The sequence below is a fragment of the Physella acuta genome, unplaced genomic scaffold, assembly GCF_028476545.2.
Source record: "Physella acuta isolate Inbredline_101_S28 unplaced genomic scaffold, ASM2847654v3 ptg001236l, whole genome shotgun sequence".
In the NCBI taxonomy this organism is placed as follows: domain Eukaryota; kingdom Metazoa; phylum Mollusca; class Gastropoda; family Physidae; genus Physella; species Physella acuta.
The window spans coordinates 147,501-201,587 of NW_026732752.1; the positions used below are offsets into that span (position 1 = coordinate 147,501).

At 34.2% G+C, this 54,087-nt stretch overlaps 1 protein-coding gene across 5 annotated transcripts; it reads right to left on the bottom strand.

Moving 5' to 3' along the window:
- Window positions 1-6,049: 6,049 nt before the first annotated feature.
- Window positions 6,050-52,821, bottom strand: LOC131957369 (extended synaptotagmin-2; the record flags this gene model as incomplete). 5 transcript variants are annotated; one of them, XM_059322121.1, is given in 9 exon segments in its annotated part: window positions 6,050-8,802; window positions 22,441-22,596; window positions 25,829-25,969; window positions 26,150-26,242; window positions 33,993-34,105; window positions 40,247-40,396; window positions 44,162-44,311; window positions 45,388-45,549; window positions 52,729-52,821. In XM_059322121.1, coding segments are annotated over 9 exon segments (1,116 nt in total), but the record flags the coding sequence as incomplete, so codon positions are not given.
- Between the last annotated feature and the right edge of the window lie 1,266 nt (window positions 52,822-54,087).

Here is a 54,087-nt window from a genome sequence, read left to right on the forward strand (position 1 = left end):
TAGCATTATAAAACCGGACAAATGTGGGCCTTTTTATTTGGAATCAACAATCACTGTGGAAAAAAAAATTCACCAAAATAAAACTATTCTAGCCATAGTTATAAAAATGGTGTTAAAATGTACAGCAAACAATGCTTTAATACAGTAACAAAGAATGGTCTTCAAAAACTCATTTGGTTTATTACAAAGTGAAGTTTACTTAGTTATGTCTACTTGGAAAAAAAGTTCGCAAAATGGTTTTATGGAGATGAGAAATTTTAGAGAAAAAATCAGTGAGATTAATTCCTGTTTCATCTTCTCCCTGCAGGGCCAAGTGGGTCATAAATTACATATAATAAATCCTCTTCTTCTCTGTTATCAAAGAACACCAGTGGCTGTTACCTCAGAAGTAGATTAGTAGTTTGATTGGGGTTTTCGTGAGGGTGGGATGCTTATCAGGTGTGTGCGCATTTTAAAAATACATATACACACACACACACACACATATATATATATATATATATATATATATATATATATATATATATATATATATATATATTTATATATATATATATATATATATATATATATATATATATATATATATATATATATATATACATAGGCCTATACGTTTGTGTGTGTTAAATGAAAAACAATATAAGTAAACAAATGTTAGTGAACATGTGGAAGTATTCCAAGAAATTTGACATTTAATTTTTGCTTTATAGCTACACTGTTAATCTAATTTTAGAATATAAAGAATTTATTTAGAGCTACGGATAAACTTTAAACTAGCCAGCCGTAGATTCTGATTTAGATCTAGATTTTAGCTCTATCTAGATCTAGACCAATTATGAGTTTCTATACTAAACTATTTCAGGCCTTAATTATTTTATATAATTTTTGTTCAGCAGTTGAGTTTGGTAATTTAGGATATAATTTAATTTATAATTATATTCCCGTAACTTAACTTACTTACGCTGGCTAAGTTAAGTAACCCACTAAATTTGCACCATATCGCATGTGCCCAGCTGGCCTAGATGATAAGGTAAAAGTTGCCGTGCGCTTGGTATGAGTTCGAGACATATCATGGTAATGTTAATTTTAATATAAATGCAGTGGGAAATCACAACACACACGATAAGTTCTAATTCATTATAGTAGCCCATCGTATTCATAAAGCATTGCACTTTTTAAAATAAACAAATATATTATAGTGTTCTCGGGTTAGCCAGGGTAGCTAAGTCAGATCCTGCCGGGGCGCCACAAATTCGAAAATTAATTATTGTTTTTGCAGAAACCTCGACATAGATATTCTCAATAACTTCTCAAAGTTGAATGACAATTGGATAAAAAGCATAGTAATGCTAAAAAAAAAAAAAAAAACCCACATCTTAGTTGTTGGTGTGCGGCAGTGGCGTAGCGAGGTCGGGTGTCACCCGGTGCGGCACTTAATGGTGTCACCCCCCCAAAGGCATAGAGACCCTTCCCAGGGACAAACTTTCAAATTTTCGATTTGCACCCCCCCTCAAACTTTCGATTTGCACCCCCCCTCGAGTTTTCGATTTGCACCCCCCCTCGAGTTTTTCTCTATATATTTTGCTATTTTTTGCCTTGGTGTCACCCCCCTAAATGGTGTCACCCGGTGCGGTCCGCACCCCCCCGCCCCTCGCTACGCCCCTGGTGTGCGGGTTTCTTCACATTACCGCCCAGACACCCAATCATAATTATTGACGACCGCCCGGTGTTAGAGACTCGTCCTTTGCGCTCCAGGGAGCCACCGGTTACACCTCTGATTAGATTTAATGATCGAATGTCACGTGCCAGCTTGTCCCTATTGTAGGGTGCTATTTAAAATGAACGTAGACGCCATAGTATAGCGCTCAAGGTAGAGCCCAGGGCGACTGCTGTCGCCAACTCCCAGGGTGCCAGCGAGCACTTATGATTCTATTTAGTGAACGATTATAGTAGCCCACCGAAACCGTATTGTATCCCACTCTTTAAAACAAAGGTAGAAGCCATAATTCTCACGGGGAAGCAAAGGGCCGCTCCGGTCACTTAATCGCCATGGAGCTGGCGGATGGACCTGGTGCAGTTTTACCACTGAATCAAGTAGTGCCCCTGACTCGCAATGTAAGATTCCAGGTGCTAGGATAGCCGCTGGCGCGAAACAGTAAAATCAGAAAATTAGCACCCTCCCGCCCCGAAAATATTGTTGTTCTTATTTTCTCAAAAATCTTCTCATCAGCTCCCCAAAATTTGATGGTACTATTATGAACAGTGTCAAATCGCATCCGACTTTTATTTTAATACAGAGAAATCCATTGCTTCCTGCTAGGGCGCCGCCCATACGAAATTAAAAACATTTCCGCAGGAACTTCCACAGGGGTATACTTAACAACTTCCTAAAGTTTTATGGTGATCGGATGAAAGGTGTAGTAATTCATCTCTAATACAAGGCTGGAGGTCAGTCAGTCATCACTATAGATTTTGGAACCATAAAATTGAACTTTTTTTTTCTAGCTCATTGTTTACTCAATTTTCATTACATAGGCCCACATCTTGAAAATTAGTTTTTAGTGTAAGCTATTCTGTGGTTGAACACACTTTACAAATTTTCACCCACAAGTTGGACACCAGAAGGAAAAAACATGGTTTCTTTTTTTTCCTGAGTTTATGTGACAACTGAAATCTCAGTCTCCATGCCCAGAAGGTATTTGAAAAAGTGCAGCATCATAAGTGAATTCTAGTTTGTTTCAGCATGCTAGCTTCCTGAAAACTTTCATTAGAACATCCCAAGCTCTCAATATTTTAATGTTTGTCTTTAGACAACATTTAGCAATTAGTTAATCAACATTATATTCAAAACAGATTTTACAGACTAACAAAGAAACAAAAACAAAATAGTGTATCAGAATTTTTTTAATAAGCAATAGTAAAATTCTACCTCCAATAGTGCCTATAGTTTATAGAATAAATTAAAAATACATATTTTTTCAAAAAAGAATTCAGTATAGCATAATAAATTATAATAATTCAATAACAGAAGAAATAATCTCAAAAAAATATATCAAGTTTAGAGTAAAAAGCTCATAAACTTATTAAAACTGTTGAGGTTAGTTACCATAATAATATTGTTCAGTAGACATGGCCATAAACATTTTAATGGGATTATTATTAATATTAGTACCAAAAGTATCTTATATCATGAATCAGAGCTTTTAAAACTGCGATTTTGACATGTTTCCTACTATAAATAAATTTGTTCAAGTTGATTAAATATTCTTTTAATTTAACTAACATGTTTGTAAAGCCTGTTGCTATGAAGAGTGGTTGGAAGCAAGAATTGCTAATGAAATAGCAATGCAGACATCAAGTATCATTTCATTGTCAAAGATGGACACAAAGAGGTAATATAATCCTAGAAAAGACAGTAGTTGAAACGGGATCAGAGCCCACCAGAGCATTAGGTCAGAAGTGTACTATAATCGATCATTTAACTATACAAAAATAGAGCATTTTTGATCATCCACTTTCATAGCCTAAGTTTAAGCACGGTGGGTTCAGATCCCATCTGGCTGAAATGACCCTGTCTTTTATAGGACTATATTACATACTGGAGAGGAATTTTCATTTCCAAGCTCTCAATATGAAGAAAATAATGTGTAAGAAGATAATGTAAAAAAATTCATGTAGGCCTATTTTTTTCTGATAAGCAAAAAAAAAATGTGCCTACTGATTTTTTTAAATAATCGAAGGCATATTTTTCTATACAAAATTTTATACAAGGATATTATATAACATGTGCATGATAACTACGTTGTTGAAATATATTTATACACAACATAAATGTATTTTCTCATTTAAAAATATGTATAAATGTGTATTAAAATGAGTTTTTGTGGAGATAATTATATGAAACTTCACTAAATTTTACAAGCAATTAAGGATAAAATAAAATTTTCCTTTTTTATCAAACAGTGTTTGTCTTGGAAGTTGAGGAAGGTGGTTTGTTAAAAAAAATTGTTTTATTGAAATATTACTTTTAAATATGTTAATTGCTTTAAACACAGCAAGAATAAAACTTTTTTTGGATTTGAAAAAATAGATACAAATTTAGTTGGTATAGAAAAAGTATCAGTGTGCAAACATAAGTAAAATTGCAGGAAAAGAATACTACTTAAAAAAAAATTGCTTAAATGTTTTACTCATTTATAAGTATCTAGCATGCTCATCCCTGCGTGTTGCCGCGGGGTTAGAAGAAAATCTTATGAAATATTTAAAGAGTATTTTATCAATCCTATATTCTTAGACACCATGATCTTTTTTCTAAAACTGAGTTATGTAAACAATTCCTGCACTATATTTCATGGATCACATTTGTTATTGCACATATTATTATTTACTTACACTACCGCCCAGTACGCCCCAGGGTGTGGTGTGTGAAAGCCGTGAATGTACGTTAATCACTCTCCGTAATAGGTAGAACACATTTCAGCGTCCTTCCAGGTGTTAGGGGTGCAGAGGGGTGGCCTCGGGAACACTGGTTACACCCACGCAAGGGCGCCGCATATGGCATGTGGCTCGGTTTAATCATCAAATGTCGTGTGCTACCATGTCAATATTGTAGGGTGCTCCTTAAAACTTAGGTAGGCACAATAGTGCTCACTAGATAGCCCAGGGCACCAAATCGAATCATACCAGGGCGCCGGCGGACGCGCCTGATTCAATTTAGTGAACGACTATACTACTACATCTTATTCACATTCTATCGGCAAAGCCTGGAAGGCCAAATCACCCATGCAGGACACATCTGATTTTATATAGTCAACAATTATTGCTGCCCATCGTGTCTTTAGTGCATACCTTTATTAAAACGAACGTATGCGCCATAGTGCTCACAGGGGAGCCTGGGGCGCTTCGGGTAACGCAATCACTGGAGGCTATTCCTGTTACAGATTTACCACTGAATATAGTAGTACTCCTTACCCGTTATGAAGGACGCCCAATGAATGGATACCAAATGCTAAGATAGCCGCTCTGCAACTCTAGATGCCAAACTGTGTTTATAAAAAAATCACACCCTTTCAGGCACCACCCTTAAGATTTTTTTTTATGCAGAAACCTTCTCACAAGTATTCTCATCAACTCCCCAAAGTATCATGGCACTAGGATGAATGGTGTCAAACCGCTTCAGACTTCATTTTTTTATATACCATATATAGAGAAAAATCACACCCCCTGCTGGTGCGCAGCCCTTGTGAAATTAACATTTTTATTTTCGCAGAAACCTCCCCTGGAATATTTTCATCAATTCCCCAAAGTTTCATGGCGATTGGATGAGCGGTGTCAAATTGCAATCGACTATATACCGTATATAGAGAAAAATCAAATCGCGCTGTCGGGGCGCCACCCATGCGAATTTGAAATTTTTTTTTTTTTGCAGAAACCTCCCTAGGAGTATTCTTAACTACTTCCCAAAGTTTCATGGCAAGCAGATGAAAGGTGTAGTAATGCATAAACGACAAACATACATTGCTTTATATATGTGCAACCATCTGTTTCTGTTTACTAACAGATAAAATATCAAGCTGAGTAGGAGCAAAGATTATAAACTATAAAGCTTTCATGAGATACAACTGACAAAGGATGTTATGGTCAATGCACATTATTCAGTTCAAAAGTTTTGTTTGAGGGCTGTGGCAAACCTTGTTACTCAATTTTAACCCACTTTCAATGAAGCAATATATACAAACACATCACATACATTAGTTTTTGTCACAAAATGCCTCTTTGTTGTAATATCCCTTTCTTTAACTTTGTTACACTTGCTGTTTACATATTTACAATCCCAGCCACAGACCTCTGTCTGGAGTTACTATTTAAATTTGTTTTACATCACCTTGAATACTAATTTTTTAAATCATGAATTTAGACTGAGTATTTTAGACTTATAACACTATGGCGATTATAATTGAATAAATTCATTATATTTCCTTTGCAATCCTCAGTCTGCTATTACAAACAAACATACAGAATTGAACTTTATATATTAGATTATATATATATATATATATATATATATATATATATATATATATATATATATAAAACTCCTTAATCTCCAAAAACTGGCTACTGCCATTCTGTTCAAACTACATAGGAATATTTAAAAAAAAAAAAAAAAAAAAATGTATTCACTCCTAAGAATTCATTTGCAAAAAAGACCCCATTACTTTTTCCATGACAAACACAGAGATAGTAAAGAATAAACGAAAAAGAAATTTCAAATTCAATCAAAATAACATCTCTGCTACAGGTCTATTGTAAAATTATGTCACATTTCAAATTACAATTTAAAAAAATATATCAATATTTTTTTGTACTACAGTGACAAGATGTCCTCTAAACTCTCTCTCTTTATATATATATATATATATATATATATATATATATATATATATATATATATATATATATACATATATATATATTTATATACATAATATATAGAGATACATACATGCATATATATATACATACATATATATATACATATATAGTAAATCCACTAATATATGTGTTTTAAGCTTTGTAGAAATTAATGATTTGGATAACATTCATTCTCTAAATTTTAATCAATAAAATAAATTTATCATTTTCTTTATTAATTGATAAAAATGTTATAAATACAAATGATCATTTGAGTACAAAAATAGTATTTAGCCTAAATAAAAAAAAGTTAAAGGTAACTAACAATAATTTGTATCACAAATATAGATACAGCAGCAGCAATATTAAAAGGCAGCATATGATTTTATACTATGAAACACCCTTGGCTAACAGTTACCAAAATTGTAAAAACATAATTTTAACAAGAAAAATAAACATAACAACCACACAGAATATATTACTTTAGATATATAGCCCCTGAAAAGCAAAGGGGCTGCAAGTGCATTTCTACAATGGTACAATTTTTGGTGGCTCTCTTCAACATACATAGCCCATATAATTTTCTAGGTCTAATATGGAAGGTAGGTTTATGTTTTTTGGAGGTGGATAAAAAAAATCAATACAGAACTTCAAATTTAGTATTTATAAAATCATGTCTCTTATTAAAATAAAAATTATTAACATACATATATATATATATATTACATTGGTACCTCAAAGATTTTAGCAATTGAGAGAGCGATTATTTGCTTTGAGTTACTGGCAAATTTTGAGGTACAAGTAACCGGATCTGCTCATGGCAAATAAAATTTTAAAAAGTTGCAACTGATCGTGCAAGGCAGCTATTTAATGACTTTTGTCTAACTTATTTCCCCAAAATTCTTTAATGGGAGGAAGAAACAAACCACTATCAACAGATTTTTAACATCTTTTAGATGAAAATGAGTATCGCAGTGACAAAAATTTAGTAAAACTTAATATATATATATATATAAATGTACATATAATTAATAATATATATATATCTATATCTATATATATATATAAAGTAGCATTTAAGTTCAACTAAGTTTATGGATAAAGTTTAGTGTTAAATGTATAATGAGAAAGTTAAGTGACTGGAAAAGTTTAGCATTAGCAGTGTAGAGAGTAAGTGAACTAAGTAAAAGCTCCTCCCTACAACCTCAGCCAACATCTCTAATTAGCTAAGGTTAGCAGATTTCTTAACAATATACACATTATAAAACCAGGTAAGTTCTTCACATTCTTCTTTTTATGTTTAATATACACATTTTTAAAATTTATAAATGCTTTTTACTTTCTCGTATATATGTGCAAAAAAAAAAGAAATAGAGATTTTTTACAAATCTCGACGTTTTACACCTCACTGATACGGAACAACATAATTTTGCAATTGTGTCCGTATGTCTTTCTGTGTGTGTGTGTCTGTCTGTGTGTAAACACGATAACTTGAGTACCGTTACAGTTAAGTTGATGAAATTTCATATAAAAGTATTTTATCAAAATTGTAGATCCTGAAACTTTTGAGCGATTGCCAATAACCGGAAGTAGTACTTGTTCTACTTGGAATTTTTCAAAAGCCTATAACTAGAGTACTATTTCAGATAGATAAATGAAATTTCACATGTAAGTAAAAGATCTAATTCTCTACCTTCTATCATATTTTGAGTAATTTCCGTTGACCGGAAGTACTAATTTGCGCTATTTCCGATTTCTCAAAAAACGCATGTAAATTTATAAAGTACTAATAATATTGCGCACTATTATGCACATTTTGTTTTGGTGTTCGCTTGGTGCGCAATTCTTTTTTCTATGAGATTCTATTATATTTTTAAAAGTTTAAGTAATTAAAAATCATGTCTACATTCCAAGTTATATAAGAATATTTGAGAAAGTTTAGGGGAGATCACTCCTGGTTTATTACTTATTAAAATAAAAAAATAAAAACAGGTGGGGTGGCAATCTGGGGATGGGCTGGAACAGAATATATTATGGCATTTAATAAAATTTTAATGGAAAATACTGCTTTGAGATAAGAACAATTTGACTTATAAGCATTGTTACGGTAGGAATTAAACAAGTATATCGAGTTACCTCTGTACTACTTTTAATCATTTAATAATAAAATTTAATATCAATTTAGTTCCCACAATGGGTAATTGTGGCTTTGCAAAAATTATTTTATGTTTGTACTTTTAGGGTGTGTAATGCTATTTTGTTACTGCATGATACTGAATTTTGAATAAAAACACTGAAATATATAGTATGTAATAATAATGATGTACTCATACATCTGATTCAAAAGAAATTGGCTTGGCAGTATTCTCTGGAGCAAGGTCAATCCTGTGGAAACAAAAATTAAAACAATAAGCAAACAAGTTACAGGGGTAATATCTTTTAATGTGTGAAGGACTTGGCTAAATTGTTAAGGGATCATCCTATAACATGCACCTGGAAAGGAGGGTGGGACATTAGTTATTACTGTATTAACTACATGGAACTTGTGGTTAGAAGGTGTAAAAATATGACATAAGGAAGGTAGACCCAGAGCTTTTTTAATGCTTTTTCCAGAGGGGCAGTGCCTTAGCATGTTGGAATATGACTGCAGGTTTCCCTAGTGGCTATCTTAGCACCTGGGGTTTGTTGATTTGGTGTCCTGCACAAGGGGTCATGGGGACTAATTAATTCAATGGTCCAATTGCACTAGGCGTATCAGCCAGCGCCCCGGTGGATGGGTGACCCAATGTGGACTTACTTGTTAGCATTTTGATGCTTAAGTTCATTTTAAAGAGCACCATACCCTAGCTCCCTTTTGGGCATCATGATGCCTATATTTGTTTTAAAGTACACCCTATAATAGGTACACAGTGGGCTGCTATATCCGATGACACACCCAGTGCCCTCAAAAGAATCCACTTAAAATAGTTATCATGGTTATATAGCAGAGTGTTGACAGAGCCAGCCACTCATTTTTTTCCAGAAAACACCTAGAATTTGCATAAAGAGAATATGGTATAAAATTATTGAATTCTAAATGTATTTGATAAACACAGAATCAAATTATATTACCACTTGTGGTTCCTGGAAGTCACTCAAAAGTGGACAGAAACCTACATATAGGGAGGGATCTTTTACCAATATATGAAATTTAGACCACCTAACACACCATAACTACCAGTCACCAGAGCATACACCCTTACCCCCTACAGATCTATTTATATTTCTCTGTGTCGCCCAACCATGAGGGACACCACGCACACACACCCACTCTAACCCTCCTCCCACCCCCTCCCTCGTTCTCCAGGCATGCGCAACAGTGTGTACCCACCCACACCATCTTCAACGGTCACCAAATAGTGGCGTAAGCTAGGCTATGGGTGGGTTCGTATTATTTATTACCATAAAGCTCTGTACCGACTTATCAGAATATAATAGTATTAAACCTTAATCTAAATAAACTATAGCCGTTTGCACCAAAAGAAAAAATAATTGACATTTAATATAAACAAAAATAGCGAAGATAGTATTAAAATGAGACAGTGATCAGTCATGATAACAAGAAAGAGAAAGTTTGAGAGGGGTAGGGTCAAGGCCAGCGCTACCTATAAGGTGAACTAGGCGGTCACCTAGGGCGCTATTTATCTATCACGTTTGGCGCTCCCTTTGGCCGCCCCAATCCGCGCTTCCCTAGCCAAGCCTCTGTTAATACAATAATATAATTATTGTATTTAAATCTTTTAATTTCAAACATTTCAGATGATAATCTAATTTTAATGCTGATTTCGTGATCACTCCAGCGCATGACGTGACCTTGTTAAACACGCACAATTTTTAATCGGGCTTGAAGTCTCGTTTTCTTTCACTTTGCATTAGAAATCTCGATAGCCAGAGAGAGATTTAGATTTTCAAACTAAATTAATTGTTGGCACCACAAGATCCTAAACAGAATTTCAAAGTTTTTGGAAATCAGAACAACATAATATTCTATTTGGCTATCTTTATGATATATCCAATATCAACAAAAAGACACTTGTGGATTTACTTACTGACTGCAAACATTAAGAAATGTCGTTAATGCATAACGGTAATAAAGATATTGACGATCTTTGCAATGAGCTTCAAGTAATAGCTCGAAGGCTTCCAAAGCCTATATCCCCATCATATGTGCTACTCTATATAGCACAACCCAAATTATAAAGATTGTGTACCAAATGTTATTTCCTTGAGAACACTATTAATATTAACTTTTCCAGTGTTCGTGGCTAGTGGAGAGCAGTTTTTGAAAATTGAAATTAATTACAGGGGTGGAACTACTATACCGCGGGGGTAGGGAGGTAGGAGGTGGGGGCAGGCTGTTTAGGGGTAGGGGGAACAAAGTCCAACACTACAAAATAATTTTTTTCCCACATTGATAGACTAGTGGTTTTGTGAAAAACAGGCAAACATTAAACCACTTCCATGACACTAATCATAATTTTCGTTGGGCATAAATGAGGTATTTTAAAACAGAATTATTTGAGACAAGAAATGAGTTCCGGCCTATCACTGTGGGGTTTGTCTTATGGTGGATATACTTTGCAATGAAATAGGTTAAATTTAAAAGTAGCTAGTTGCACACAATTTTTTAAATAATTAAAATGACAAAGTAACAATGGGGTTGTATTAAGGGGACTAAATGTTGCAAAATGATACCAAATTTATGTTTATAGGATAAACAGTTCTCTAGATATGACGGTTTTAGTGTAAAAATTGCGGGGACAACTAAGTTTACTAAGCCTATGGAAAATGAACACAAAAATTGGTCAGGTCAAGAGTATAGAAAAAAGGCAAAAGGGAAATAACTCTGCGTAGGCGCACAATTATAAAATTTTCAAATAAGTATTTTTTAATGCATTTACAACTGCATAGAGTATCTCAAGCAAGATATTAATAAATTATTTAATTTAAAAGTGGTCTATTAAGAATTATTTAAATAAAAATATACCACTGGATGGATTCAATCATTTAACTCAAACGTCATAGTAATTGTAAAAATACAAGAAACTGGCTGAGTAAAAAAAAATAAACATTCCAAATTCCTAGGTAAACGGTATTATAGAGACAGCTCAGTACAGTGCAACATATATGAGTGTTTTTGACTTATTGGAAGCATGTCAATTAAGAGATAATCTTTGGATGTTGTTAGATAACAGAACATAGCTGGCGCGAAACAAACAGCAACGTTATCAAGAATCGAGCATTTCACACAGCTATGTAGACAGACGCTAGACACGAGGGTTTCTGTACGACTTTGGGCTCCAGTTTTAAATACGACATCTTGCCACCTGGTTTTGAATGTGAGGGACAGTTTGGTCGTGGGATGACCTACGATCATCAGGCCGTGTACCGATCCATCAGTTTAGTTAGCGGACGTACTACATACTGTCCAGTTCAGGGGCGGAACTATAGTGACGCCAGACCCCACAATGCGGGGTGGGGGCACGCCATATAGGGGCCCACAGTTAAAAATAAATAATTTTCTTGCATTTTTGACTTGATGGTTGTTTTGTAAAAAAGATTACCGTAGCTGCGGTTGGATTATCTTTATTCTATAGACACCAACCCACAGTCTTGTATATACTTTTTCCCTTTGTTTTTAAACCACTGTGAAAGCAGAGTCCTCTTTCTCCCACAATCAAACTTATCAAAGATAGGCAAACATTCAAACCACTTCCATGACTTATTTCCCATTTTTAAATAGTCGAATAGGGGTGCCCGTAAGTTCCTTTTAATAGATTTTAATAGATTTGTACTAAACAAATAGCAATTATTTCTCTTAATTATTTTTTTTTTCTAAAGTAGGCCTACTTACTTAAAAATGACTTTGTATAAAAAGGAAATGTATTTAAAATTAATAATATAAATACAAAAAAAACAAAAATAAACATAACACGAGACACCATTACTTATACAAAGCTTTCATGTTTTATATTCTTTTGACAGACTAGAGGTTAGTTAAGAGGTCTTATGGCAGAGATAAAATAAACAGATTTTCACAAAACACACTAATGCACTTACACACATGGCATGATGTTGTAATTTGTTTTAATTAAATTTTTCATTTTATTTATTAAAACCAGAACAGGCCAGCAATGAGTATCCATTGTTCTTAATTTGTGTGTGTGTGTATATATATATATATATATATATATATATAGTTAGGATATATATATAGTTAGGATTGTTAGTACGCACACATTTTGTAGCATAGGAATGATTGGGAGGGAAGTAACAAATAGCGCAGAAAACTTAGATGTTAGGTGGGTAAAAAAGGTGGGGTTAGGAAAGTCCATTCTCTTTATAGGCATCCTAGGTTTTGTTTGATCTTGCAAGCAATAAAAGAAACTAATTGTAAATGGACTTCGTGTTTGATTCTTGTCGACCCTGTCCTCACCTCACAACAGATGGTGGAGCAGCGGGTTCGCTCAACGCCGTACAACAATGTACACCCGCCAGTGTGAGGAACTCCACGATACCCGATGGTTCTTCCTAATGACCGTCATGATCTACACTACGTCTATCGCAATACGCGGTGCGCCGTGATCTACAGCCGTGCCAGATTCGCCTGCCACCTATCGCAGTGCGCCGTGATCTACAGCCGTGCCAGATTCACCTGCCACCTATCGCAGTGCGCCGTGATCTACAGCCGTGCCAGATTCGCCTGCCACATATCGCGGTGCGCCGTGATCTACAGCCGTGCCAGATTCACCTGACACATATCGCGGTGCGCCGTGATCTACAGCCGTGCCAGATTCGCCTGCCACATATCGCGGTGCGCCGTGATCTACAGCCGTGCCAGATTCGTCTTACCTTGGACCGTGAATGGACCTTTCGACACTTGAGTTAGCCTGCTCGAGTCGTTATCGTTTGGCAGAGACGGTCTTCTGTTCGACCGGTATGATGTCCAGCGACCATATCAGGTCTCTGATCGTCTATTGACTCCAATCAAGCTAATGACAACAGACATGGAGAGTGGACAGAGTGCGCATTGTCTGACAGCATCTTGGGATACAAGCTTTGGATTATTTAAGGATAAGTACCTTTTCCTTCATTCTTAGATAGTAGCAATCCATTGATAGTATTTACTATTTGTATCAGGATTATAGTAAGGGGGATTGGGGTAGGAGAATTCGTGAATATCGCTTTCTAAGCAAAGCCTCTAATGTCCAGTAGGTTTTGTTTATCTTCCAGTAGGGGACATACCTGGGAGAGGGCGTTATTGTTAGAAGATAACGTTAGGACCCCCCGTCTGCAGATAATCACTGCGACTGTTAGCTTTCTTGGTCCTGTATATATTCCGCTCTTCCATAATTTATTCCTCCATTGTTATTACCATCATTGTGGTACACGTCTCAGTATGGGAATGGCCGAACAACTGGGTCTCCTTTTTGAGTTGGGGGAAAGGCTAGGCTATTCAGGCAAAACTCTACATGATTGGGCGCAGCATCAGATTAATGCAGAACATGAGCTTAAGACTAGTGAGGCCAAATTAGATTTTGCAATAGCTGAACAGAGGGCGAAGATAGACCAAGATTTAGTAAGACTTAGACTAACAGAAAAGTCTAGATCGGAAATGGAATTAGAAAAACTTAGGCTGGCCGATCAACAGAGTAGGGCTGAATTAGAACGTGAAAAGCTCCGATTAACAGACAATAGGGACCGTGATAGTATGGGACTGGGAATATTGAGTAAGATCCCAAAATTTGAGGAAGGTAGGGACAATCTTGATTCGTTCATTTGCCGGTTTGAAACCATTGCTAGGTCAACTAATGTCCCTGAATCCCAATGGGGCACCCAACTTATCGTACTAATTGGGGATAGGGGGCTGGATGCCTGCCAGAGTCTGACTGAACAAGAGATGAAAGAATTTAAAATATTAAAACAGACTCTGTTGCTAGAATATTATCACCTCACGGAAGATGCGTACCGCCAAAAGTTCCGTAATTTAAAACCTAGTAACTCGGACGATTTTAAAATATTCATCAACGAGATTAGTGTCACATTCAAAAAGTGGTTTGAGGCCTCTGGTTCAGAACAAATAGGAATTTTTTTTGGTAAACAAGGTTCTGGGTTCAATTGTTAGGGACTTGTTTAGTTTAGTTATCTACAGGAACGTAAACCTCGCGACCTGCCAACGATAACAGATCTCTGCCAAAAATATCAGGCTGCTCACCCTGATAGACCAGGCGAGAATGACTCAACACAAATGACGCCCACTATTTTTACGGCCCAACCTTCACAATCGGGGAGAGGTAGAAGCCCATACAGGGAGAGAGTAATAGATCGTATAATAGATCCTCCTCGTTACCCAGGGGAAGTAACTGCTATCAATGTAATCAGTACTCTCATAATGATTGCCCTTGTAGTAGCACGTCTTTTAACCAGAGACCGGTAAGATGTTTCATGTGTGGCCAAACGGACACGTAAGTAGACAATGTAGGAACGGTGGTGGTGGGAATCATAGCTCAAATGGCGACCGACGGTATGGTGTAAATACGTCGAGGGACAGAAGATGACTAGGTCTCGTATTCAATAGTGAACCTCCCACTAAATTAGGTGCTATCAAATGTAGAGTGGGGGATAGGATAGTTGATACACTGAGAGATACCGGTGCAAATATTTGTGGGGTTCGATGTAACTTAGTTGAACCACATGAATACACAGGACAATCATTGGAGGTTGAAGGTTTTGGTGGTGTAGCGAACACCTGGCCTGTGGCGATAATACATATTGATACCCCTTTCTATACAGGTAAGGTGAGAGCGGTGGTATTTAAAAGGGGCCTGTATGACCTGATCCTCGCTAATGGTCCAGGTATAGGTAATCCTTCAGAAAATTATATCTATGAGTGGTTGAAGACGCAGCGAATTACGCTGGCACAAACTAGGTCTCATACAAAGAAAGAAGCCCTACGGGTAGAAGAATCGGATAATGTACATAACATGTTGACGAGAAAAGCATCGGACGAACAGGTCACATCGATATGGAATCCGGCGGTGTTCCAGAAGGAACAGAAAGATGACCCCAGCCTCGCAAAAATATTTAGATTAGCAAAAAATTTTTTTAGTCACGTTATCAAAGTCTACGTCGCATGCTTTTACGATAAAGAATAATTCGTTGGTCCGCGTGTACAGAGACAAGGACAGGGAGTATACACAGTTGGTCACACCCAGCAAATATAGATCTATCGTGCTAAAACAGGCACATGATCTTTCACTTGCACGTCACATGGGGCGAAGAAAGACAAAGCTACGTATTCAGACAGCGTTTTATTGGCCAGGCATGGACAGGGATATAGCTAAATAAGTACAGTCATGCAAAGTTTGCGGGGAAAAGGGGAAAACGCCACAGCCAGCACCATTACAAGAACGGATCTAGCATGTCGCCCATTTCAGAAAATTGCGATAGATATTATTGGTTCTCTGAGTCCTACATCTTCAAGAGGCCACAGGTTCGTGCTGACCATAGTTGATCTAGCAACTAGATGGCCCGAAGCCTACCCTCTTAAATCCACAACTTCGAACGATATAATTAACTGTTAAATACAGTTAATCTCTAGAACTAGTTTTACAGAAGTGATATTGTCCGATAACGGGCCCCAGTTTGCCTCAGTACTAACTAATAAAATCTCCTGTTTGTTGGGTATCAAACAGGTTTTTGCAACCCAGTACCATCCTCAAAGCAATGACATTTGCGAATGTCTCAATGGCACTATAAAGGCCATGTTAAATAAAATACCCATAACTGATAGCTTGAATTGGGATTTAATTTTACCATGTTTGTTATTTGCATATAGGGAATTACCACATACAGCCACTGGGTTTTCCCCATTTGAATTAGTATTTGGCACGAATCCTAGACAGCCCATGCAGCTAATGAAGTCCCTGCTATTGAATGAACAATTAGATAGTGACATAAAAATGTCTTATGAGAGAATTATTGATCTACATGAGCAAATAATTAGGACTTGTGAAACAGCTAAAATGTCATTAGATAACAATCAAGAAATATACAGAGCCAGAATCAATAGTCGGAGATTGAGGAAATTTAGTGTGGGGGATTTGGTGAGAGTTTTACTACCCTCAAAAGACAATAAGATGCAACTGGCTTGGCGGGGGGCCTTTTAAGATTACTAGAAAAGAAAAGTGACAGATGTAGACTACGAAGTCAATATAAATAATAAGAACCGTATTTTTCATGTGAATTGCACTATGATTAACAACACTGAAGATTGTGATGACAACGAGATTCACACAGTGTCATCTGGACAAGAGAGTTATAGGGATGTAAAATTAGGACAAATGCCTGATAACATTAAAACCAGGACTTCACAACTTTTGCTCGATTTCTGCGACGTATTGTCTGCCGCTCCTGGTAAAACAACTGCTATAGAACATGAAATCAATTTAACATCTGAGCGGCCAATAAAGCTACAACCCTACAATATACCATTACACTATAGAGAACAGGTGCAAGCCAAAATCAAAGATTTATTGAAATCCGGTATAAGTGAACCGTCTGACTCCTCATATGCTGCACCTATCGTTTTGGTGAAGAAGAAAAATGATGAGGTCAGGTTGTGTGTTGAGTATAGACAGTTGAATAAGGTCACAATACTGGACGCAGATTCTGTGCCAAACCAGGAGGAACTGTTTATCAAAATAGCACAGGCAAAATATTTTTCTAAGTTCGATTTATCTAAAGGTTACTGGCAGATCCCGATTAAAGAATCATCTAAGAAATTTACTGCTTTTGTGACACCTTTTGGTCTGTATCATTGGAATTTTATGAGCTATGGGCTTTTTTATGCCCCCGGCCACCTTTAATAGATTAATGAGACGGGTGTTGGCGGGTAATAATGATACAGTAGCTTATCTTGATGATATTTGTTTATTCTCTAAGAACAGGGATGAGCACATCATTGGTTTGTAGACGCTTTTCACAGCTTTAAAAAATAATGGTCTAACAGCAAGACCCAGTAAGGTTGAAATTAGCATGACAGAAAATCAATTCTTAGGTTACATGATTTTGTACCAAACTGTAAAACCTATGGGCAAAACGTTAAAGCATATTCTAGACATAAAAATTCCTAAATCCCTAAAGGAAGTACGTAGGGCTTTGCAATTATTATAGGTAATTTATTCCTAATTTCACCTCACTTGTACACCCAATCACCGAGTTAACAAGAAAGAAAGGCAGGTACAAGGGTATTGAGTGGACTAAGGAATGTGATGATACATTACATAGACGCTGTTTGTGGAGCAGCCAATCCCAAGGCTACCTGATTTGGGCAGACCTTTTCTTTTGGCTAGGGATGCTTCTGCTTTTGGTGCGTGCTTGATGCAGGAGGTAAATACCCATCTACACCCTGTTGTATACGTTAGCAGGAAGCTATCCGAGTAAAAAAAAAAATGCTACGATTGAGAAGGAATGTTTGGCGATCGTGTGTGCCATAACAAAGCTGTCTAAGTATCTCTCTGGCATACATTTTACTTTACTGACTGACCAGTCCCCATTGGTAGCATTAGAACGTAAAAAACTTCATAATGCTAAGTTGACTAGGTGGGCACTTATCTTACAAGATTACAAGTTTGACATTGTACATATTCCCACAATGTTATTGCAGATGCGTTATCTAGGAACTGAGGATATTAGGGGTTGGGAGAGGGTCATTTAAAGGTTTACAATTAATGCTGTATTATGTAAATATATGATGTTTTTAAGATGATGATATTGTTTGATAACATGTTTGCATTAAAATAATTATTGTGTTATGTTTGATGAGTATTTCTTTCTATATGTGAAATAATTAGATGATAACATGTATGTTAGCATAACATTTGTTTGAAGGAAAAGGTAAATTGTAACATTTGAATTATGACTTAGCAACTTAATATTGTTAGCTTGGTGTGTTTGTTTATTCCTATTAGCTTCTAGCTGTTTCAAGTTTTACAAGCAACCATATTGGCTCAGAACGAAGACAAGTTTTGTCTCATTTTGTTGTATATTATGTCTTAGCTAATAACATATTAGGGATATATTAATAGCCTTTATGGGGAGGGGGGTATGTTTAATGATGATAGGATTGTAACATATAAGTATTTACGTAGATTTAGAGTAGCTTCCCTTTTGTTTACATGTTTTCATTAACCTTCAATCTATAGTCTATTTTAGTTATATTGAGATCAAAGAATGTAAATAAATAGTATGCACACATTTTGTAGCATAGGAACAATAAGGAGGGAAGTAACTTAGATGTAAGGTAGGGTATAAAAGGTGGGGTTAGGAAAGTTAGGAGGTCCATTCTCTTATAGACATCCTAGGTTTCGTTTCATCTCGCGAGCAATAAAATAAATTAATTGTTAACGGACTTTGTGTTTGATTCTTGCCGACCCAGTCCTCACCTCACAACATATATATATATATATATATATATATATATATATATATATATATATATATATATATATGGATACAGGGTCTGGTAAAACGTCTGGCAACAATGAGGATAAGCAATGGATGGGGAGAGGAATGTGTGTAAAAAAGAGTGCCTTTCTTTGTGGACGATGAAGAGCAGATTCAATTCCGTTCCACATTTAGAAAAGCAAAAGGTACCCCAGGACTACATAGCTAACTTATCAACCATACTTTACATACTTTCAACTTCATTTTAAGATGTAGCATTCGAAAAAAAAATCAATCACACTAACTTAACAAAAGCAACTCAATTAGCACCTGACTCAAAGGTCTTTAACTTAGAAAGTCTCCCCCTACCCCTCCTTATACAATGGTTATTTGAGTGTGAGTGGGTATCAAGAAAATAAATATATGCCTTTCTTTACAAGGGTATGTTTTATTCTTTAGCAAGATAAACTAATGGGATATGAAATAAATGAAGACTATTAGTGTACACCAGGGGTCTCCAAACTACGGCCACTGAATGAATGTATGTTATAGTTGGCTGAGGGACTTGGCCCAGAAAATTCAAAACAATTTGAAAATGTAGCTTTGGGTGCAAATACTATTGCCCACCGTGTTGCAGACATTGGTGAAAACATCGTGACTCAAATAGCGAAAAATGCAAGCAGGCTTTGTAATTTTTCAATTGCAATCGACGAGTCGATGTACAGCTGTTCCACCTCTCAACTTCTTGTGTTTCTTAGAAGAGTGGATGAAGACATGAACATAACACAAGAGCTGGCTTCCCTACATAGAATGTATGGCACTGTTACCGGAGAGGATATCTAACCATAGATAGTTCAGAGACATGCTGAAAGATAAAAACACAGAATCGCAAGATTTACCATATTTCACAGCAGTAATTTGCGAGAAAGTTCTGAGCAGAGTATTTAAGTTAAGAAAGGAAATAGGTGACTTCCTGGAAAGTAAAATAAAGCCACAGGCATTAATGTCTGATAAAGAAAAGGGTATAGAAATTGGCTTCTGCTGCAGACATAACTAGTCATTTAAATTTTCTGAACCTAAAACTATAAGAGAGGGAAATCTAGTTTCTGATCTATACACCCACTTAAAGGCCTTCAGATCCAAACTTGTCATGTTTTTGGAACAAGTACAGGCCAAAAACTTGACGCATTCTCATCAGTGCTAGGTCTTTATAACTGCAGCAACCACTGAGCTCCCCACATTATTTGGATACGAGATCATCAAAGACTTCCAGCTGCAGTTTCAGTAGGGGTCTTCTGACTTGGATTCAAAGGCAGAAAAAAAGTGAGACTGTTTCAAAACCCATTTCAAAACGCCTCAAAGAGATGCTTGGAAGAAACTCTGGCCCCCGAACTGATATATGATCGTTAATGCGGCCCTCGGGCTGAAAAGTTTGTGGAGACCCCTGGTGTACACATTCAGCTTGTTACAATAGAATGAACACACTTGTAAAATGTTATGTTTTTTAACTAATATTTCTTGTATTAATAAGCATTAGATCCCGCACAGTCTACTTGGTGAATGTAATCAACCACTGTTCAATCAATAAATTCCACCTTTGGCTTAAAATGTTTAAGACAGCTTAGATACATCTTTATTTTACACTTTAAAATAGACCTAATGGTCTAATAATATTATACAAATATAACGGAATACGAAAGCGGAGAAAGGTAGTATCGATACCGCTAACACTTAGGCCTATGGGGTCTATTTTGTTAATCGGCTTTTACAGCTTGCAAACGTCTGAAGAAGAAAGTAAAAACATTTGTGAAAATAACATTAAAAATGTACCGACTCACACTAAATTCAAATTAAGTCTGAATGTTTTCTTATTTTAATTGATCTAAATACCAACGGATAATTATAGGGACAAAACATTAGCGATCCTGCTTTCTGCAATTTTTAGATTTAAGCCTCTACTATAATGCATTACGAAAAAGATGATTTTCGTTGTTAAAAAATTAAACTAAAAATCGTATAGTCTTACTCAAATAGAACCTAGTGTCATTATTACTTTCACGTATATACGAAGTAAAGAGAAAGTCTTGTAATCGTGCAAAAAAAAAAAAAAATCGAGATTTTTACAAATGTCGACGTTTTACATCTCACTGATACGGAAAAACATAATTTTGCAATCTTGTCTGTGTGTCTGTCTGTGTGTGTGTGTGTGTAAACACGATAACTTGAGTACCGTTACAGCTAGGTTGATGAAATTTCATATATAAGTATTTTATCAAAATCGTAGATCCGTATCAACTTTTGAGCGCTTTCCGATAATCGGAAGTGGTACTTCTCTTACTTTGAAATTTTCAAAAGCCTGTAACTTGAGTACTATTTCAGATAGATAAACGAAATTTCACATGTAAGTAAAAGATCTAATTCACTACCTTCTGTTAAATTTTGAGTAATTTCCGTTGACCGGAAGTACTAATTTACGCTATTTCCGATTTCTCAAAAAACGCATGTAAATTTATAAAGTACTAATAATATTGCGCACTATTATGCACATTTTGTTTTGGTGTTTGCTTGGTGCACAATTCTTTTTTCTATGAGATTCTATTCTATTTTTAAAAGTTTAAGTAATTAAAAATCATGTCTACATTCCAAGTTATATAAGAATATTAGAGAAAGTTTAGGGTTTATTTTTTGTTTAGTATCCCACTAAAGGCTATTCAATTCTGCACATTTTACAGGTATTTGTAAAGGAAAAAGTTGAACTGTCAAAAAAAGCCCGCTAGTTGAATGAGAGAGGGGTCAAAATCCGTAACTAGACTGCCGTTGAAAAATCATTTCGGTGATAGTTTTCAATTTGTAAATGAGATATATTGTTTAATATCAACAACTATAAAAATTACACATAATTAGAGGGCTTAAAATCTACTTTTTAATGATACGAAGGTTATTACTATATGAGCTCTTTTTATAATTGAAACAATGAAGTGAAAAGCTACTATATTTGGGCGACGTGGGCAAAAACTGTGTTTTTTACCGCAGTTTGACATACCTACTAATATGGGGAAACAAAAAATAAACTGAAAACTGCTCAAGTACAATTTTGAAATTTCAAGTCTTAACCCTAATAAGGTAAAATTCAATGCTTAAAAAAAAAAAGAATAAATTCTCCAGTGTCACATTAATATTTGAATTGTATTAAAGCATAATAGACGCATTAAATTTAAAAGTAGTTTCGAACCCTATGGTCCATGGGGCAGATGAAATAGAGTTCAACTGTTTCAAAGACTTTGTTGCATGAAGAGAGGGTGTGGTCAGCCTTATTCCAGCCGCCTTTCCCTAACATCAGAACTGAGTGGAATATGACTGTCATGATTTGAGCTTGGGGTATGAATTCTGAACTTTTTGGTTAGCAGCCAAGCACTACCATTCAACCACACTGTCCCTTGTACACACTGAGCGAATTTCTAAAAATATTTTTAAGACTTAAAAACACTAGCATTTCTATAAAAGCTGATTATAACAGAAAAATAAGCTGAACTTTACCATTCAGTAATGGCTTTGCATATATCCATATTTGAAAGTTTTAACAAAGCCTTTCCCATCAATGTCTCTGTTGAGGAGAACATGCCAACATCATTCTTAACTGTAATCTCCAATGTTCTTTTAGCCATTTCTTGTTGAGAAACTTGATATTCAAAACTAAAAATAAAAATTTTAAGTGTGTAACTTAAATTCAAATTTTACATATTCCAACCAACACATTTTATTTGGATTTACTATGGATATGTTACAGGTAAAGTATGAAAACCAGGCTTATTAGAATTAGAATGTCTAGGCAATGTATGAAATGCCTGGCGTTTTCAGGCTAAGTGTGCATTATCAATGTTGTGGTATATGCCTACTTTTCTTAGGCATTATATAAAATGCCTAGGCATTGTATAGAATGACAAGAACTGCTCAGGCACGGTGTGAAATGTCCAGATTACTAAAGGATTTAGTAACAAACAGAGTAAAAAATGAAAGAAATAATAGAAAATTAACAACAGCAAATCTTTACTGAGCTAACAAAGGAATCAAAAGTGCTTTTACTTACTATTTTTTGCAGCGGAGAAAGCTTACCCTAGCCATAAATCTAAACCTAACCTATAAGCTAATCTTAACAAAAGGGCTGGAATGATCTGGCTAGAAAGCGTATTCTACACTTTGTTTGGGTATTCTGTAGACTGACCAGGTAATGTATGAAATAATAATGTATTTTATACTTTGACTACCCATTTCAGGCATTATTGTAATTATACACATTGCCTAGGTATTCTATAGAATGCCGGACTATACTAGTAACATATATAAATTATTTTTTATTTCTGCTAAAATCAGACTAGCAAACTTTATCAATTACTTCAAGAAATTGTTTTTCATTTTTTAAAGTTTGTAGATTTCAAAATAAAGGTTTTTTAAAATTGTTCTTACTTTTGGATAATACAGATTGGTTTATCTGAACCTGGTACATTGGTTAATCGAACAAGCATCTTGCATACTAAAATGTCATTCTCTCCATGTTTTTATTTATGGTTATTAACTATCCTGACCTGTGTGCTGCCAATGTGTTACCAATTGTGTATTTTTTTGCTATTTTCATAACATTAGCATACTAAGATGAAAAATACAAACAAAAATATATACATTTTAATTCAACAAAAAAAAAATTATTAACTTATTAAGTGTCAAAACTGATTAATTTTCTGAAAAAGGGCAGTTAAAACCAGTTTTTTTATTGGTAAAAAATATTTTTTGGCAGACATTGTTTTCTGGTTGTCTAATTAATTTCTGTCAAACATGTCCTACCTAAATCGATCATATTGTCAAGATTTATTAATAACTAGCCATCGGTACCTGTTATAGGCCTATATATTTTAATGGTATACTTGTTTGAGAAAAATACTTTATAAAATAGTTATTGGTAAAAACAGTGTGCTTTACTACACATTGAACGATACTAGTGACAAAGCAAAGAAATAACTAAATAGCTAAAAAACAGACACATTTTAAATAACATAGGCTACCTATTAGAAAAACAAAATTAGTCAACACAACACAATATAAATGTACACAATGATTAAGAGATGTAAATGATTCCATTAACGCTGCTGTTCAAGGTATTTATGGTTTTTTTTAAAAAGTAATTTGTATTACTTTTGGCAGAGAAAATAATATACATTTCATAGGTCTTCATAAGTATATCTAGAACTCTAAATCAAATTTAAATGAAATAGTTCATTTCTTTATATTCTAAAATTAGAAGATGATGCCATTAATTTTGTGTACTTTACAAACTGTTATGTAGGTGCGCGGACCTTTGACCACAGGTGCTTTGACCATAAGGGGTTTGACCATAGGGGGTTTGATCACAGCGGAGCTTTGACCATAGGGGGTTTGACCACAGGTGCTTTGACCATAAGGGGTTTGACCATAGGGGGTTTGATCACAGCGGAGCTTTGACCATAGGGGGTTTGATCATAGGGGGTTTGACCACAGGTGTTTTCGCAGCAGAGATTCTTTGATCACAGATGGTTTGTCAACAGGTGTTTGATCATAAGCGCTGTGTCCGGCTTTAAACACAGGTGATTTTTCCATATAGGGTCTTTGATCACAGGGTTTTTTGTCCATATAGGGTCTTTGATCACAGGTGGTTTGTCCAATGCTGGCGTTTGATAATAAGTGCTTTCTCCAAATATTGTAATAATTTATTTTAAATGTGTGTAATTATATTTTAAATTGCGGCAGGATATAATATGTTAATTCATCATATATAAATACAAGTCATCTAAACCATACAATTATTACTTCTTTGAATACACTGTTGGCATGTTTTTTTATCCTTTGTTATCATTTCTATTTATGTATTTTCAAGGACATCTACATTATTTATTTGTCAAACTTGTTATATGTCGCATTATTTGTTCCATTTAAAATAAATTCTATTAGGCCTTTATGTGGAGACTAAAATATCGTTCTTAACTTTTTTTAGTACGTTAATTTCTATTAATGGACTCCCAGGAAACATATATAAAATCGTATTAATTGTATCACAAATTTAAATCAAATAACAATTTATAATATCTATTTTAAAATCTATATATTATGGTTAACTCCGATCTGTGGTCAAAGCCCCGCTGTGGTCAAACCCACTATGGTCAAAGCACCTGTGGTCAAAGCACCTAGGACCGTTATGTAGGATAAATAACTAACCAAGCTAGTCTTGGTTATTACCCTTAGTATTTTAACAGTCATTCTTTGCAACTATAACATTTACATATATATACCTTGTAAAAATATGTAATCAACAACCTCCTTACATGGTTGCCAACATTTAGTTTTTAAGTACAAATTAGAGAACTTATTAATGTTTTGTTTGCAGTCCAGCACTCTTTTTAAAGAACTCAAAAAGCAGAAAAGTGTAAATACATCTGCACTCAAGTGCGGACCATTAATATAAATGCACGTAATTACAACAGTAATAGTAATACCCATCCTTAATTCCTCCTCAACCTTCTATTCCAAGTGTGTGTTGGAAGAGTCAAATCATCAATTTTATTGTGATATAAATTATTTTAAGCTACACCCATGAGCTATTTTGTTGTAAAATCATCACTAAAAATAAAATCCATACATGAACTGAATGAATATTTCTGGTCGGCTTTGACCACTTTAATAATTTTTCATGTAAATGACATTTTTTGGGCACCCCATGGCAGTGGTCTACAACACAAAATATAAGGGGGCGGGATGATTGAGAAGATATTTTTTTCTATAACATTGGCCAGTCACTGTTATTTTTCCCCAGCTCATGGAATTTTTGACATTAGACATTGTGAACTAAATAAAAGCTTTTTAAAAAAAAGGTTGTGAAGCTATTTCTGAATACACTTACGTTTCATCAAAAACAGGGTTCAAATTATCTTTGATAATCTTTGTACGCTTCTTAGAAGCACTAGACTTGTCAGGTAATAAATAAAGTTTGACATAAGGATCTGCCAAGTTTTTACTGTCCCCTTGAACAGGTTTTAGGTTACTGGAATAGTAAAAAGACATTAAAACATAATTGTACATTTTAGCATTAATAAAAAAAATATTTTAGTTTATACTTTGCTAATACGCAATTTTACAAAAATATATGTTTTAAAAAAATTGTTTAAAACAAAAACAATATACAGAACTATGGTGATACTATGGGATAAAATATAGTACATACGAGCATTTATGCACAACAACAATAAGTCTCTCTCTTTGAAGGCTGTATCTAATAGTCATTTGTATACGTCCAAGATTGTAACTGCCAGTGCCGCTGTAATATTTTTTTATTAGCAAAAATTTGAGCTATCAACATTTGAAAACAAATAATCAATTAAGAATAATGAAAAATAACATTAACATTAAATAAAGTGAAGTAATAAATATATATATATATCTTGTATATAAATATGTGCGTGTGTGTGTGTATATATATATAAGCCTATATGAAAGCATGGTCTTTATTTTCGCATTTTTGATTGTTCAACCGAGTACTCCCCAACTGGGCCACAATTTTTTACAAAAACAAAATCCAGTAAAATATTTTTAAGATCTGATTATATTTATACCATAGCCAGAAGACTCAGCTTTTTCTTGCATTCAGCATATATTCAGATGAAATTATAAAATAACCTATTTTATTTTTAAATGCAATTAAGATTGTAGAAAGTTTGGATAAATAATTAAATAACACAAAATGTGTTCAATAAAATAAACATAAGGGGCAGACCTTTTAATTAACCAGCTTTCAATTTTGTTTCCTACTAATTTGGGTACTATTGGTGAATTCTTGGTCGGTATTTGTAATAGTATTTTAGATATGAATAACATAATTTATACCTTGTAAGCTTTCAAAGATAATGAGAAGAATTTTTTCATTATTTGAAAATAAATTAAGACAAAGAATTAAGTTTTTAGATGATTAGTTGATTACTCTGATAGCATCATCTATTTATTCCACACAATTGCTAACAAATAGTTCCTGTGAAACTGCTTACCTTCTACGATCATCTTGTACAAAATTATGTGAAAAACAACATTTATCAGCCTATTAGTATACTATGCAGTATGGGATAGGGTTGGATCATAACAAGAATTATTGTTTGGAAATATGATTGATCAAGGAACAAACTTAAATGAAAGTAAAGTAAATCAGTAAAGTAGTCAAAAATATGCAGCAGAAAGAGAATGGAAACAAATGCTGAAAATATTTTTGATATTGCACATGCCAATTATAAAATAGAACAGAGTTAATCACTTCAACTCATTGTGATGACTGTCATAGTTTTTTTTTTTTAGAAATTAACACTATGATGACTATCATAGTTTCATTTTTAGAAATTAATTATTTTGGAGTTTTTGTAATATTTTAAATGGTTGATGATCCATTAATTCACCTGTTGTGTATTCAAACATTGAAACACATATTTGGTAAGTTTTTTTTAAGGTTTGTTGGTTTCACACAGTATATATAGATGTAGTGGCTATTAATTTGGCACTCAAGGATCTTAACCATGATCTTCTCATATACCAGTTATTCATAAACAAGAAATTACATGAATGAAAACAAATCCGGCAAATGAAAAGTTATATGAAAGATTAAAGTCTTAAAATAGTTCAGTAAAAAACTCCATTAATCATTTTTTTTAATAATTATTTTTTCTATTTTTTTTCCCAGCCAAATATCAGTGAATAATCTATATATAATCTTCTGGGAGCGTTAGAAAACAAGATGCAAGCGCGCCTTACAGTCCCCTCTCTTCCTCTCTATCGCTACCACCCCCCCACCCCCTCAAATGGTCTGGTGAGCTGTGGTTCACACTGTTTACATTTTACAATCATAGAGACGGGTTTGGTGACGGCTAATAGGGGCAGATAATTTAGTTTGAAACGATTTTAAACTTAGAGGAGGTAACTAAGAGGAGGCTGCTTTCACGTGAGGGGGGGGGGGGGTGGTGTTTAGAGTTTTTAAGCAAATATTTTCAGTGGCAGCATTGGTACTGTCGAATTCACAAATTATAAATTACTGAAAAGAAGAAAAAAAAATAACAACTAAATAGCGGCGTATGATACGCAGCGGGTCGCCTCGTTTCATTATATTCTAAACTAGCCGTCCCGGCCAGGCCCTGCTCTGGCTTTTGTGAAAAACATTTCTGTTAAAGACCATTACCTGTGTGTTTAGTAATCATCATAAACCCGGCATTGCCCACCCAAACCACAACCAACCAAAACCAAAACAACAAAACGCAAACATAACGCTAACACAATTACAAATACAAACGAAAACAAAAACTTAACAACAAACACAACCACACCCACAAACACCAATACAAACACAAAGAAAAAACAAACAAAAAAGCAAACGAAAACAAAAACCTAACAACAAACCCAACCACAAGCACCAATACCAACAAAAAAAAAATCAACGAAAAAAGCAAACGAAAACAAACCAAATCCAAACGCAAAACCAACCAAAAACACAAATACAAACCCAAACAAAAAAAACACAAACAAAAACGAAAAAAGAAAGAACAAAAACGAACCAAATTAAAACGCAACCACTAACGCAAACCCACCTAAACACAAAGAAAACACTAACGCGAACATAAACGCCCGGGGCGGAATCACCTGTTTTAGCTTAATGAACGACTATAGTACCCCAACTTATTCACAGTCTTTTGCACTCACTTAAACGAACGCGCCTGTTTCAATTTAATAAACAATTTTAATACTCCAAGCTTATCCGTAAAATACCTACAACATTTGCACTTGATCAATCCCCGCTAATTATGTAATTATTTTTTTTCCCAACACCAAAACAAAGTAATTAAAAAGTAAATTATTTTCGACTAATGCAATGGTTTTATAAAGGGAAGTAATTTTGTTTTCCTAATTTATCAAAGGGAAGTAAGTGCTGTAGGACTAAATAAAGACATAATTAGAATTTTTGTAAAAGATGATATTTTTTTTAAACTTGTGTTTAATGAACATGCCGACAATTATTACTGTAATTTGAAAAATGAAAATGATTTCCCAACACTTTCAATGGTAATTTTTTAGCTCATAAATTTAGACAAATGCGCACGATAATTTTCTAACACTTAAATTCGTACAATTCCAACGACATACAAATGCATTACATACAGAACTGAGCTTTATATATTAGATTAGAGGATCTGTCAAGCATATCCTTTTGCAAATTAATAATATTGTTGGAATCTAAAAGAATTAACAGACATATCATTAAAACACTAGCCGATAGTAAATAGAGCTTTAAAATGCATTAAACTTTTCAATCAACAACATTGTAGATTTCTATGGATCTCATGTTTTAAAAAATAATGCATTTATTCTTATGTTGTATAATTGTGTGTCTTTACATGTGGATATTTGTTATCTACATAAGTACGCATAGTGTAGATGTTCTGATCTTGTGTGTTAGCTAATCACTCAGGTGGTATGGAAACGGAACCTAGGCAGTCATTGTCAATTTTTTTTAACGTTCCCACCCGTGTTTCCTTTCAAGCTGTGTGGTTGTGTGGCTGCACAGTAGTTTTGAACTTGCAGCGCAGTCCTTTTGTAAAATACATATATCCTTGTGTATATCCTTGTATAACACCATCCACACAAAATACAAGTTGCACACTAGCCTTTTCCCCTTAGAGGGAATGTTGTTCCCACCCAGAATGTGGCCAGAGGAAAATCTCATAGCAAATAAATAGCTCTATGTAAATCATTGCTTTTTTTTTTGACGTTTGTTTTTATAGTTTATTTATTAATTATTCATAGGAGGTTCGTGCTAGAAAGAAATGGCCTCATAATTATTTTGACTCTGACTAATATTTTGCTTTGAAAATTTGTTTTCCAATCAAAAATATAAAAATAGCGTGCACTGAAGGAATATCAACACCAACATGACACTTACACAAGGGACATGCTACAGGCAGTGCTCTGCTCGTTTCAAATATAAATATTACACAGCGTTTACCATGTATATCATAGATGTTTAGAACATGCAAAAAGTTAATTTTTATCTGGAAAACATTTTTTTCTTACGGAACATGTTTACTTAAGCGTTAGCTCTAACTAAACATCTTATAGAACAAGTTACACTGTGTTTACACTTGCAGCATGTGTACTAAACATACCTAGGAAAAAACCTTGTAACAAGGTGATGTTATATGAAAACATTTTCCCCACGGAACATGTATACTTACTTGCTCAGAATTTTTCTTCTAACATGTACAGAATACATAGTCGAAAGTATAAACATGTTGTTGGAAAACATGACCTTTGACCTGGAGGTGACCTCCAATATCCTTTTTGGCTGGTGTCAATTTATTTGGATAACTGAATGTTAGTTGTGTGTTCGGAAGTGTGTGTTTACAGGGCATCACACATTTTTGGGTGGGTGGAGAAATGGTGCTTATAATTTTTTGTTCAGCGCACCTGTGTGATAGTGAGTTTGCAACCAAACTATGAGCTGTTGTGAATTTTTCCCCCAAGTGCTGTGAATTATTTTCCATAGATCAAAAGGGGAAGAAATGTGGGTCGAGGGCCTTATTTCAGACATGCCTACCCTGTCAACCAAAAGTAGGAACAGTCATGCCCAAAAAGAGGAATTTGAAGCCAATAAGAAGAACATACACGTGGACGCTACTTTATAATTATTAAGTCAAAAATATAGGATATATGGGATATAGACATGATTTTTAATCCATTTTTAATTACTTAAACTTTTAAAAATAGAATGGAATATCTTTTTAAAAAGAATTGCGCACCAAGTGAATGCCAAATAATATTTGTATAATAGTGCTGAATATTATTAGTACTTTAAAAATTCATATTCGTTTTTTGAGAAATCGGAAATAGCGTAAATTACTACTTCCGGTCAACGGAAATTACTCAAAATTTGATAGAAGGCAGAGAATAAGATCTTATACGTACATTTCATTTTATGTAAAATTTCAGTTTTTAAAATCTGAAACAGTACTTAAGTTATAGACTTTTGAAAAAATGAAAGTAGAATAAGTTCCACTTCAGGTTACCGGAAATCGCTGAAAAGTTGATACAGAACTATAAATTTGATATAATACTTAAATATGAAATTTCATCAACCTAGCTGAAACGGTACTCAAGTTATCGTGTTTACAGACATACACACACACACAGACAAAATTGCAGAACTATGTCTTTCCGACCGAAAATTTTGATTGTTTTTTACACGATTACAATACTTCCTCTCTACTTAGTATACGAGAAAGTAAAAATAGATAATATAAATCAATGGTGTCGCGCTGACTCACTGCATCATCATGCAATAATTCACTAATAGTTAACTAATAGCGGAGGCATAAACTGCAGCACAACAAGGAAAAATAGAGGCTCTATTAAGTAACCAGGACCCTATCAGGCAAGAATATCAACCACAACAAACCAGTAAAGGATAAAGTAGGAAATATCTTAACAAGTGATACAGAACAGAGAGACAGATGGGTACAGCACTTTGATGAGATTTTAAACCAGGGGTCTCCAAACTTTTCAGTCCGAGGGCCGCATTAACTATAAAATTTCAGTTCGGGGGCCAGTTTCTTCCAGGCAAGTCTTTGATTTTTCTGGGCAAGATTCCTCAGCCATCACCAACAAACCTTTTTTTCCGTGGACAAAATGATCTCCGCGGGCCGGATGAGAGGAGCTCGCGGGCCACATCCGGCCCGCGGGCCGTAGTTTGGAGACCCCTGTTTTAAACCATCCTCTCTCATCCACCCACAAAGTTAGAAACAATAAGAGCAATAAAGAACATGAAAAATGGCAAAGCGGCTGGCTCGGACGGCATCCCACCAGAGGCACTAAAAACAGACCCAGCCATATCAGCAGACATACTACATTCTCTACTTAAGCAGATTTGGGAAGAAGAGATAATCCCATCTGACTGGAAACTGGGATACCTGATAAAACTGCCAAAGAAGGGAGACCTGACACAATGCAACAACTGGAGAGGGATAATGCTTCTTTCAGTCCCAAGTAAGGTGTTGACAAGAATCATCCTAGAGAGACTTAGAGATGCCTTGGACAAAAAGTTGAGACAAGAACAAGCTGGTTTTCGTCAAGACAGGTCATGTACTGACCACATTGCCACGCTGCGCATCATTATTGAACAGTCTCTTGAGTGGCAATCCCCCTTATACATGACTTTTGTCGACTTTGAAAGGCGTTTGACAGCGTGAATAGAGATGTTATCTGGAAGTTAATGAGCCACTATGGAATACCCAAAAAATTTATATCTATCACACAGAAACTATATGAAGACTCCACCAGTCAGGTAATACACAAGGGAAAACTAACAAAAGCATTCACGGTGACGACGGGAGTAAGACAGGGATGTATGCTATCACCAATGATATTCTTGATGGTTATCGACTGGATCATGCTGAAAACCACAATAAACCACACAGGAATCCAGTGGAGTTTCATAAAATGCTGGAAGATCTTGATTTTGCAGATGACATCTGCCTACTATCTCATAAGCATCAACATATGCAAGCCAAACTAAATCGGCTATCTGAAGAAGCCTCCAAAGTTGGACTAAAAATCAATAAAAATAAAACACAGGTCATCAGAATCAATAACAGCCAGGACCTGCCCATACAGCTAAATGGAGAAGATTTATGTGAAACGAACACATTCACATATCTGGGAAGCGTGATCAACAAGGACGGGGGAGCAGACGAGGACATAAAATGTCGTACCAACAAGGCTAGATGGGCCGTTAACTCACTGCGCCCGATGTGGAGGTCCACGGCCCTGTCACTCCGGAGCAAAATTGAGCTTTTCAACTCAAATGTCTAGACAGTGCTGCTCTATGGCTTGGACACTTGGAGAGTTACGAAGACAAATACTGTTAAGCTACAGGCATTTGTAAACAAATGCTTACGGCATATACTTAAAACAAGATGGCCAGACAAAATATCAAACAAAGACCTGTGGCGAACTTTAAAGCAACAGCAAATAAAGGCAGATATCAAGGCCCATAAACGGGGATGAATCATACACATATTAAGAAAAGAAAACATCGCAAAGCACGCTTTGGACTGGAATACCCAGGGAAAAAGTAGGGTGGGCCGGCCAAGGAAGACATGGAGAAGAACGGTTGAAGAAGAGGCGAGGACAGCTGGGCTCACATGGGCACAGATAAAGGGGGCGGCCCAAAACCGAGTCCGATGGAGATGTGTGGTTGCAGCCCTTTGCTCCCCAGGGGCCACAAAGGAATGATCATGATGATGAGAGTTAAAACTAACAGATTTTGAAAGTAGAAATGATGACCTTCATGGTGATATATTTTGTGATCTAAAAAGATATTACTAATAGTAAAAGAATGTATTTGATTATAGAGTAAAAAAGTCAATTTCTGAGGTTTCCAAATCATTGGACAAACAGCAAAAATAGATATTTTGAAAGGGCAGCCATTGTACGATTAAACTGTTTCATTTTTACTACATTTATGGCGCAGTAGCGCAGCACTTTGAAATTGCGTCATAAATTACTTCAAAATGTGCCATTCAAAAGGCAGCATTTTTAAAGCCAGGGTCTTCTAAATGTACAGTCATTTGCTAAAAAATTTGATGCTCTTAAAAATATTGCACTTTCTTGTATAAAATAACTATAATCGTAAAGTAAAAATGTTATTTAATAATATGCTATAACTAATTTAATTTAAAAAAAGCGTTTTTTAATATCTGTAATCGTGATGGTTTTGACTAATCGAGAACTCTTCACTCATATTTTTAAGACAACATAATTATGAAATGTTGACTGACTTTGCCATTATGTCTGTGTGTGTGTCTGTCTGTCCGTAAAGATGATAACTTGAGTACCATTTCAATTATGATGACAAAATTTCATGTATAGGTATTGTATCAAATTTGTACTTTTATATCTACTTTTGAACGATTTCCGGTATCAGTTACCTGCTTGCTCTAAAAACAAGGACAAGTTGTGGTTTTAAGACGAAACAATTAAAATACCTCGCTTGCTTTCTGTATCTTGTTTCAGGCTCAACACTTTTTACAACCTCCTCAAGTGGTTGAGTGCTTTTCTGCTTTGTGATATTAATTGGTTCACTAACTTCTGCTAGATTCTGGTCAAAATAAATGAGAGAATTGCTATTATTTAATCTGATGATTTGATTTGTATATACCCTAAATTATAAATTACAATAAAACAGGTAAACAAAATATCTACTACATTTATACCAATAATTTGTGGAAGAAATTTGTAATCATCAAGAGAAATTGTTTAATCTTCATTGTAATGCAAGACAAAAATCCTTGTTTTTATAAATCCTAATTATCATCTAAATCCTCTAGGTTTTAAGTGTCTGAGAACTGATCATAAATCAATTATTAAATAGTTATCCAATTTTAAAAACATCATGAAAACATATATGTCAGTGTCAAGTAAATTTTATGATAAAAAATGATCAATTAAATTGCAAATGGGGTTAATCAATAAAATTTTTTTTTTATTTACATAATTCCAAACAATAAGGAATCTTTAAATAAGAATTATTTGATTATAACATTTAACGGGTAACATTAATATTCATATAAAAAATAATGCCCAATAATAATCAAGCTGAAATGTATAAAAAGGCTGCATACATGTCCAATCATAATCAAGCTTAAATATATAAAAAGTTCAGCAACATCACAAAAAGTCATGTGGCATTTTAATGAAACAAATATACACATAAGATAGCTAGAATAAGAAGGGTTTGTGAAAATCAAATTGTTATACAAGAAAGTTTATATTTTAAATAGGGAAATTTATTTTAAAGCTGTATTTATTAAAAACATTATTTGCACTGGTATTATAGGATACACTAGCTTTGGAAATTTTAGAATTTTTAACATTTTGAAAAGCATAGATTGCCATTTCACATAGAGCAGATTATGCAGTCTTAATTATTTTTCTATAACCAACAGGAAATGATTAAAAGAATCCCTAGACCAGGTAATTAGTTGAGGCTCAAACATTTCCCGAAGAAGAACATCTTAAAACAAATGTTCAATATTTTTTGCTTAAAGCCTCAAAAGTTTGATGAAGTATTTGAAAAGTGCACACAATTTATTTTTTATAGCGTATTTTTTTTTGTAATAGAGTTCTGACAAAGGTGCATGGGGTAGATGAAGCAGAGATTATGTTTCTCAGACCTATGCTTATAGCGGGATAAAGTAGTGTGCTATATGCCTTCTTCAAAGTCCTACAGACTTAGCCTTGAATTGCACTCAAGAACAGATATGTAAGTGCCAATCAAATACGCAATTTTTTTTACAAACAATTGTAGTAATCAAATTACGGTAAGCATGTTAGGGGGTTGGCATGGTCAAGTCGGTGAAGCTCATGGTTGCTGAACTAAAAAATCTCGAGTTAGAACCCTCGGGCAGATGAGGCTCGTTAGCTGGGGACAGTCACTCTTCTAGGAGAGACAACTCCAAAATCAAACAACTGCTGCCTTGTAGTTTGTTCTTGGTTGGACAAAGGCTATGAAAGCAAATCCAAAAAGAAAAGCAGGCACATAACCAGTTGACCATATACTTAATTGTGTTGGAGGTGTGGTTGAGTCAGCAAAGCTCATGGTTATTTAAATTAGAAAAAGTCTCGAGTTCAAACCCTCTGGCAGATAAGGCTAGATCCATTCCAACACTAAAAATTAAGAATGAAGAAGAAGAAAGAAGCAGGTAAACGTGTTTTTAAAAAAAATTGCCACTGCATTATATTTAATAACCCCATTTCAGTTTCGTAAAAAAAAAAAAAAACTAGTAAAATCTAAGACAATATACTTTTCCCCCCTCAAATAACCTTGTTAGAATGATTCATTTCAAATATCACTAGTGGAATTGAGACTGAATGACACATGACAGTGCTAGTTGGAAAAGTGTAGTAAAATGGAGGTCAAAATTACATAATATAATAAGAAAGCATCTACACAATTTCATACACAAGTTTGTCCTACAATTAAATTTGCCTTTTCCTTCTTTTTTGCAGTACACAAAATAGAAACTACAAATTTTTCGCTAACGAAAGCTTTCCAACTTTATTTTTCTAGAATTTGTCTGAAGAAAAATATTGTCTATTTTCAGAGAAACTGGATTCATGTAAAAAAGTTGGAAAATTTATTATGCTCACATGGGTGTCGGTAACTGTGGATCTTAAGTACAAAATAAAATAAATTATTCTATTATTTGATTCTTTAGTGTTTTTTTTTGTAAATTTCTATAAGTAAAAATAAATCATACAATGTCTCTAAATTAAAAGTCATCAATTTTAATGTTCACTTTTTTAAAATTTTAAATATAAAACCACAGGAATTAACAAAGAAATTAAAAACATGAATGAAAATATTGTCAGGGAAACTGGATAATTTACCTGATAACAATAAAAAGAACAGAAAACTGAAGAATTTCTTATGTGATTTAAACATTTCTGCACAAATTCAACAAATTTTAGAACACAAAACAAAAAAATTGTTTAAAAGCATTATTTAAGTGCAATATTATTTATTAATAAATAAATGCCATGTTTCATTGTGCATTAGGTATGATATGTAAAGTTGTTATAAAAAGAATTAAATTCAGGCATAATAATATCAACCCATCAAGATTGGTAAGTAGTAAATTAATGATAAACATAAGTTTTTAAATAAATTGATTGATACAGATGTAGTATAATAAAGTATATCTCAATTATTTATGCATAAACATCGTGTTTATAAGGGATCCACCAACATTGTTTTAAGCTAGAACGAAGGAATATAAAGAAAATATAATGCAAGTTATATAGCTAAAACTAATCTGTTATAAATAAAAAGATGGCATATTTTTGGGCAACAAACAAAACAGTTCTTACATGTATAAGTCTACTATTTTAGTAATTCAGTGATCAAACACCTTTCATGTGATTTACATTCCCTTCTTCTATTTCTTTTAAAGCTATTTAACAGAAACTAAATTAAAACTTGTTGAATAATTTATTAAAAAATATTTTAAAATATGTTTACAGAAATGTAATCGGTGTCAGTGTTTAAAAACAACAAACCCTTATCACAATATTCTTAAATTAATTTTTTTGAAGAAACTTCTTTGGTAGCTTTATAAATAATATTGGTGTCCCTAAATGCTGATATAAATTCACTGTACTTTATAGATATGAATCAAAATAAGTATCTAATTCCCCATTTTGACTTATTAAAAGAGTGGCATCTTTATATTCAAGCACTAAGAGAGTAGAACATAACAGATTTTTATTGCAAATGTTAAGCAATCACACGTGAGTTAGTGATTTTTTTCTCTTAGCCATATTATACAATTGTGGGTCATTGTCTGGCAGTCTTCTATTTCAATCAACATTACCAGAGTGTACAGACAATTTATATCAAATTGCACCACTTCCTATACGCCATAAGATATCTGAGAATTCTTCTAGCAGAAAATTAAAGTTCCTAACTAGGTGTTAGGTGTTCCTAAAAAAAAAAAGGATACAAAAAGAGTTGAAATTGAATTTCTTTACAGTCAGGTTTTTGGTAATAAACAGCTAGTTTATGAATGTTTCTAGTATTCAAAATCTGGTGAAGAGCTTAGTTATATGTATTTTATTTTTTTATAAATTACAAAGGGGTTTTTAAGTTCTTAGAAAGCACTCTTGATAGAAATTGTTTTAGGTATCTTAAACCTCCTGAATATCACTAGCCATATGCTCTGATTTACGATTTTCACATTTTAAATGGATAAATATTGTATTTATGCCTTCTCTAACTCTAATATGGAATAATGTATTTCATTAATGTTTACTTGTGGATTCAATTTTTTATAATTGGAAAATGAGATTAAGCATACATTAGGCTGTGTAATCAGTTTGAGAAAAGACATTCAAAACTAGGGCTTCCAATGTATCTTTAAAATTTAGTATTATTTGATTGTAAAATTACTTCTTTGTCCAGCTATACTGAAGGCTGCTTTTTAAATATTACATCATTAAGCCATCTCTTTTTATTATTCGCTTTTGTTCTTCTTGGTTTTCTAAAAATATACAATATATTATTTCAATCATCATAAAATATAGATTTAAATGTAAAGATTATTAACTTAATGATATTTAACATGTTATTACAAAAATAAAATAATTAAATACTCATGTTTGTTTTTTCAAATGCTGATTTCAACAGAAAATTTTAATCCATGGTTCTTTTGGTGTGATCATTGTCAATAAAGTAAGGGATTGTAAGGACAAACAATAAATCTGATTTAGTATTTTGTAAAGATAGGATGATGAAAGCTATTGATTTGAGAAAGATGTAAGACTTATTTTTTGTCAGTCTGTAACAAGGGCAAACATGAGATAGTAATATAATGGACATAAACCCCCTGCAACATGAACCCCCTGGACAAAAACCCCCGCGACATAAACCCTCTGGATAATAACCCCCCGACTTAGGTTTATATAAGGAAATAATAACGTTGATGACAACCAAGAAAAACGAAATTAAATTAATGTAATTTTTTTAACCACTAACAAAAGAGTTTTTACATAAAAGCATGCTATTAGAAAGTCAAGGAGTGACCATGGTTGTATTTGATCAATGATCGGGCACCAACAACACCTAGATATAGGTCATCCACCTGTTGGAGCCGTGCAGATCAAAGCAACACATTTTTAACAATACAAAAGATGTGAGAGATTCACCGGCGGGTGCTTGGTTGAAATCCTCCTTGGCACACAGATGCATTGTATAAATATAACATCAAATTTATTCCTCCACAAATCGTATCATAATTTCTGGAATGGAGTTCGTTCAATCTAATAAAGGCAATTTAAAGGTGATTTTTGAAGGCTATGTTTACGTCAAGCAAAAAGATTTGGCGAAAACAAACAACTCAGTTGAAGGCTGCACAGAAGTTTCCAGTCGAATATGGGATGTTGCAAACCAAATATTTGGAAATTCATTCACTTTATTAGCAAGGAACAATCGCTCCAAGAGGTTTATTGTACACAAACTATTTAAATTACTTAAGATTTTTATTTTGGTAATAGATTATGCTTCAATATACTATTATTATGAAAATAGAAGTAGACTGTGGTTTCAGTCCCTAAATATTTGATGAAGAAGCAAACTTATGCAGACTTCTTAAATTGCTAATTTTCTATTAAGTACCTACCGTGGTGCATCCAATCAAACAAGGGCATCGTTGAAAAATTCCGTTGATACGAGTAAAAAATGTTCTTCGGTTAGAATTTAATGATACCATAGTATTTAATTTCATGCGATCATCATTTTCCTTTATATCGAAAAAAAAAGAAATAACTTCTAATATTCAAATTTATACTATGACAGTTAAATTAAAACAATAACACTCACAGCTCTCAATCATTTACATGAACATTAAATGCTTGATAAAATAATGTAAGCTACTGTTAAAACTTTTGTATTGTAGTCAGTGTTATCAGATCATCAAGTATACTGAATAAAGAAAATATTCGAAGTCTCGCATCAACATCTGGCCCTGTTTAAGAAAAACAGCAGAGAAGAGTAAAAACAATACCTTGAAGATATGTAAACATGCAGAGGCTGAGAACAGTGAAGCCATAATTATGGCTCAGAGAAAAGCAGTCTTCATAATTTGAATCTGACATATTTGATAAGGTTTATATACACAAGGCTGTAATAGGTTTGGCACTAAGGATGCACAACCTTTGATTACATTTTAAAAGTGCACCACTAACATTTCCAAGCAGAAGTTAAAATCAGTTAAATATTAGTTCCCATAGTGCATTCCAATAAAAATAATTATGAAATATAATTCCAAAAAGAAAAGTTAGGTGCAATATGAATTTTTTAAAAAGTGTATTAAATGAATAAACAACAAACTGCTTTTGCTATGGTTTATATAAAAAAGTAAAAATAAACAAGCACAGGGAGAGAGATGTTGAAATTGGGTTGAGAAAGAGATGGTTATTATTTAGTAATGTGAATATTACCAATTCAAACATTTAATCAAAAGTAAGAGGTGTTCAAAACTATAGACAATACAAATGATCAATTACTTAACAGTTTGTGATTCTAGTTGGGCAACACTTCCTTTAGTTATACTTTACAAAATTCAATCCATTAACAATAATAATTCAGGTTAAATAGAACATTTAAGACAGTTTACATATACATATGTTTAAGAACTTTTACATAGATGCTTAAGCAATTTACTTTGTGATAAACATAGTATACCTTCTTTGAACAAGAAGAAGCAGTAGAGAATGCATAGTTTTCTCCGATTTCATCTACAGAAGTACCATTAATTTTTATATCTTCAGTGGTATCAGTAATTAGAGATTCATCAGGATAAATCCATTCAGGGTTTGCATTTGGAGTTAATACCTGAAGTGATACATTTTTAAACAATCATTTTATTTGTAGGAACACAGAGAAGAACAGTATTATATTTTGGGGGGAAAATTTCAAATACAGGAAGAATGCATTTTTCATCTAATAAGTCTTCATTTTGATTTAATTTTCCAGATATTAAAATAAAAAATTGGTCAACAACAAGCAAAAACTGAACACATACATCATAATAGGTAAGTTAGAGCAACCTATAATGCACATAAATTTGCACTAAAACTAAAGTAAATTATTTCAGTTACATAAAATACAGATGTCAGTGATTAAATATTTATGACAATTGGATTTACAGTCTGAAATCAGACAGAACTTATAGTTTTAAATTGGAAAATTATTATGAAACTTTTACAGTTGGTTGCAGAGTGGTTGTGTGTACACTGTCTATATTGTGTTTTGACCAAATTTTAAAAATTAAAAATTAATCCATTTCTAAAATAATTTACATTATTTAGACCTATTATTTTTAAAAGTTTATGTTTATTTTTAAATAATTTTTTGTGATGCCCATATGGAACAGAGTGCCCTAGCGGTAGAAGCCTGGACTACTAACCCTAAGTCATGAGTTCGTATCTGAGTTCAAGTCAGTAGACTGTCCGAGTACACCCAACTCTGATGGGTACATAACTCGCGTTAGGGTAAGTAAAGGCAGCTGGGCATAGTGCTGACCACACTATCCCTTCAGATGCCAAGGTCACAGAAACAAGTGAACTCTACTTCATTTGCCCTGTAGACCGTAAGGTTTGAAAGGGAACTTTACCATATGGGTGTAAACGATGGAGTCTAAAACAGACTTATACTGCATTAACACTTATGACATGTAACAACATATATCTAGATCACAAAGCCCGCCAAAAGTAAAATTTTTCTGGAAACATTTTCTACACAGAACATGTATACTTTAGCATTTCCACTTACAGATGATATTATAGAACATTTTAGGAAACAAACATGACCTTTGATTCTGGAGCGTCCGATATAATATAACGAGCCCACCAGCGGCGTATTCGACGCCGCTATTTAGTTGTTTTATTTTCTACTTTTCAGTAATTCATAATTTGTGAATTCGACAGTACCAATGCTGCCACTGAAAATAGTTGCTTTAAAACACTATCAGTAGATCGTTAAGGACGATAACCCCCCCCCCCTCCTTTCCACAACCCCCTCCCCATTGAAAGCAGCCTCCTCTTAGTTACCTCCCCTAAGTTTAAAATCGTTTCAAACAGAATTATCTGCCCCTTATAGCCGTCACTAAACCTAGCTCTACGATTGTAAACATTTATGGTGAAACACAGCTCACCAGACCATGTGAGGGTGGGGATGGTAGGGATATGCCTAGAGAGGAAGAGAGGGGGCTGCTAGGCACGCTTACAGCTTGGTGTTTTCTATGGTCCCCAAGAAGAGAATTATATAGATATATATAAATTTAATAGAACCAGCTCTTCAAGTCTATTGCACCCTGCGCCTGAGCGAAATTGAATCCCCCCCCCCCCGCAGAAACCTTCCCAGGAGTATTCTGAACAGGGCTCTGGTTTACCAACACTACCACAATGGGGTGTGCTGTGTGAAAGCCTTGTGCATATGTTAATCACTAACAGTAATATTACAGTTAATCACTCACCACCTAAGTGTTGGGGATGTAGAGGGGAGCTCTCGTGAGCCCATGATTACACTACAATAGGGGCAATGACTGCACACCCCTGGCTTGGTTTAATTAAAGGGTGTCGTGTGCTGCTTTGTCAATACTGTAGGGCACTCCTTAAAATGAATGTAAATGCCATGGTGCTCACAGGAAAGCACAGGGTGCCAAATCACACCCTGCAGATGTTCAGGAGGATGTGCCTGACTAGGTTAAGTGAATGACTGTAAAATCCCATCTTGTGCAAAATAGTTTAACCAGAAGCTTAAGAGAAATGAATATTATCTTTTTTCATGATAATCTCGGAGAATTTTCATCAAAGCTGCAAATTTGGCAAAGAAAAATAAATCTTGGAAATATTGCGATGTTCAAGAAACTCTGCAGTGTTGTAGATGAATCTGAACGTGAGTGAAAAAAAAATTTGAAAGAGGAGATTTCTAGGGATCTTGAACCTCTTGAAAACATACTGCTGCATTATTTCACTGAGCTAAAAGAAGATAAAAAAATGCATTAATGTTTAACCAGCATTCCTGATGAATTGAAAGCTAATTCTTGGATTTGAAGAATGATTCCGCAGTGTTTGAAAAAAAACTTACACAATCTTAGTGTAGTATGCACCATTTATACCCAAACATGAAATTAGTTGCCTTTTGAATTTTAATTCCTTTTGTGTCTACATATCTTTGAGAGAGTGGATTTTCAACACTTCTCCATCGCAAAATTTCCAAGATTTATTTTTCTTTGCCAAATTTGCAGCTTTGATAAAAATTCTCCGAGATTATCATGAAAAAAGATAATATTCATTTCTCTTAAGCTTCTGGTTAAACTATTTTGCACAAGATGGGATTTTACAGTCATTCACTTAACATAATCAGGCACATCCTCCTGAACATCTGCAGGGTGCGATTTGGCGCCCTGTGCTTTCCTGTGAGCACCATGGCATCTACATTCATTTTAAGGAGTGCCCTACAGTATTGACAAAGCGGCACACGACACCCTTTAAAACGAAGAAATAAATTAAATGTTGAGAAAAAAAAGGGGTTGGCTTTAACAAAAAACTCAACCGTGAATTTGGAGGCTAGTTATTAGCGTGCAATTTGACCAATCACATTAAAATAGTTATCAAAAATAATTTTAATTAAAATTATACTAGAAAATCTTATTTTGTTGTTGAATTTTCTTACAAATATTGACTTTTTAATTCTATCACTATTACTTTTTATAAAAGGGAGGTCGCCACTCAAAAAAGTTTGGGTACCCATGGTCTAATACTATAATTACTATGTAAATCATTTTGGTAACAGATTGTTAAATTTGAAAAAAGTAATCAATTATTTACATGCATAATTGAGGAATGTGCACCTCTTCCACAAAAAATACCACTTACAATAAATTTGACAAAGCAGAAAAGCTGTGAACATTAAGGTTCATCCATTAATGATAATACCACACTGAATTATTGAATATTCCCCTCAACCAACCACTGTAACAAAAGGCCAAATCCCTCCCACAAAATACTGATGTCTCTAGTATTTCAAATGAATTATGTTTTATCATTTTTATTTGTAAGAAATTTAAATGGTTCCTATGTCCATTTGTTTGAATACCAATGCATACCAATAGTAAAAGGTCACTGGTCAATTACAATTAAAAATCAAGCCACAGGCTTCTTCAGAGACTTCTTCACCTCTCTTGTACAGCTGTTCAACTGCATCTCTGTTGAGTATCCAGCAGTAGTAAGCCAGGATTGTGGGTTGGTCATTTCCCTATATCACTAGCAATACCACAGCTGTCAAGATAGATATCCAGATGAGGGTAAAGGAAGTGGATGCATACATATAACCTATTTTCTGGGTTCTGGAAAAATACCACCGTTTAAGTCTTGATCTAAGCAATTCTGCTCTTTTCCTGGGTAATTTAATACTTACAGTGGAATTAAACCAAAGGAAAAGAAAAACTTGTATCAGAAAACTAAATGAGAGTTCTAGACCCACATTTTTAGGACAAGGATACAATAAGGGGTTTTAAGTCAAAAATTGCTTAAGCACAGAGAAAAGCAAAAAAATAAGGCAGTAGTGTATACAAATATGTATAAAATAATTTACCCTTAAGCACATGCGCATTTGCACATAGCAGCCAGATTCAGAAGTCTTAATGTGAAATTTCTGGTCAAGTACCATATCATTAGCTCCTAGAAGTTCTTTTAGCTTGATAAGCTTGCTTCCAATTGATTTTTTAGCCTTGGTATCTTTTAGCTTTATCAAAAAGATTAAAAATATTGTTCTTTACATTTGTAAACCTTTATAATAAAATTAACACAACTAGAAATTACGAGCTAAAAAAAAAATTTCATAAAAAAACTTTTCATAACAAGCTTTTATGTGATAATGCACTAAAACGTTATTATCTATTGGATACCTTTAATAATATTTAGGAAGACCGACGATTAAAAAAAATTATTTAAATAGTGGTGTATTAATATATACGAGCCGACCCGCGGCGTATCATATGCCGCTATTTAGTCGTTTCATTTTCTACTTTTCAGTAATTCATAATTTGTGAATTCGACAGTACCAGTGCTGCCACTGAAAATAGTTGCTTTAAAACACTATCAGTAGGTCGTTAAGGATGATACTACCACCACCCTCCTTTTCCCCAACCCCTACCCTACACCCCCGTGAAAGCAGCCTCCTCTTAAATACCTCCCCTAAGTTTAAAATCATTTCAAACAAAATTATCTGCCCATAATAGCCGTCACTAAACCCGGCTCTACGATTGTAAATATTTAGCGTGAACCACAGCTCACCAGGCCATGTGCGGGTGGGGGTGGTAGGGATATGCCTAGAGAGTAAGAGAGGGGGCTGCTAGGCGCGCTTACAGCTTGGTGTTTTCTAGGGTATCCAAGAAGAGAATTATATATAGAATCCATATATAGATTTTTTAAAAATTATATATTTTATACTTTTTAGTGCATTATTATATAAATGCTTGTTATTAAAAGGTTTTTTATGAATTTTCTTTCAGTAATTTAAATTTTTTATTTACAATAGAGTTGCATGACTAAAAACTATTGCGCTCATAATGAAAAAGATATAATATCGTGGAATAGTTGGATAAGACTGCCCACTAATTTGGACAAAATTTTAATTAGTTCATAAAAAATTAATTAGGCATCCAATTTACTAAGATTAATCCATGTGCCAACTTTGAAACGAATCTGTCAGAAGTGTCCGAAATTTCACTTGGTCGTTTCGATCTTGACAGACAGAGAAAGCAAGTTAAATAAAAGCTTGTAAAAACCACTTGATTTGAAGATGGCATGTCTACAAACCTCTAGTTCTAGGTTCTGTTGATTGGGATTGTGTAGCATAAATCGAAAATGTTCCTCCCATCGTGGATCAGTTGTATTATATTTTATAGTACTTTCTTGTTTCTGTTGTCCTACACTTAAGCTAGCTTGTGGGCATGGTTCATTTAAGGACTTTTTTGCTCTCTAAAAAGAAATTATTTAAAATTCGATTATTTTACTGAGTTAAGCAATAAAGCTAGATATATTAACAAGGGTTACATTACGTCAAACATTTTTCACAAGAGTAAGGTCAGTAAAGCAGTAATGCCATAATTAACTTTTCTTTTTTTCTCTTTAAAGGACAACCAAGTCATTGGTTGACTGCATGTTCCAAATTATACACACACATCTCTAGTGTTTATACCAAGCAGCATTTTACAGCCTCCATGTAACTTAATATAAGGTGTAAGAACTGCAACAATGCTGACTACATACACTATAAGTCTGCTAATAAGAAACAGACTAAAAACCTCACTAACCAGCTTCTCTCACTACAACAGAATACCAGGTTCAGGCAAAGCAAACTCTCAGAACAAGCACTAAAGACAGGGTTACAGATAATATAACAGGTGATGTGAGTCAACAACAAACAGGTGCTTCCCAGGATACACCTTTGCCAAAGAAATACTAAAAATCGCAAAATGGAGATGGATATGATGCACATTACTCAATATCATCAAGAGCATTAGATGGGAATGCCCAAAAAAGAGAAATGTAGGTAAGCCCAAACTAGGAAAAGATCAACTGTCAAAAAGCACAAGCAGATGGAATGTCTAGAACCTTACTTGAAGGAATAACACAGAACTTGGTAAAATGGAGAGGTGTGGTTGCATCCTTAATCTTCACAAAGAATGCACAAGGAAGAAATGATAAAATTGGAGGGGGAATTTTAAAAAACTAACAACAATTTTTTTCAAAAATTTTTACTGAGCTCAGTCAAAACTAAGTGAGACTATTTTAGCAGGTTTGAAGGGTTTAATAGTTCACTAAAAGAAATTTAAAAAATGTTGCTACATAATTAACAAAAAGCCCAGCCACTTTTTGCTACCTCCAATTTAATACATGAACACAATATATACATATATATATATATATATATATATATATATATATATATATATATATATATATATATATATATATATGTCTTGGTTGTAAACTGTCTATCTCAAAAAAATTCAATTTTCTGTATTTTACATAGATCTCAAGCTAGTATGATTCCCCCCAATGCCTAAAAATATTATAGAAATCTGGTGAATGATTATTGACATATAATCTTCTGAACAAACTGGCTATTATTTCTAGCGCTAAAAATCTTGGCGCAAAACAAAGATTGTGATTTCTGTCAGTATACTCTTGAATTTGCGCAATTGGAAAATTTTACACCGCAGCAATCAAAGTATTTATAGGTAAGGATATTAGATTAATTATGTTAAATTATTCTATGACATTTTATTGTTTTAAAGAATAATAAACAAAGAATATTTGTTTAATATAATCTATTTCCAGCTAGATTTTTGAGAACCAAACATTTTTATTAGACTTTCAATTTAAATCCAAATTCTAGATTGGCCTCTCTCAACACACCAGTCTTGCCATACAATAGTTCAGCCTCTCACAACTGATCTGTCTCACCATACAACAGACCAGTCTTACCATACACAGACCAGCCTCTATCAACAGACAGTCTGGCCTTTCAAGAATTCAATGCGACAGACACTGCAATACAACCCTGATGCCATTTTCTACTTCAAAGTCAATTAGCAGATAGTTAGCAATATATAAACTTGGGTTGCAACATTAAGATCCTATCCCTGGTCCCTAACAATTTGTACAAGAGCAGAAGAAAGATTAAAGCTGTCGAATATGAGCATCTACAAGAAGGTCATACATACACATTTTTATGATAATTTGCCCAAGTTAAAAACATTTTACCCTATTTAATATTTTCAAATGTGACTTTTTAGAAGAATAAATAAAAACTAAACATATTTTTTTTATTTGGTTGCATTTTTCTCTGAAGCCAATTTTTAAAAAATAAGTAAACCTTGAGTAATTATTAATTAAAACCATACTTAAACACCTCTGGGGTCGTCCATAAACGACGTCACGCTTTTTTTTACCCCCCCCCCCCCACGTCACACATCGTCACGAAAGGTCACACTCCATCCCCCCCCCCCCCCAAAATTTACATTTTATCCTATGTTTTAAATTTGCTGTGTTTTCATCCCGTTAAATTTACCCCTCGTTGATACAGCATTAATAAAGAGCGTACAGGACCCATTCGTGGCACCAGCAGGTAAACAGTAATACAGTGAGGTAATGTTAAAGCTGAAAGGATTAATTTTTTTTTAAATACTTAATGTAAATGTAGGTATTTCTTGCAGACATGATGACACACGAGAAAATAACAATATATTGAGTATAATATGCAAATTATTTAAATGTTAGCACTATGCCCAGACCTTTAATTTTCCTAGTATATTTCATTGTAGCCTATATGATGGACTTAACGGATGTCATCTCTCACAAAGCAATATAAATGTCATAGATTTAGTAAAGACTCTCCACTAGATTATTAAATTGCGTGTTTTGCTGTTAGCGAAGAGGATGTTGAAATAGGACAAGAAATACTTTCACATTGACTTAAATCTAAGCAAATTTTATAGAAACTTTATTAATAACGATTAAATAATAGTATCAGTAACAAGTTATACTTAACCGACCATATCTAGACTAAATACATTCATATTTCTAAATCTTAGCAAGATCATTAACAGAAGTATTTTTAAAAAAACTACTTACAACAGTATTAATAAGGCAATCCTCAATTAAAAGTTGTGATATTTAAGCTAATTCATTCTCCCATGGAGAATTAAAATGTTCCTTCATTGAATACATAGGGACAGAATTGATTTTTTTCCTGTATAAAATGGGAATTCCCTTTAAATCAAGATCTTCCTCTTCTATCCAATCTACACTCTCACCATTAATTTCATTGGCAATCACCACCATCAGTTCACGTTGGCGGCAGCAACTCTTAGAGGCCTGATGCGCTGTAATGGCACAATTGATGATTCCTATTTGTGAATTAAGGAATGATTGCGCAGCATGACCAATGTAGAGAAGTATGAATGACACTTCTTACAAACCCTGTCGCTGATCACGGACTGAACAGACGGACAATACAAATCATAAGGGATTGCGCGATAAGGATTTGAAGAGCGGGGAAGGATTTCATCCACTTTTATACTTTGAGCAACAAAAAGAGATGGAAATTTATGTAAAGAGACATCTGTTGAACGCTCAGGTATTGTTGGTCCACAGCTTTTTTGAGCGACTGGTAAAGGTGGAGGAAGAAATCTATCAGTTTTCAAGCTGAAATAGGAGCTTCTAGGCTATGAACAACATTTACCATCCATGCATTTAACGATCTGAGTCAAATACTGGCTAGTTCTCACATGAATATCATGCCAACTCTGATCCTTTCAGAGCAGAGAAGTTTCAAGGAGTTCAGACTCTTCTGGATCTATGTATGCTGCCACTGTAGGAAATGTATCCACTGTCAAGTGTGACCATATTTCTGCCAAAGTGTTTCCGGCAAACTGAAAATTCTTCTTCTCTAAATCTGTGTCTATTGTGACTCCTCTTTCATCCAAATGACTGCCGTAGTGGTCATGGAGTAAAACTAATCCTGTGAGCTCATTGCTAAGTGGCGCCATTTTTCTTTCAACCCTATTAAATGCACTTCTTCCTGGTGCATTGGTAGCAATGAACAAACCATCATAGTTCTGATTGAGAAAGTGGTGTACTGCAAATTTGATCACCTTTTGATACCTAGGATTTTCGTCTGGGCTACCATCAACCATCAACACTAATTTGATCCACACTACTCTTTGTGATATCATCAAATTCATGTAAAGTAAGTAATTTTTCAAAATCAAGTCCATGACTAAGTGCTGTGGATGAGGAATGTTTACCAGATCTGATTGATATGTATGTTGGGCCGGAGTATCCAACAGCTTCTCGATTTCCCAAGGCGTTGGGCTGAATTTTTATCCCGGCATAAACTGAAGGGATCAGCTTATGTCACAACCCAGTCATGGTCATGCAAGCTCACCCTGTATTCCATGTGCATGAGCAATGGACTGTTTTTTAGCTGCTGTCAACCCAAGCCTTGTCATCTTGACTTATAAAGCATACCTCATTCTGTCCATGCATGGAAGCTAACTCTTCTAGGTGATGCAGTGTTGCCGCTGTAAACAAGCGATCAATGTGATTTGCATGGCAATCGTTTTGCGCTCTTATCAGTTTTACTGGGACTGTCGATACATGTCGTTGTCCTTCATGAGAAGAAGTACGTCTTGGCAACAGTCTAAGGTACAGCCCACTTCTACTAATTATAAACCCATCCTGTTTTAACTGATCAGTTAGCTGATCTAATGTTTTAATAGTCCTGTACACTTCGTTCTACCTCCTCTCGTGTGATGCTGATTCATGCATAGCAATGTTTATGATAGTTTCCAATAAAGAAGATTGATCTTCTTCAATCCTTGGCCTGCCAGAATTAGATCTAACATTCAAAGTGGCGCGTAGCCCCGGATTCTCTTAAAACAAAGCATTCAGTTTTCTTTTCATTTCGAGCTTTCTGAGATCTTATTTGATCAGATATCTTCCTCTTTAGCTTTTTTTCCAAATCACCCTTTTTCTGTTTCTTTTCTTTAAGCTCCATGTTCTGTTCTTGCGTTAACATTCCGCGAGTTTGTCGCTCATACAAGCAGACTAGATCAGAATTCAGAAACTCAATCTCTGATTGTAAGTTTATCTGGACTGTAGCCTGCTTAGATGTTGATAGTTTGCTGGTAGAGGGTTTGAAATCACTGACTTCATGAGCATCGTTCACTTCTTCATCTGACTTCAGTGACTTATTAGTATTAGGTATTTCTTTTGCCAAATCATAGGGTGTTTCTTATTTGTAGGTGAAGATACAGATGTTTGTTTGACCCAAAACGTCAAAAGTGAGCCTTTTTTAGCGGCAGCAATTGCTTTTGATCCTGCAGCCAGACCTCCGCTTTCAAGTGCAGATCTGAATCTCTTTTTAGTTGAGTCCACTTTTCAACGACTTTTGCTTGGCAAATCTTTTTACTTTTTTAGGAGATGCCAGCACGTAGGCATAAAAAATAAATTGGAACATTTTATTTTTATCCATTATTAACAGTCGATTTTTAAGCAGAATATGAGATTATTAGATCTACCTTTCAATTGAAAAGCCTCACACAGACAAAGTTGATTCAGCGAGACATGTGTATGCCTATTTAAGTTGTTCAAATAAACACGCATCACAAGCTGACCCTACACACATCCGCTTTTTTTTGACCGCACCTACAAAAAATCACGTGATCTCGACCTTGGAACTGATTGTACAAGTTATTTTTCCTCTAGATCGTTCAACAAGCATGAGCTACCGGCATGAACACCACGATGTAAGGGGTCAAGGCGTGTCATCAAGGGCAAGAGTCGCAGCCCTAAGTGAGAACATAAGTTCTGTAAATAGTTTTTAAATAAAGTATTCGGGAAACAGGGTTTAAAGTTTTATTATGACTGCCCTACTCTGTAAACTTCAAAGAATAGCAAGCATTACACTGATACCCCTGCCTTACCCTCACTAGTTGATATGCTTCCGACTTTTATTCATATAGCACTATTGACAAATTTGCAAATACGGCAGTCTACTACACAACATACATCGTCAAATTATAGGGCAATTTAATTAGAACAACGATATATTTCACAATCTTTTGACAACTTAGAAGTATCACAACCAATGTAAAAAATTATTTAGTATTTAGTAAGTTTATTTTTCTAAAAACTAAAAAAAAAATGCATGTTAATCAATTCGTGGAATTAAGACAATGTGACGTCACACTGTCTCTACCCCCCCCCCTCCCCCTCGTCACACAAGTCTGAACCCCCTCCCCCCTAGGCGTGTGACGTCATTTATGGACGACCCCTCTACTAAAATTCATCTCATAATGTAGAGTAAACTCAAATAATAAAATATGAGCACTAAATTATATTCTAGATATTATTAAGTGTTAATGATAACTTAAAAACATAAACATAACAAAATCACATTCCTTGGAGGAATTCAACGGACGTGGCTGAGACTGAAATTCTCGGTTCCAAACAACTAAGTCAGCACGAGCACAGATAGACAGTTTGTCAGTCAGAGCTTTAGACAGAGCAAACCGACTGTCCATTAAAACATTAATTAATTTTGTAAATATTAACAAACTCATTTTAAAACACTACAGTATAGTTGGTACTGAGTTTCTTCGCAAATATAAATAAATATTTAATTAGAGCGATCGAGACTGAAATAATCAGTTTTTTTGTTTCCCCTGTAAAATGTACATCTTTGGAGTAGGACAATTTGTGACCGAGACCATCAATATGTATATATAAATAAAGATTCACTAGGTGTGAGTTTCAGAAAGCTTTCTCGAATCGATAAATCATTAATTTTAACTATTTCTTCCAACAGTTATAAAACAAATTATTGCGACATGAAAAAGTTATTTAAGAATAACAACATATTGACATTTGACAACCAAATGGAGGCATAACTAAATCTAGTGTACTAGCACTATACGGCAAAAAAAAAACAACAATAAACTGCTTAGGCTTTCCAAAGTAAACTTTCAGAAGGTTTCAAAAAAACTACAGATTTCTTCTATTTTAGCATAAAAACATTGTTAAGGAACTTTAAATGAATTTTATATTGGTATGACAGTAACACATTTGCAGCTAATAACTCAAGTGTTTTGCCTTAAATGTGAAGCCTTAGTGCATGTAGGTGTGAAATCCACTGGCTTTTTTTAAGTATAGGCTGCTGGGCCTGGTGCTGAATACACCATTCCTACATATGCCGAGGTCAAGGAACATATGAACTGTACTTCATCTGCCCAATGGAGGGTTTAGGATAGTACCCCCCCCCCCCCTCCACACTCCTGAAAACCCAAACCCCAAACCTATATCTAAACCTAGCCCCAACATCAATCCTAAACCAACTCAATTCGCACATTTAACCCTAACCTTCACCTGGTGGGGGAAATTTGATGGGTGGGGCGGGGTAATTTTTTCAGGGTGTAATGTTGGTGGGGTAATGTCCTGCTGCCGTTAAGAGAAAATACCCCATCAGGCTAATTAATATTTATATTACTTAAGGACAAAAATTAAAAACTCAAGATAAGTGGATCATACCTTAGACACACAATAAAGGTTAATCTAATTTTAGAAAAGACCAATAAAATAAATAATTACAGGCAGATTGTGTGCTGAATCCAAGAATATAAGCAAAATGGCAGCATGAATCCTATCTTCATTAGTGCTTTGATCAAGCACCTGTTGAACAACCTGAAAAAGCAATTTATAATAATTATAATAATTCTTAAACACTACTAAACAGTAAAAGTTTTTTTTAATAAACTTTCTAGAACATTCTTATATAACACTTCGGGGGATGGCAACTTAGGACATAGACATGATTATTTTTTATTATTTAAACTTTGAAAAGTAGAAAAGAATCTCCGAAAAAAAAAGAAATAAGCACCAAGTAAACGGCAAACAATGTGTGTATATTAGTCCAGATTATTAGTTCTCTAAACTGATATGAGATCAGAAATAGTGTAAAGTACTACTTCGGACGAACGGAAATTACTCAAATTTGAAAGAAGGCAGAGTATTAGATATTTAACTTTTAAGTGAAATTTCGTCTATCTCTCTGAAACAGTACTCAAGTTATAGGCTTTTGAAAAAAAAAAGTAAAATAAGATACACTTGTGGTTATTGGAAATCTCTGAAAAGTTAAAATAGAACAACAAATTTTATATAATATTTTTAAACATGAAATTTTATAAACCTAGCTGTAACGGTACTCAAGTTTTCATGTTCCCAGACACACATCCACATAGACACAGAAAGACATACTGACAAAATTATGCTTTCAAAACCTTAAAAAAAGAACAGGTTCAATACACAAAAAGATTTAAGAGAAAAATACTAAAATATGTTTTTCGACATCCTAAAAAGTGTCATGTTTATTGGGGTGGGGGGGGGGGGGGGGGGGGGGGGGGGAAATTGTTGTGTTATATATCTTGTAAGCATAAGTGACATAAACTCAATCTTTTGAACTCAACACAAGGACACTTAAAGAATAGATTCAATTTTATTCAAACCTCAAAAAATAAGTACATTATTTAAATTTATTGCATTGACATTGGCTTTTTTCAGTTTCTGATAAAATTAAAAACGGAAGTAAAAAAAAAAACAAAATTTAGTACGTTTTTAAAAAAATCACCAAGGGTTCAGGAGGTAATTGCCTACATATTTTTTAAAAGGTATTCATATTTAAATGTTATAGTTGTGAATAACAACCTTTAAGATAAGTGTAAGAATTCAAGACAAGCAAAAAATAGCCTATGTAACTTTATTTTTAGAAAAAGCAAGTGTATTTTGGTGTATCACTACCATAATGTGATATTTGTGGAACCAAAGCAATGTATAAATACATATTTATAACATACAGGTAAACTGACTGAGGTATTATAAATGAACTTACTTTTAAATGCACTACTGGTTCTAGACACTAATAGTTTTTTTCTTACTTTTACAGGCAGTACT